This window comes from Aulonocara sp. 'chitande type north' Nkhata Bay, linkage group LG3 (assembly GCF_057382095.1).
Source record: "Aulonocara sp. 'chitande type north' Nkhata Bay isolate Kocher_YH1m ecotype deep benthic linkage group LG3, A_spYH_male_GT1.1, whole genome shotgun sequence".
Lineage (NCBI taxonomy): Eukaryota > Metazoa > Chordata > Actinopteri > Cichliformes > Cichlidae > Aulonocara > Aulonocara sp. 'chitande type north' Nkhata Bay.
The window spans coordinates 67,279,653-67,340,793 of NC_141346.1; the positions used below are offsets into that span (position 1 = coordinate 67,279,653).

General features: G+C 43.0%; 1 protein-coding gene, 1 non-coding gene and 1 pseudogene across 2 annotated transcripts; 1 reads left to right on the plus strand and 2 right to left on the minus strand.

Annotated features, from left to right (window-relative positions):
- Nucleotides 1-34,271: 34,271 nt before the first annotated feature.
- On the minus strand, nucleotides 34,272-34,390 carry LOC147336708 (5S ribosomal RNA; annotated as a pseudogene).
- Nucleotides 34,391-34,746: 356 nt separating this feature from the next.
- LOC147336709 (5S ribosomal RNA) lies at nucleotides 34,747-34,865 on the plus strand. Its single transcript, XR_015128695.1, has one exon. It is a non-coding gene; the product is annotated as a 5S ribosomal RNA (ribosomal RNA).
- An 18,357-nt stretch (nucleotides 34,866-53,222) lies between these two features.
- Nucleotides 53,223-55,772, minus strand: LOC147336710 (uncharacterized). The gene has a single exon (XM_086285571.1). The coding sequence runs from the start codon at nucleotides 55,755-55,757 to the stop codon at nucleotides 54,165-54,167; it is 1,593 nt and encodes a 530-aa protein (XP_086141697.1). The 5' UTR covers nucleotides 55,758-55,772; the 3' UTR covers nucleotides 53,223-54,164.
- Nucleotides 55,773-61,141: the final 5,369 nt, after the last annotated feature.

Genomic DNA, 61,141 nt, shown 5'->3' on the forward strand with positions numbered 1-61,141 from the left:
TTAAACAGTTAACTCTGTATTTTACACTTTATGTGAATATTGTTGCAGATTTCAATTATTAATGTTTTTATAACTTTGTTCTTTCTTATATTTAATATTATACAATATTTATACTTCATGTCTCTGTCTTCTTTTGAACACTCCAGCACAGCATCACTATAACTTTGTCCTCACTGACAATAAAGCTGTTTTATATATTTCATTGCAAATGTTTCAAGCAATTTGTAGCTGTATCTTAAGATATTTTGTTAATAATATAGTATTTTATATTGTTATTTTCCCCATATTTGAGAAATATTTAACATGTAAAAGTCTGTTTATGTACAATTTGGTGATATTAGCCCTGATTATTGGAGGAACTTGTACACGAAGCAGATTTCTGAGACTTCAGATTTGAAGGTTGTTGTCATATAATCTAAATGATGGCAGATTAACGTTCCCTACCTCTGTCCTACAACCACAGGACTCCTTTGCATTTGACTGATAGAAATTTCAAGCTCAGTGTTAATGAAGATTTCAAAGGCCTTAGTGCAGGGGTAGGGAACGTCTAAAACCTGCAGGGACACCGGCCCTCGAGGCCTGGAGTTCCCTACCGCTGCCTTAGTGTGAAAGGAATGAAGCTGTAGCGCCTCCCAGTGGTTGAAAAGAGGTACACAAGAGGTTTTTGCAACCTGCTGTTTAATGAAGGTAATCAGCTGGGACAAAGGTACATTATGAGAATAATATCTCTGACAAACCTCTCCCTCAATTAAAAGATGCATTTTGATTTACATGAATGCATTTCATCTTCTCTGCAAAGGCTACACAACCTTCTTTGCCATTTGAGTGTGTCCAGTCCAGCCAAATAAGACAGATAAATTAAGATGGAAAATCCCCAAAACAAAACCCAATCTTTAGTGTGGGAGCATTTCCATGTCATTCCCAAAGGTGTAATTATTTTCAGCGACTGCAAACTGAACACAAACTTTTCATAACTGAGTTTGTTTCTTCAGTTGTATTTTGGTAATGCTGTTGTACAGCATGGAAGCAAACACAAGTGCTAACGCTAACAACATCCAATCAGGATTTATTGGTTAGATCAAAGCTAACATCTGCATTACATGTGAGCACTACACATGTTATTTAACATATATAACGTATAAGATTTTTACATCTTTCTCTTTCCCTCGCGAAGAACTGCTAAAACTGTAGAAATAACATTACAGAAAAGCAGGACATGCTCAAGCAAAACATTATAGAAAATCTGTCACGGTTCTGGGTCAGTTTGACCCAGTATTTTGAGTTGTCATGTTTTTGCAGGTTTAGTTTAGTTCCATGTGTCATTTTCTGTCTCTCTCTCTATGTCGAGTCTGCGTCTTAGTGTGATGGTTTCTTGTTCCTGTTTTATTGTGAAGGTCTGCGTCTCATGTGAGTGTGTTCAGTTTTACCTCTGTCTCGTCTTGGTGATTATTCCCAGCTGTGTCCACCACCTGTGTGTAATTCCCCTGTGTTTCTCTGTGTATTTAAGTCGTGTCCTCTGTCATTGTAGTTGCTGGTCCGTCTGTGTATCCACCATGTCTCACCTGTGTGTTTGTGCTCTGTAGTTTAGTTGTTTCCAGTCTAGTTTAGTTCGTGCTCCATTTGCTGTTTGTCCATATTTATTTTTGTGTTCAATAAACCACCTTCACTTCTCCACTACTGCCTGCGATTGGATCCTCATTTATTATTTTCACACAGCTCTCCTCCCCCGCCGTGACGGTACGGACCAGCCAGATATGGATCCAGCGGCAGTCACCCCACCTAGGGAGCTTCAGGAGGCCGTTATCGACTCTGCTTCTAAATTGATTTACCAGCTGTTAGAGCATGAGGGAGAAGCGTCTCTTTACACTGTGGAAGCCAACCTACAACACCTTATTTCCAGTTACCCCTGGTTATTGGACTCACTGCATCCGCTCGTACAGAATTTTGTTCTTCACGAGCTTCACCTACACCCCCCCGCCGCTACCGCTCGCCTGCTCATGCAGTGATATCATCAGTGACAAGTCAGGTGATAGAGGCTAATGCAAAATGGTGTTTCAGTGAGGCAGAATTTATTATGACAATACATTTTTTTTAAATACTCAGTATGAATTAAACAGGTTAAAGGTCAATGCTCTGTTGTAATATAAAGACAAAATGATTGACAGCAGCCCAGCAATATCAGTAAAACGCAAATTAGCCACATGGTGCAATGTAAGGAGCTCTGTGATTGGTTAGGAAAGGACAGACTGGCCACCTCGATTTTTCTTCACTGCACATTAGGGCTGAACGATATATCGCATTTGCGATAATATGCGATTATACTGCGATTATAAGGCTGTCCAAATTACTACCATATCCCAGAATTCATAGCGCGGCCCAGCCAAACTCCAGTTTCCAGCAATGGCGGCCGCTACTAAGTTTTAAAATTACTCATACTAATCTTTCTGGGTCACAAAATAAACTTTTAACATATTTTCAGGCGAGAAAGTAGTTGTGTAAACATCAAATATCTGCTCGGTTTATCAAGATATCCCATATTTGCAAAAGTGCTTCGACGTTTTCAGAGGCGTCTGCTACCCACCAGCTCGACAGCTAGCCGGGAGCTCGAGGATTACTGATGCGGCCGAGAACGGCACAACTCCCGGCACATCATTTTCAGATCACCGCGGAGTTTCGCTGCTCGGGTTAAACGTAATATATAAGTCACTTAGACAACCTAAAAATGTTATTGTTGGGCTTTTTTCAGTGTTTTGTTTGTTCGTGAGTAAATCGGTTTGGCTGAGATTAAAGTTATTAGATTAGATAAAATAAAACTTTATTAATCCCCCGGGTGGGTTCCTCCTTGGTTTTCACACAGCTGACTAAACGTCAAACAGAAAACTTATTAAACAGAAGTATGAGACAGTCGAGAATTTACACCAGTGTCTGGTTATATTTTAGATAGCAAGAAGCAGACAGCCGAGTTTATTAAACTCCACCGAGACAGCGGTGACGCTAATCAGAACTAGACCGTCCAATTTCACGCCTTTAAATTTTAAAGGCGTGTTTGTGTGTGTGTTTATACAATTGCTATTATGTTTGCACGTTATGTGTAATGTTACTGACTGCAGACATCAGTAAGATGTGTGTATTTTTTATTTATTAGTTTTATTTATTTAATATTATTTTTTAATTGAATGACTGTCTAGTAGTTCACAGATGTCGAAAAACTGAGTGTGGTAAAGCCACTGATTTTTTTTATGTATATTTCTGCAATCTGCACATTGTACTGACTTTCATTTTAATGTTTACACCAGGGTTCCTTGTCAGCACTTTATGCTCAGATGTTAGTAAGCTAAAAATAAACTATTGTGTATGTTCAAATATACTGTTGTATTGAAGAAGTTAAATAAAAAGGTCAGTCATCAATTCATGCATCACCTCATGTCATCATAACAGAGGTCTGTCTTCCAGGAAAGAACAGTTTAAAATTAATGTAATATAGCATTGGCCATACTATATGATGTATTGCTTGTCTTTGTTTAATAATACAGAAGACAAAGACCTTAAAAAATAATCGCATATCGCATCGCAATCGCAATATTGGGGCAAAAAATCGCAATTAGATTATTTTCCATAATCGTTCAGCCCTACTGCACATTGATCCATAGCTTTGCTCTGTAAAGGCTAACAAAGTGCTTTTGCTTTACAAAGACATTCAGCGTCGGTATTCACTCTTTTAAAATGCCACTGAACACTGGAGTGAAATGGAGCCCTGATCCTCAGAGTTTTATTGTTGCTAACATTTCTTATAGATAGCACAGATCCTGCCCCACTGCAGTAATCACTCATGTCTAGATATTCCTGTTAAAAGGGAGTTTTTCCTCCCCACTGTAACATGGCAAACATAGCAAACGGATAATCCAGCTGAAGCTTCAGACAGCCGTCAGACAGTGAAACACTGCCATCTGCTGGACTCGAATAACAAAGACGCTGCTTTGACGGGTGAGGGAGTTTCAACAAGTCTGCAAAGACTCAAGCATCAAACTACAGAACTATTCTAGCGGACATGGTGCTCTAATGACTGCTTCATTAACGCAGGTCAGAAAGGATAATAGAAACTCAATAAATTATGAAATACAAAACTTACTGGTTCACTGCACACACAAAACGTCTCTTATTAGCACAACACTGCACAGGGCTCAGAGTATATTCCTTATAACCTATTAAACCTTACCGTGTTATTTTGAAGTGTTACAGGTGAAACAGCCAACCTGTGAAGTTAACTAATTTCAACATTGAGCTACAAAAATGCTTTTTTTTTTTTAAATTTCTTTTTACAGTTTTGCAATTTTACACAAGTTTTATCATCAGTGTCACAATGGCTGCTGCTAAAATTGAGTATGAGCTTTTTGTTGGTCTGATTAAAAGGTTAAATGTAAAAGCATAATTTAAACATGTGATGTGAGGTCATTAATTACAGTGCAGGTGTCCTGCTTTAGGATCATATATTAATACTTCCAAAACAGTAAAGTTGTAGAGAATCTATGTTCATTATCGCTGCTAATCATGGGAAGACAAAGACGTCAGACTCTGCTGAAAAATATTACACCCTCCTACTCTCTGCACACAGCTGTCTGAGGGACCTTCCAGGATCGGGGATTTTATTTATTTTGTTCTTTTTTTGGTCTTACTGGTTAGTAGGTGGTGATTTTGTACCTGGTGATCTCACATTTGGAACATAAATTGTTTTGGAGCAGATTAGGTTCAAAGGATAACTTGGCTCTTGAAGTTAGCCGGATAAGACAGCGTTCTGCTTCACAGTTGAGGCCTCAGAGAGTTGTTGCTAACCAAAGTCTATCTTGTACGGCCATGCAGCATCTTATGACATTTTGTAACCTGAGCAGTGAAATAATTGCTGTTTTAGTGCACATACACAGTGTGGGGATCAGTATCAGGACAATAAAGTTATGGTGCAAAAAGCTGCATCTGGTCAGAAGGAAAAGCACGCACACTTGGAAGACTTGACCATTTGCACAAAATGAATGGCTGACACTGGACAGATGAGAGAATGTGGATGGTCACACCCTCGTGCATTAAACAGGGCTTTCAGTTCATTGAAAACACAAAACCAAACACACAAAAGACACAATGAGACAGCTGATCAGTTTGCTTCACTAAATCATCGACACAAGCCGTGTTGTAGAGGGTACTGCAGCCGTGGCAGGTTATCATCTTAATGTGGCCCTGACACTCCATCGTACGCCACAAAGCTGTGAATAAATGAAAAGCAAAGAGGCATCATCACTAACATAATAACTGTAGAAGTTATCCCGCTGCATTACATTTATCAGGATATCGTAATAAATGTTCATCATATGTTGCTTTGACCCATCATTGTTGTCATTAATATCGGTACGTGACACTGGACACTTCCTGTCATTCATATGTCATGACTTTGTGATCAGTGTAGCAGCTTGAAAATAACTGCTTGGTTAACAGCAGGTGTACAGGCAGGTGCTCTGATCAAATAACATGTTTGGCTAAAGAAACAGAAAATAAAAATATGTAAATAGGAACACCCACATCTCTACTTCTTCTTCTATTTTCCATTTCACACTTACAAAAAAGTTCTCCTGCGTAGGTGTTGAGACAAATATATGTCAATTTAATACTTCAGACAGGCCCCAGAGCAGGTCTGAACAATTAGTCGACTTAAAATCAAAACTGCAATTTGAAACCATGCAATTAGCAATTTTGCAAAGAAAACTTGGCTAGGCTAAGCTAAGCTAACTGTTAGACAAAGTAGAGGAGTTGGAAGAGTAAAGGATTCTGGTTAACTCCAGTTCAACTTAACATTAAATTAAACTGAATCTATTAAACTATTAGACTCAGACGAGGTCGGCACAGGGACAGGCCTCGGGGGTCCAGGCCCACCCGGTGAAGTCCTTCTTCCCCAACATCTTCTGATGTACTTCATTTATACATTTTGGTAATGAAGTACTTAAACTACCACCTCACTGATTAGTTATTGCAGTGTGAGCTCAGTTCAATTAATCAGGTCACAGTAGTTTAGCACTTCTACAGCAATCATGCAACCAGCATGACTGAGGAGGACACTGGGTGGACGGGCTTTGCAGATCAGACTTTGAAACTATCTTTTATTGTCATTACGCCAAAAGCAGTGAAATTATATGCTGTCCCTTTCAGTGCAAATAAAGAATCTGTGTTTACTGACAGGACAAAGCACTGAACATGATTTCATCTGTTAACCTGGACAAATTCCAAAACAATTCCTTATTATTACTTTTTCTTAAGTAAAACCAGTAAAAGCTTCTACTTCAAAAATATGGACTTAACACTGAGATCCTGATATTTTAGACCAGTTGAATTTAGATTATCTTTTTTAGTTCGTTCAGTTTGCTGGTTCTAACGACGACGGTCTTCATCAGTTTTAATGTCACTGTGACTCATATCTCTGCATGGCTGTTTTGTTCTGAGTGCACTGTGACAATTAAGTTAAGATCCGGTGATCAGTACAGCAGCCTGGGAGTGACTGCTTGGTTAACGACAAGGTTTACAAGACCTGATCAAATGTCACACTGGAAATATTTTGCAAGTGAAGCAGCAAAAGCAAATAAAAAAATGTAAATATGTTAATTGGACCACCTACATTGTTTCGAGAGCAGGGGTGAACTAAAGAGCGCGACCCATCACTTCAGTTTCAGCATATAATTTCTATTTAACACTCAAAAAAATCTGTTGTACAAGTATTAAAAATATATTCACAAATGAAATTTACATGCCTGAGATGAAAACATTACTCATACAAGTTGTCAGGTAAAGTCTATAGCACTGTTACATCTAAATATGGACACTGAGCTGGGACGATGTCACAGATCTGAGCCTCTGCACCTTCACTATACGTTTGTGTATGTCAGGCCTGTCCTGTATCTCTCCACCACCTGATCCAACACACCACCAAATCCTGATCAGCTGATCATCTCTGCTCCTCTAATCACCTGAACATCCAAGTATCCGAAAGTGTCCATCGATCTGACAATACAATTGTAAAATCGATCATTGACCTGTGCCCTAATGTGTTCTGTGCACTTGTGAACACACTTCCTTATGGAGTACGTTTATTAAGGACACTCTTTCATTAGCACACAGGTTCAATAACACAACAAATAACCTCCAATAAACCTTTTAATAAACTGTCATTGGAGGCTGATGTGTTCTCTCTTGGCTTGTTTTCTTGTTGTGTGCCACACAGAAAATAAATGCATGGTGTCTTAACTCACTGATACGGGGATATCAATGAGCACAGAGTCCAGCCAACGATGGCACAAAGTCAAACCTCCTTCAAGGAAACTGGAGAGTCCAACACTGGCATTGAGGCTACCCCAACAATATCAATATGGTGTAACTTCCTGCTCTAACTCAGGCTCCTTCCCCACAAGAAAGATGATATTTTATGTACTCGAAGTCAGACCTGGAATCTGCGGGTCAGACTTCCTGGGCCCCCGACCTCTGAGATTTTCATGTCTTGTATTTTCTAATATTTATCTTTTGTTCTCCTGCCAAAATTGTAAACACTGTCATCATGCCATATTGCACTGTTGTTCGATCAGCTTCATTAAATATACTTTTATATATACTTTTATCTTTTGTTTTGTTATACATCCATTTAAATCCTCATATGAAATTATTACAACCAACTGGTAGTAAAACTAAAATAAAAAGATTGTTCAACATTTTAACTGCAAATGGTCAAAACATTCACTTTATTTGCCAAAAATTATACTTAAAAAGGGGAAAAAAGAAGTGTTAATAGTTTATTTGAAAGGTCAAAATATACCAACACATCTTTTTATTTTAAATCTATTTGTTTGTGCATTAATTTTTTTTCTAAAGCCAGATGTGGAAAAACAGGCTGCATCTACATGCAGGTTCTTGTTGTCAGTGGTCATCATATTTGCATTATCTTTCTGAGTCACAAGCAGGGAAGTGTTAAAGTTTCCTAGAAGTGGTGGGCCAGTGATGTAGGTGTGGATGCAAAGGATTATTTGAGGTGGTGCTGATCAGAAGTATAAAAATCAAAGTGTCCAGATCCAAACACACTTTGTTCCTCTGTGACAGAAGTGAACTATAACTCACAGCAGCATCTGAACTGCAGAAGAGATCTCTGCTCATCTCCGTCTGCATTCCTCTTTTGGTAAGAACTTATTATGTATAGGGATGGGTATCGAAAACCGGTTCTTGTTGAGAACTGGTTCCCACTGTTTCAATTCCTTGGAATTGTTTGCCATTTTTGCAAACGATTCCCTTATCGATTCCAGTCGCCCCGAATGACGTCATCACGTTGAGTAGCGTCTTTTACCCAGTAGGAAACACGGCGCCTGAGCGGCACAAACGCTCAAAAGTTTGGTTACACTTTATGAGAAAGGATGACAACAGGGCAACGTGCAATACTTGCAAAGTAGAGATTTCATCAGAGGGAGGAAACACTACGAACATGCAAAAGCATTTGCTCAAAAAACACGCAATTGCTTTCAACGAATGTCGTGTTTTTGATCCGCTCCGGACTAGCGAAGCTCAACCCAGCAGCAGCGGTAGCGTTTCCACGTCCTCTCCTGTTAATACTGCAGGTAACTAATCAATTAGCATTGCATATTATGTTAGCGCGATTTACCTTATTACAAAACCTGCTATTACTGTGCGTTGCATTTAGTGACCATGATGAGACAGACAGAGTCTGGCTCAGATGCTGGCAGTTCTCGCTGCAGTCTACCGGTAGCGTCTCCTTTCAGGCCTGGATAGACGAATGTCACCGAGCAGTGACTAAGTTTGTGGTCAAAGGCTTGCACCCATTTGCCACAGCAGATGCCCCCAATTTCACTTTGGTAAGTGAATGTGTTTAATTGTAGGCAGGACATTACTGGATATTCTTGTGTAATTGCTACAGAATAATTTATGTTAAACTTTGTTATTGCTACAGGAGAATATTTATTTTATTATTTTACATTTACATTTTTCTTTCCCAGGGACCCTGTGACACCCATTGAAGAGCCGTAGGCTGGATCTCTTAAGATCTCACTGTTGGGTTTGTAAGGCCATGTTACTCCTAAATTTCTATCTTGTTCAAAGAGAAGATATAGAACAAAGTTCTAAGATAATCGACCTTAGTGTTCTCCTTTTTAAAAAAAAAAGAATCGATAAGAGAATCGATAAGAGAATCGATAAGGAATCGAATCGTTAAACAGAATCGAAAATGGAATCGGAATCGTTAAAATCTTATCAATACCCATCCCTAATTATGTATCATTTAAAATGATTTTCCTTTTAAAGCTGGGCAGCAGGCTCACGTTGAACATCTCCATAAACTGTCATAATTCTGCTGCTACACTAAACACTGCATTCGGTGAGCATACTAAACTTACGTAAGCTGTATATTTGCACGGTGAGAGACCTGTTTTTGCTGATTTGTGTTCAAATACAACAAGATATTATTTAAACTGACTGTCAGATGTTGCCTATCCAGTTATGTAATGAACCCACTATATACATGAACCACAGACCCTTCACGACATCTTCATCACCTGCTGTTCCAGACAACCAACTTATACCTGAACCACTGCAGGTTAATCATCATCATTAGTAAAGTAAAAAAGAAGGTGAGTGTCTTATTATTTTTATTTTGCAGTGTGTCATTGTTACTACAGAGCACACTGAAACATATGACAGGAAAGAATAACTGAGTGCAGAAAGGCATTTATATTAAATCGGATTTAAACTTTGTTCTTAATGAACCGGATCTATTATGACCTGGACTTTTATCTATAAAATGGGCTTGTGAAACCCAGAGAAAAACTCTCTCAATATATCTGTAGATATAAATATATATTTATCCAAATCACATCAAGTAAAAAAGGCAAAATGACAAAATTAAAAAAAATAATAACAAAAAGTATAAATTAAAACACAAAATTTTAAGGCAAAAACAAATATCTTGATGTCTTAATATGATGAATATAAAATATAAAGTAATACAACAAGGTTAAATATCTAAACATTTAAAGACAACTACTTCAGCTTTTCAAAGCTTCTTTTTCCAGTTGAAAATGACATCATCACGCCTGAATCTGCTTCCAGGAGCTGTCCAGATCAGGCTTGTTCAGGATATTTAGAAATCGTCCTAACAGTTGAAAAATAAAAAATAAACAGAGAACAAAGTAATATATATGATTATAAATAAATAAAAAAGAAAACTATAAATAAAACTACTTCTTTCATTTAAAGAAAAAGGTCTATCAGTCCTCTTGTCGTGTGTGTTTGCAGCTCACAAAGACGACTTACTGAGCTTCAGGATCCAAAAGGATGTATCTGCCAAATTCTTAATGTGGAAAAATGTCCATGTGTTTTCTTCTCCAGGAGACGATGAAGACACTGTTTGTCTGCATGATGCTCGTGCTGCTCTTTGCTTCCGGATTTTCCAAAGTGAACAATTTTCAACCAAGCGAGCACCGACCTGAAGAAACACCTTATGAAAAGTTTAGAAGACAGCATGTAGATGCTAAGATGACTGAAAAGCTGTGCAACACAGAAATATCAAATAGGAATATCTACAAAATTGACAACAGTTGTAAGGAAACCAACACGTTCATCCTCAGTATTCCAGCAAAGGTCAAATCCATTTGTAGAGGTGATGGGAGGTACGATGAAAATAGCGGCATGACGTATAGTACCGCAACGTTTTGCATAATTAAATGTAAGCTAAAGCATCAGGGAGCCAGGAAACCCAGCTGCCAGTTTGAAGGCAGGCTTCTCACTAACAGGATCATTGTCGTGAAATGTGAAGGGAAGTTACCTGTGCACTTCAATCGGGACCTTCTACCCTCTGAGCGCAACGATGGCGAGCAACTATGAGGAAAGAGTGGTGTGGAGGGGGGCGTGGTCTGCGATGCTGCTGCAGGTGAGATGGATGTACCTGCGCTGCATTTGCTATCACGCCTCGCCAACTTAAAAGGCTTTGTGCTGTCTGAGTTGTTGGTGTTGTGGATGTGTTGGCTGGCAGTCCACAGACAGACTTATTTACACAACTGTGGAAAAAATTAAATTAATAAATAAAATAAATTGGAAAACATAGATGTGTCATTATTTCATATAGATTTCAAATAACATACCATTTGATGTCAACATGGTTTAGTTGCATTTGCAGTGCTCGTGCTGTTATATTCTTATGATTCTGTTCATTTTATGAGTGTATCCTTCAGCCTTGCTTCACATATTTACTGCTGCTTGATCAGCTTTAGTCCTGCTAGCATCAGCACAGGTAGAAACAGATCACACATCAGAGAATCGGCCGTGCATCTAAATGCAAATGGAAACTAAAAATGAAAACATAGATAACTGAGCTGAACTTCATAGATCTGAAAGTTGACCAATGCATACATAGTGCTAAAAATCAGGTATCGGGAAAACACATTATTTTATATTATGCTGAAGTCAATTGTTATCCTTTTTTAAAACTATATCATATAATAAAGTCTGTTTTGAAGTTTACTATGGTAAAAAAAATATTTTAAGGCTCTTCAGATATACTGTAACTTCATAGGTATGAACCATCAAAGCATTTTCATCATAAATATAAAACTTCATTAGGTAGATCTGTTCAAATACTCATTAATGCAAATATCTGATCAGCCAATCACATGGCAGCAACTCAATGCAGGTGTAAAAGGTGAGGTCTAAAAAGAACCTTTAAGAAAATATGAATCCATCTTAATCAGTCTTTAATTATGAAGCAATGGCCTAACTCCCTCTGACAAACAGACCTGTGGCAAAATTTATAAACCACTTTTGACTTTTTCCAAGGTGGACATTGTCTGGCAGCAGGTGCCCTTCCCCTCCCAGATCACGGTTCATATCTGATTTTCAGCTCTAAAGTTTATTTTTCTCTTCATAACAACTGTGCAAAGGATGATTTCTGAGGATGATGACTCATTGAAAATGCTTGGATGCTGACAATTATGCAGAGTCAGGCATGGAAAGGCTGCTCTTTGTGACAGGTGGGTGCTGTCATACATGGGTGTAGCTGCCAGCTGTCCTCGAGGCTTCACCTCTGCTAAACGTGTGTCTCTGAACTTGACCTCGTCTCATAAACTCTCCTGTGATTTTTATTTTGCATCCTTGGTTATTCAAATGAATGATTAATATATTAATATGAATCTATACAGATTTGTCCACACTGGATATGACAGTAAGAGTTAGTAAAGCTTTGTTAACGTGTCCCTCTACAGCCTGTTGTTTCTTAGTTTCACCAGTGAAACTGAATTAAAAACAAAACATAGATGACATATTGTCGCCTAGGCAACCACCAAGCTCCCAGTGCCTACAGACATTCACTAAAACATGCTGGTCATTGGATCGTTTGAATAAATACCTTTAACTAAATATCAATGTTTTCGACATGTCTTAGTTTACATTATTACACAGTTATTATGAGAGAGCATGTCTAATATTTTTCCACTAAACAGTCGTCTTCTCCTTTGGTTTGTTTGTAACAACCATTTATAAAAACTTGTGTTTTGCTTTTGTTTTATTTTTAACTGCAATTCTGGTCGAGTAGCTTTTATAGTGTTAATTCAACATATACTACAAAATAAAATGACTTTTTTTAAAGTACATTTGTGGACATTTTATTTTCAAACTATCCAATCACAGAATCAAATGCACAAAGCCTGTGATGTCATCAAAGGCACAAAGCTTGTGATGTCATCAAAGGCACAAAGCTTGTGATGTCATCACATTCTGTCATTGGAAGGAGAAATTCAGTCAACTGTAGCAACTCTTTGGTGGCAGAACTACAAAACAACCTGTTTGTTAAAACCAAGATAAGGAAGACACAGAGACGCAGAAGCAGACGCAGAAGCAGACGCTGAAGCAGACGCTGAAGCAGACGCTGAAGCAGACGCAGAAGCAGACGCTGAAGCAGACGCATATAAAATGGCAGAAGCACAGATGGAAGTGGTCGTGAGCCCAAATATAACAGGTTTGCAAAGATCGGAAAATGACCTCAAAAAAGCCCAAACACCAAATCCTGAAACACGTCCTCTGGCACAAGTTCAAACAGAAGTGGTCGTGAAAGGCAAGAAAAAAAGGGGGCAAAAACAGAAAAGAGTGGCTGAAGAACCCAGACGACCGATTACTCGGGCGTATGCTCGGGCTCTTCTAGAAGCCCAAAACAACGTGGCTGATGGAAGCAACCTGAGAAATGAAGAAGTGTCAGGAAACCCTGAAGGAACCTCTGAAAGGGAAAACCCTGAATCCCTCCCTATGTCAGAACCAAAGGACGACGTGAATATGGAGACAGAGGCAAACATGAATAACGCCAGTGGACAAAACCCTGGGCCAAATGGAGGGACGTGGCAACATCAGCCAAATCCCAGATTTATACCCCATCATGGCAGAGTCCAGTATGATTCATGTTGTGAGATTGCTGCTCTCAGGCATCAACTACAAGCTTCCCAAAACCACCAGAACGAGCTTTACTGGAAACTGGTAGCTGCTAATAAGAGGGCTTCTTATTACCAGTCTAAGGTGACCAAACTTCATGCACAGATGATCGCCGACAAAAAACAGCATGAAGAAACAATTAAAGAGCTCATAGAGCAACTGGAGGAGGCTAATGATAATAATAAGCCTGATAAGAGCAAAACAGAGGTTCAAGCAAAGGACAACCAAGCAGTTGTCATGCTGGATGACATGATCCGTGTCCTGCACGAAGACGTCAGCGACCCTACCACAGAGCAGTGTGTGGATTCTTCTACACAAACCACAGAGGCTTCACACACGGACTGTGTAGGTCTGAAGGAGGCTCAATTTGAAGTCCAATACAAGACTCAACAAGAGCAAATAGGAACACTCCAACAACAGCTCCTAGAAGCTCAACACCAACTCAAGGAACAGGAAGACAAACATAGGCAGGACCAGGAGACACTGAACATGGAAATCAGTGAGCTTAAATCCCAGCTCTGCTCCAACAAGGAGCTTCATGACATGAAAGTAGAGACTCTTTATCAAGAGTTGAAAGAAGTCAAAGCGTCCTACATTAAAATCACACAGGAGCAAAATGAACAAAATTCCAACACAGCAAATGGAAAATCTGAGCTTCTGGTGGAAAAAGACACCAAAGAACAGGACAAGGAAGAAGAAGAAGACTCCCTGACATCAACTGAGATGTCTCTGCATGACTCTCTACAACAAACAGAAGACAGAGAGAAAACGATAACTACCAATCCAGCTGAACTCGAAACTGAAGCTAAGACTGTGCCAGAGAAAAAACCCAAGAAGAAGAAGAAGAGGAACTGGCTGCGTCGGCTTTTCAGCTGTACCAGTCCACAGACAGACTGATTTACACAACTGTGGAAAAACTAAATAAATACAAAAAATAAAATAAAATTGGAAAACATAGATGTGTCATTATTTCATATAGATTTCAAATAACATACCATTTGATGTCAACATGTTTTAGTTGCATTTGCAGTGCTCGTGCTGTTATATTCTTATGATTCTGTTCATTTTATGAGTGTATCCTTCAGCCTTGCTTCACATATTTACTGCTGCTTGATCAGCTTTAGTCCTGCTAGCATCAGCACAGGTAGAAACAGATCACACATCAGAGAATCGGCCGTGCATCTAAATGCAAATGGAAACTAAAAATGAAAACATAGATAACTGAGCTGAACTTCATAGATCTGAAAGTTGACCAATGCATACATAGTGCTAAAAATCAGGTATCGGGAAAACACATTATTTTATATTATGCTGATGTCAGGGCTCTGAGTGCGGGCAGGTGGAAATGTGGATCCAAATGCAGGACTCCGAGACGAAATGTAACTAAAACCACAGCTTTTATTGCTGGCATGAAACAAAAACAGAAACCAAACCATGAAACCAAGCAGGAACACACAGGCAGGGTCTGAGGGTACGACGCGACACCAAGCGTGGGAAAACACAGGGCTTAAATACACAGGGTAGTAATGAGGGAATGGGCCACAGAAGGGAGACACAGCTGGGGGAGCTGAACTTTATAGATCTGAAAGTTGACCAATGCATACATAGTGACAACACATTATTTTATATTATGCTGAAGTCAGTTTTTATCCAATTTTATAACTATATCATATAATAAAGTCTGCTTTGAAGTTTACTATGGTAACAATTCATCTTTTTAGGCTTTTCAGAAACACTGTAACTTCATAGGTATGAACCAACAAACCATTTTTCATCATGAAAATAAAAAATAAATCTAAAGGAGATAAACATCACAACTGTTCAACCAAGCATTAAGTCCATTTTGAAACAAAGAACGATGTACACTCAGCCAATCACATGGCAGCAACTCAATGCAGTGTAAAAGGTGAGATGTAAAATAAAACAATTAAAAATATTAATTAATCTTAATCAATCTTAACATATGAAGCAATCTTCTAACTCCCCTTTACATACAAAGCTGTGGCCAACCTTACAAACCAGTTTGAATTTTTTCCAGCCGAGGCGTTCAAAATAACCAAACTGCTAATAGTCACGTTTTAATTTGGGCAGCTGCCTGCCTAATATAATGTAAAATCATCACAATATTTTACACAAAGAGAGTAAATGTATCCTTGTACTCAGCTAAGACAGCTGGGCTGCTGTGGCTTGTGTTTATGTTCAGAGTGACATCTGATTTAAAAGCAGACTGTCATGGTTGCGGCTGTGTGCAGGCAGGATGAGGACCCAAACGCAAGCTCACGGACGCAGGAATGAACTCAAAACACAGCTTTATTGCTGGAGAGAAAAACCATACAACCTAAAAGAGGAAACTATAACGTAATACATAGGGCTGGGTATCGTCACTGATTTCTAGAATCGATTCAATTCCGATTCACAAGGTCCCGAATCGATTCGATCCACGATTCGATTTAATTCGATTCGATTCGATTTAAATCTGGGAAATTTTGACAGTCATAAATATAATTCAGATCAGTACATTTACATATTTTTGTATCTATAAAAAGGAAGCTGACACTCGCAAGACTTTATCCAAGGTGTGAGCATCACAGCAGATGCCTTTGTGTCAAAGTAGCTGAAGATAAAACACAGAAAAACATGTAGGTGATTTTCCTGGCCTGGGATTTTATAAAAATATTCTGCAGTACATCGAAAACGAAAGAAAACCATTAATTAATGAACATTACCTCTGACGTTACAGTGGTTTTATTAGAGACACGGCTAAGCATTTTGCATTTTGAATAATTTTAAAAAGTTTCAATTTGTTTAGTATTGAACAGCAGAAATGAGGTTTTCTTTTCGGAAGCATGTAAAAGGGAAAAAAACAGCGGCCGACAGCGCTGTAAGCAACAGTAGACTTGTGCATAACAAGCAAGCGAACAATGAAGAAAGCGAAACTGTTCGAGAGAGGGGGGGGGGGGGAGGGAGAGAGGGAGAGAGAGAGAGCTGCGCATCGCAATCGAAGCAAAACAGTAAAATAATTCATGACGATGTTTATGTGAAGCGTTTGGATCTTCTTTTGCTGCTGGTTCGGTCAATATTGTTTGGAGAGAGATCAAACTAACAGCTTTAGAATCAGCGCATAAAGGGCGTGAACACAAAGCGCGGACCCGGATCAGCGAGCTGTCGGCTTTCAGCCCTGACTGTGAGAAAGGCGACATCTAACTGATTCTGATCCGCTGTGTGTTTAAGTCTATGTGCAGAATCCCTGTACCTGCTCTCATTTACTGTTTGGTGGTTCTTGAAATTTTGTGAGATGTCACCAGAGATTCTGGCATTTCGGACAAAATAAATTTATATTAAAAAATCGATTTAGGATTTTAATGAATCGATTTTACGTTATCCAAGCCAGAATCGATTTTAATCGATGAATCGATTATAAAAACCCACCCCTAGTAATACACAGAGAAACACACGGCCATGAATGAGGGAGAACGCGACACAGAACTGAGGGAGACGCAGACATAAATACACAGAGGGTTAACGAAAAAAACAAATCACATGACTCTTCTTCCACACAACATGATCCCTGAGTGCCGCCTGCTCCAACCAGACATGTTCTCACAGCGACGATGGTGATAATTAAAATCTACAAAGAACGTGATAAACATTATTAAAATGCAGCACTGTTAAAGCAACGTGATTAATGCTGCATTAAAATGAGCCTTTAGCACATAGAGATGATTCAACAGTTTCATTTGAGTTCATTGTTTCTAAGGCAGATGCTACACCAGTGAAGGTGCACTTAGTTTTCACACACTGCTTCTGCATTGTGTCTTAGTTTTAGTGGATTAAATAATGACACAGTGTTTGTTTGTTTTTCTTTAGTAACAAATGACCTCAGACCAGCTTATAATATTTTATAAACAAATAAGCATAAATGCATAAACTCAGCCTGGAATCACATGGGATAAACATGGGATGTGCATTTTTTTATTTGTTTTGTGTTACTGAGTCTTGCAAGAATGCCAACCTTACCAGCAGCAGCTTGGTTTTTTTGTTTGTTGTTTTTTTAATTGAATGAGTGCTGAAAGTTGAGCAACAGCTGTGACAACGAGAGAAGATGGAGCCAATCAGAAACAACTGTGAAAATGTACAATATGCAAGCTAAGAAAGCAAAGTGTAGCAATGTTGCCATCATTTTTGTTATTGTGGTATTTTTTTCAACATTCACTGAAAATCACTTCTCTCATATTTCCTCTTTATTATTTTCATCACTGTTTAAGAAACGTAACAAAGTCTTATAAAGCATCTAAACCAGCATCATGAAGTGATGTTTAAAGATGGCAGCAAGCTTACAGCATCTCTCAACTCAAGAGCAACATTCAAAGTGCACAGGCTGAAGGAAATGATTGATTTTATCACATGCAATTACAATACGCCTTTTCATCTGTATCTGGATGTACAATGGGTATCGGTTGTTTGTCCCAGCAGTTTACAATACAGAATGTGCACGTCTGTGGGGCTTTTATAAAGATTTCTATTTGCATTGATACAATTGCTTGGATCACAAATTGTTCTAACTTGATTAAAGTCACCAATGATAAAGGCATTCTTGCGCTTACAGTTACCATTATTATCTCTGTTTGCTATCTGATCATCACATCCCCCTTGTGGGATCATGTTGATGATATGCTGGTTTTCTGAACACGTTCGCTAGTCATGCAGAGCACAGTGCCAGAGAGCGCCACCAGCAGGAACATGGAAGTCTTCATTGTATTTCTATATCGAAAAAGTAAACAGAGTGAATATATAAATCAGTATTATTTCGTTTAATTGATTAACTTGTTTATTTTTGTTTCCTAAATGTTAATCGTGCTTAACTATTAAAGTAAAAATACAGATAGATAGGAAACTCTCTGAAAAGTCAAACTGTTTTCAGTGAGTTTATATATTTGCCAGAGGAAAGGTCAGGATCTGCATATCTGACCACTTTGAATCAATTTATATCTAAACAGAAATCAGTAAAAGTTCAAATCAGTTTTATCAGTATCCTCACTTATGAGGATATTGATATCCGTATAACTGGAGTTATTATAGATTTTCATACATGACATTTCTGAAAAAGGCGAGGGTGTCAGAGTCCCTGTGTCTACCCGGTCGCCTCAGTGTGGCTACATGTGTTTTTTTGTTTTGATTTTGTCCCCGCTCTCTCCCTCCCTCCTTCTCTCACTGCCTGGGCGGAGCTCATCTGTGGGCTCCTGCCCTTGGCCCACGCACCTGGTGACACCTGTGGCTCATCACCCAACAGTGTTCCAGTCCCCTTATAAGATGGCAGCCCTGTATTTCTCGTCGCTGGACCGTTGCCGACTCTCGTCAGTGTTAACCCCAGCTCAGTTCGTTCTCGTGTTTCCCTAGCGATCTTCTTACAGTAACCTTTTGCATCTCTGTGAATAGATTTCCCTGGACCTGCCCCTGTGTTACCTGAGCGATCAAGTGTGTGAGGATTGGAGCGAGCTTTTGTGTTTCTTGTGGAGTGTGAAGAGGAGCGTGGAGCGTGGATGGAGTGAGGACTTTGGAGCGTGTGTGGACTGCAAGTGTCTTTCCCCCCTCCTGTTCGTGTGTGGATTCCCGGAACCCGTCTTTTCCCCACTGTGTAAATAGATCACCTGGTGCTTCTGTAAATAAAAAACCTTTATTGTTCCCTACTCAGAGCCTACGCGTGAGTCCGTTCAGTCCCGTTGTGACAGAGGGTAAGGACGTAAATCGACTGGTAAAGAGGGACTGGTGAAGAATCAGAATCAGAATCAGAATCAGAATACTTTATTGATCCCTGGGGGAAATTATTTTTTGTTACAGTGCTCCATTTTAAACCAACATTAAGACAAGACAGACAATACGCTAACTAAGAATAGTACAATATATACATATATATACATACATACATACATAAGTCACTTATAAATAAATATTTGGAAAAGAAACATGTGTAGTTGTAGCAGCAAACAGTGTGTTAAGTGGATGCGTTGTACAGGGAGATGGCCACAGGCAGGAATGATTTCCTGTGTCGTTCAGTGGTGCTTTTCGGTAATCTCAGTCTCTCACTGAACGAGCTCCTGTGACTGACCAACATGTCATGGAGTGGGTGGGAGGTGTTATCCAACATTGTCTTTATCTTGGACAGCATCCGCCTCTCCGACACCACCTTGAGGGAGTCCAGCTCCATCCCCACAACATTGCTGGCCTTACGGATCAGTTTATTAAGTCTGTTGGCATCTGCGACCCTCAGCCTGCTCCCCCAGCATGCAACAGCATAGAGGATCGCACTGGCCACCACAGACTCATAGAAAATCCTCAGCATTTTCTGGCAGATGTTGAAGGACCTCAGTCGCCTCAAAAAATAGAGACGACTCTGGCCCTTCCTGTAAAGTGCTGTGGTGTTTTTAGCCCAGTCCAGTTTATTGTCAATGTGTACTCCAAGGTATTTATAGTCCTCCACAATGTCAACACTGACCCCCTGGATTGAAACAGGGGTCAAGTGTTTCCTGGTCTTCCTGAAGTCCACGATCAGTTCCTTGGTCTTTGCCACGTTGAGCTGCAGATGATTCTGCTCACACCACGTGACAAAGGAGTCGACCACAGCCCGGTACTCTGTCTCATCATCCCTGCTGATGCATCCAACCACCGCAGAGTCATCAGAAAACTTCTGAAGATGGCAGGTCTCTGTGCAGTGGCTGAAGTCTGTGGTGTAGAGGGTGAAGAGGAAGGGGGAGAGGACAGTCCCCTGTGGTGCCCCTGTGTTGCTAATCACCTTGTCAGACACACACTGTGGGAGACGTACATATTGTGGTCTTCCTGTCAGGTAATCAACAATCCAGGACACCAGAGAAGCATCCACCTGCATCGCTGCTAACTTATCACCCAGGAGGGTCGGCCTGATGGTGTTGAAAGCACTGGAAAAGTCAAAAAACATGACCCTCACAGTGCTCGCCGGCTGGTCCAGATGGGTGTAGACACGATTGAGCAGGTAGATGATGGCGTCCTCTGTTCCGAGACGAGGCTGATAAGCGAACTGAAGGGGATCCAGATGTGGTCTTACTATGGGTCGCAGCTGGTCCAGGATGAGCCTTTCCAGGGTCTTCATGATGTGGGAGGTCAGTGCCACGGGCCTGTAATCCTGGGGGCCACTGGGACGAGGCGTCTTTGGTACAGGGACGAGGCATGATGTCTTCCACATCACCGGGACCCTCTGCAGACTCAGACTCAGCATAAACAGTTTATGAAAGACTCCACACAGCTGGGGGGCACAGGCCTTGAGGACAAGGGGACTCACTCCGTCTGGTCCAGCAGACTTGCCTGAGTGAAGTCTCCTCATTTGCATCTCAACCTGGTATTGAGTGAAGGTGATGGGTGGGGGAGGGGTGTCAGGAATCTCACAGGAGGCAACATGTGAAGAGAGAGGCTGGCACAGTGGTATGGCTCTGGATTCCAGGCTGACTGCAGCCGCAGCACCAATCCATCTGTCGATCTCCTGTTCCCTTCTCTGATCACTCGTGAACAAGACTGCGAGTTTTGTAACTTAATAAAAGCAGTAATTTGTTTGCCAGAGGGCCCCTTCCACGTCACACCCTGTTCTTTCCTTCTTCTCTTATATGAAAATTCACTTTGTGTAGCTTTTTGGGAAATTGTTAAACTTCAGGAAGATTCTGAACATGCCCCATCGTTTAGCCAGCTCTTTGGAGCTGAGCAGGTTCAGGCCTGTTGTTGTAAGTTTTATAAAACGATCTCATTTAAACGAATAATCCAGCTGAAGCTTCAGACAGCCGTCAGACAGTGAAACACTGCCATCTGCTGGACGCGAATAACAAAGACCCTGCTTTGACGGGTGAGGGAGTTTCAACAAGTCTGCAACGACTCAAGCATCAAACTACAGAACTATTCTAGCGGACATGGTGCTCTAATGACTGCTTCATTAACGCAGGTCAGAAAGGATCAAACATATCAATAAATTTTGAGATAAAAAAATTACTGTTTCACTGCACACACAAACCTTCTCTTATTAGCACAACACTGCCCAGGCCTCAGAGTGTATTCCTTATAGACTATTAAACCTTAGCATGTTATTTTAAAGTCTTACAGGTGAAACAGCCAACCAGTGATCCTAACTGTAATTTAAAATATTCAGCTGCAAAAATGCTTTTAGCAAATAGTTTTTTATGACTGTGCTAAGATTCAATACTAGATTTTTGCTGGTCTGATTAAAAGGTTAAATGTAGAAGTTTTGGGATCATATATTAACACTTCCAAAACAGAAAAGTTGTTGTAGAGAATCTATGTTCATTATTGTTGCTCATCATGGAAAGACAAAGACGTCAGACTCTGCTGAAAGATTTTACACTCCTACTCTCTGCACACAGCGGTCTGAGGGACCTTCCAGGATCGGGGATTTTATTTATTTTGTTCTTTTTCGGTCTTACTGGTTAGTAGGTTGTGATTTTCTACCTGTTGATCTCTCATTTGGAACATGATTTGCTGTGGAGCAGATTAGGTTCAAAGCATGAGTTGACCTGGCATAATGTCTTGGATTACAAAAAAATCCCACATTAAACCTTGAAGTTAGCCGGATAAGACAGCGTTCTGTTTCACAGTAAAGGCCTCAGAGAGTTGTTGCTAACCAAAGTCTATCTTGTACGGCCACGCAGCATCTAATGACGTTTTGTAACCTGTCACTACAAAGGAGCAGTGAAATGATTGCTGTTTTAGCGCACATACACAGTGTGGTGATCAGTATAAGGACATTAAAGTGATGTTGCAGAAAGCTGCATCTGGTCAGAAGGAAAAAAAACACGCACACTTGGAAGACTTGACCAGATTTGCACAAAATGAATGGCTGACAGTGGACAGATACAAGGATGTGGATGGTCACACCCTCGTGCATTAAAGAGGCCGTTCACAAAACCAAACACTCAACAGACACAATAAGACAGCTGATCAGTTTGCCTCACTAACTCATCTACACAAGGCGTGTTGTAGAAGTAGAGCAGGGCGATATGGCCAAAAATATTCATCACGATATAAATTTGAAAATGTGCGATAACGATATAACTGACACGAGACAAAATACTTTACAACTCCACTTCATTTGTGCAAAAAAACAACAACAATCAATGTATTTTCACTTAAATAAGCAGCTGCTTTTCATGTGCATTAAACGTATATAAAAATGTAACAGTGCAAATGCAAATTCCTCGCTGACAGTTTAACCAAAAGGCATTTCCAGTGGAAACTGGCCGATATATCCTCAGCACAACCATGTATAATATCCACAAAACTTAAAAAGAGGTTAAACAAACACACAATACAGTAATATTATGTTGAAGCACAGTACGTATCACTCCGCGAGGCTCCTGCCTACGATAGCCGTAATGCTCCAACAACCCATCAAGCGGTGCGGCTTCGTAGCTTAGCAAAGTCGTACTAAAACATTTGACAGATTTTCGAGCGCCGTGCACATAAAATCGTTTCCAGGTCAGTAAACACAACCAGGATTCATACAGTGGCTTGCAAAAGTATTCGGCCCCCTTGAACTTTTCCCCATTTTGTCACATTACAGCCACAAACATGAATCAATTTTATTGGAATTCCACGTGAAAGACCAACACAAAGTGGTGCACACGTGAGAAGTGGAACGAAAATCAGACATGATTCCAAACATTTTTTACAAATAAATAACTGCAAAGTGGGGTGTGTGTTCAGCCCCCTTTGGTCTTAGTGCAGTCAGTTGCCCATAGACGTTGCCTGATGAGTGCTAATGATTAAACAGAGTGCACCTGTGTGTAATCTAATGTCAGTACAAATACAGCTGCTCTGTGACGCCTCAGAGGTTGTCTAAGAGAATATTGGGAGCAACAACACCATGAAGTCCAAAGAACACACCAGACAGGTCAGGGATAAAGTTACTGAGAAATTTAAAGCAGGCTTAGGCTACAAAAAGAAACAACGTCCCACGGAGCACTGTTCAAGCGATCATTCAGAAATGGAAGGAGTATGGCACAACTGTAAACCTACCAAGACAAGGCCGTCCACCTAAACTCACAGGCCGAACAAGGAGAGCGCTGATCAGAAATGCAGCCAAGAGGCCCATGGTGACTCTGGACGAGCTTCAGAGATCCACAGCTCAGGTGGGGGAATCTGTCCATAGGACAACTATTAGTCGTGCACTGCACAAAGTTGGCCTTTATGGAAGAGTGGCAAGAAGAAAGCCATTGTTAACAGAAAACCATAAGAAGTCCCGTTTGCAGTTTGCCACAAGCCATGTGGAGGACACAGCAAACATGTGGAAGAAGGTGCTCTGGTCAGATGAGACCAAAATGCAAAATGCTCTGTGTGGAAAACTAACACTGCACATGACTCTGAACACACCATCCCCACTGTCAAATATGGTGGTGGCAGCATCATGCTCTGGGGGTGCTTCTCTTCAGCAGGGACAGGGAAGCTGGTCAGAGTTGATGGGAAGATGGATGGAGCCAAATACAGGGCGATCTTGGAAGAAATCCTCTTGGAGTCTGCAAAAGACTTGAGACTGGGGCGGAGGTTCACCTTCCAGCAGGACAACGACCCTAAACATAAAGCCAGGGCAACAATGGAGTGGTTTAAAAGCAAACATATCCATGTGTTAGAATGGCCCAGTCAAAGTCCAGATCTAAATCCAATCAAGAATCTGTGGCAAGATCTGAAAACTGCTGTTCACAAACGCTGCCCATCTAATCTGACTGAGCTGGAGCTGTTTTGCAAAGAAGAATGGGCAAAGATTTCAGTCTGTAGATGTGCAAAGCTGGTAGAGACATAAGGCAAACCGGATTATAAGGAGCACTGTCGATTTCCAGAAAAATCAAAGGACTGATTTTTAGAGTGCCTTATTTTCCGAAAAGCACAGTAATAACATAATAACAACGGCCCGCTAGCATGCTCTTGGTTGCTGAGGGCTATGCTGTGGCTGAGCTGCAAGATTAACTCTGCAAAACCAACTTTCATCAAGTAACAGGGCTCTAGAGTGCAACCAATTTGGTCGCAAATGCGAATCCATGTAAATGAGAGCAGGTACACTGATTCCACACAAAGACGTAAACACAGAATGGACCCGACGCATCAGAATCAACTTTGTCTTTCTCGGCTTTCTCACCCGACGGCTCGTAGACGGACACGCTGTCGGAGCTTAGCGATCCTGATGCGTCCGGTCCGCGCTGCGATTACGTCTTCTTGCGCTGATCCTGAGCTGCAGGTTTTGTCTCTCCAACCAAAATTCACAGAGCCAGCAGCAAAAGAAGCAGCAAACTGCGCTTCACATTTGATCAATGTCATTAATTTTGCTGTTTTGCTTCCACGACTATTAAAATCACACTCCATGCACAGCTAGCTCTCTCTCTATCTCTCTCTATACTTCAAGAACAGTTTCCCGTCTCCAATCTCTGTTTTCTGTATTATTCATTCGCTTATTACCCACCAGTCTACCGTTGTTTACAGCGCTGTCGGCTGCTGTCTTTTTCTTTTTTTCACTTAAATGACCTCGGACAAGAAAGCCTATTTTTTCTGTTGTTCAATTTAAACTTCATATGCAGAACATTGTAGAATATTTTTAAGGTTATCTGCTATAAAAAGCCAGACCAGGAAAATCTCCTTCATGTTTTTCTGTGTTTTATTCTCAGTTACTTTCACACAAAGGCATCTGCTGTGATGTTCACAATTCTGATGAAGTCAGTACTGATAAATGATCAGAGTTATAATATTTCTGACTGTCTGAGGCTAAGTTGAATCGAATCGGGACTTTGAAAACCGGAATCGAATGGATTATAGAAATCAGTGGTGATACCCAGCCCTAGTGAGCAGCCTAGGCACGACAGAAGTGGATGTAGCTGTAATAGGAAAAGAACTATTGCTAACTTTTCTGTTAAGTTAAGTCCTGATCCTTCTGAAATTCATAGCCAGTGCTCTGACACGGTGTCATCAATCTTTGAATGCTGAAAAAGCATAGCGTATCCAGAAAAACACATTATATTATATAAATTATTATAAAATTTGTGTGCGCCTAACTTTTTAAAGTTAGGCGTACCGGTACGCCCATGGCAAAAAATTAGTCTAGAGCCCTGCAGTAAAGACGAGAGTTGGTTTTGAAAGGTGCAAAGAAGGGAGGGATGAGAAGTAAAAAGCAGCTACTGTCAGTCTTTACAGACAGAAGGACTGATTGGCCGTCTGGGAGCCCAACGGATGTTAAAAAAAAGAAAAAAAAAGTTGAAAACATTGAAGGTTTGATCATCTACTCCCTCATCTCCATCTCGTTTTTACTCCCACTCATTTCCAGCAGCCGTCTCTGTTAGTCTGCCTTCCCATTTCCATCCTAATGAGGATTTATACCCACTGAAGCAGCTGCACGGCGCAGGGAAAGAAGACGCAGGAACCGCACGCTGAGTTCATCCACAACTTCTGACCTTCCCTGTCTCTCTCCATCCACCTCTCTTCTATCCGTTTAGATGTTTACCTGTCCATGTGACTGTTGACATTAGGAAACTGTCACTAAACTGCTGTCGCTGCCAATGACTGTCATGTCCCCCTCGAGTGTTAGCCCCCCTCCAGAGCTCTAAAGCACAGGCTTTAATAAGCCCGGCAAGAGAAATGCCAGCTTCCTATGCAGCCTGAGCTGAGAACATTGGAGTGACAAAGAAGAGGGGGGCGAAAGTCTGATGCACACTAGGGCTGCCACGATTAGTTGACTATCAAAATCGTCGTTTGAAGCTTTGTAAGATCACAAAAGACGCAGGAATAAGTAGTAGGATTTAAGAGTGTAATAATGGACTGAAACAGAAGATGGCAGCACTGCATGTACAAGGATGCCAGCTGCCGTTAAACCCCGAAGAAGAAGAAGCTGTGTCCCAGAATTCATAGCGCAGCCCAGCTCAGTTTCCAACAATGGCGGCAGCTAGTTAGTTTTAATATTACTCTTATTATTCTTTCTGGGTCACAAAATAAACGTTTAACATGTTTTCAGGCGAGAGTGTAGCTGTGTAAACCTCAAATATCTGCTCAGTTTATCAAGACACCACATATTTCAAAAGCGCTCCGACGTTTTCAGAGACGTCTGTTAGTCACTAGCTCGATAGCTAGCCGGGAGCAAGGCTCATTAGAGCCGGTGAGAACACGGACTCCCGGCAAATCGTTTTCAAACCCACCGCCGTCTTTCGCTACTCAGGTTAAACATGATATAAGTCACTTAGATAACTTAAAAATGTTATTGTTTGGCTTTTTTTAGTATTTTATTTGTTCCTGAGCAAATCGGTTTGGCTAAGATTAAAGTTATAGTTTTTACACAGCTGAGTAAACGTCAAGCAGACAACTGATTATCAGAAGTGTGAGATGCTGGAGAATATACTCCGGTGTCCTGTTATATTTTAGATAGCAAGGAGCAGACGGCTGAGTTTATTAAACTTCACCTAAACAATCTGCAAATTTCATTAAAATTTAATAAACTATCATCTTGTCTTTATTTTTAGTTAGCACGTACCTGAAACACTTAAAGCTGTAAGCTAATGATAGTTATATAAGAGCAGATGCTGCTGGTGCAATAAGCTGTACGTTTTACGTACAATGGATGATGATCTGATTTAGGGCTGCACGATTTTGCATAAAATGAGAATCACGATTTTTTGGCTTAGAATTGAGATCACGATTCTCTCACGATTTTCTTCCATCCATCCATCCATCTTCATCCGCTTTATCCGAGGCCAGGTCGCGGGGGCAGCAGCCTAAGCAAAGAGGCCCAGACCAGAGGCAGAGCCAGACATTTGAAACACCCGGGGCTTAGCCCAAAAGGGTCGTATGCATGTGGGATTTTTTTTTTCCCCTTGGGGGGGGGGGGGGGGGGGGGGGGGTAGAAATGACTGAAAGATTAATTGGCTCTGTTTTGAGTTTTGTTCAAAAAACAATGACTTCATATAGGGAAAAATATATATCACATATGCAGGACACCTTAAACTAGTTTTTTAATTAAGCAGCAAGGCAGAACAAAGTCGGGGCTGTATCAAGACACGAGGACTAACCCCAATTCAACCAGACCCAGAACTGATCCGGAATTAAAACAGGACTACAACAGTTCAAAATCAGGACTACTGAGGACTTAACCAAGACAGAACCAGAATCAGAACTAGATGATAGTAGCACTAAAAATCATCATAGACCTGCACTACATTTATTTTTTAATTTTACCAAAGTACAATATTTAGATTGAGAAAAGTTTATATAATTATTTAGCCTTGTTGTGCAAACAAGCCTGCAGAACTTAATAAATATAGAATTTGAAAAATAACAAACCTAAAAAGAAACACTAGGTACGAGATACATGAGGACCTGTGATACGGTGATACTTTTGGCAAACGACCATTTGACTAACATGTGTGTCTCACCTGCTCTTGTTCATCTCTGTTCTGTCCTCATTCTCCTCTCTCTCCCTCTCTGTTCCTCTCTCTCTCTTTGTGCTGACAATCATCAAATATACAGATATTTACAAAATCTTCAGATAAAAACACAAACATTTTTTTAATTGTAACATCAAATCAGACTAAATGTTTATTTTTTTTTAGATTGATAAATATAAAAAACATATTTGTTAACTTTAAGAGTAAAGAGAGAAACTATCTGTATTTCTTAATTGTAAATGGCACCAAATTGTATTCAAAATTGAGCCACACTTATGGAGCTCCACAATTCTTTTCCTGGTGTTTTGGTTGATATCTCTTGATTTTCCCATGTCACAGAAACAGGCTCTGTGTTTTTCCTTATATGGATCCACAGCTGTGCCACCAATTTACTCACATGGACTCTACTAACCTATCAGAAGCTTCTGCAGCTCAGAATGGAATCGTCTGGAGTTTCTTATTAATTAACAATAAACTTAGTGTATATGTACTCCTAAATTTGATGAAAGTGATAAAAAACAGAAAGCTCTGTCTCTTTATTCTGACATTTAACTAATTCAAAATATATTTCAATATTTATCTAAAACAAAAGTTTACTCTAAATTGATGTTGTACAGTAAAAATGTTTTATGTTTTATCTCTAAAGTGTAAATATCTGGTTACAAATGTGAATATCCTGCTGTGTACTGAAATCCCTCTTGTTTTGCATAGAAATATACTGAACAACATACAAAGCATAATATATAAAATAACATTTACCTGAGTTTTTTCTTTGAAAGAACCCTCTAATGTCCATTCTTATATTTCAGTGCATAACTGAAACCGATTTAGTCGGGGAGGGTAAGAACTGAAAATATGAAATAAACACACGTAAGCTAAGACTCTCTAAAAAAAATAGCATTTGTTCGGCTTTTCATTTCGCCATTTGTTTATTCACTTGAAGAGCAAGTAACGTAATATTGGTCAAGTGATCAGTTTGATATCAATCTTTCGTGATGCACTGTCATATTTACATTATTTGTACGCTACGAATTATTTGCTTTGGTACCTGGTCAAACTTAAGCTCTCCTTAGTATGGCTGGCTCCGTCTCTCCAACAGCGCACTCACGGGCAGCAGCTGCCCCGCCCCCTCGCTCAGTCGCTTAGTGCCTGAGCTCGGATCATACCAATATCAGGGGGGATTCACGCACAGTCGTAAATTCCCACAGTGTGCACTATGTGCTTCGAATATTGTGTGTACTTTTTGTTTTATACAGTTGTCTGCCAGGCATCTAACTATGAAAAAATTACACTCCAAAATACCCCGGGCTTCTGACAAAACAACCCGGGCTTAAGCCCAGTAAGCCACCCCCACGCTCCGCCCCTGGTTAGAATAGCGGCACCGTATTGTATCGCACTGAGTGCACTTCAATCCTTTATCCCGCGAGTTTGCTAGCTAGCAAAATAATAATACCAATTTTAAACAAATAACATGTGTAACGTACACACTCGAGAAAATTATTTACTAGTACTTACGCAAACTCCCCCGTTGTGAAAACGTACAAATCCTTCTTGTATTTTTCGTTTTCCAGCAAACACTCATTAAAACGGCCTCCAGGCACATTAGCGCACTCACCCCCGACTGATCAGGGAGGGGGTGGGGGGTCACACATTGAAACAGACTAACGTGCAGAGGTACAGCCCAGGCAGAGAAATGTTGCTTTTAGACTTTGCGACTCATTTTATTTCTCTATCTGATAAGAAAACTATTCAATCAGATAGTTATTTGTGGTGAATGAAATACGGTTACAGTTTCAAGAAGTTTTAAGCACCAAATCCGAAATCCAAGCACTGCAATATTAAAATCCAATTCAATTTCTTGTTTGCTCCGAAATCTACGACATGACTATATACAGAAAAGCTTGACATGGTATGCAAAAAAACCCCGAAGACAATAGAAATACAAATACATGAACAAAAAATGTTTTAACTGTCAGTTATGTCATTTTAAAATTTTCCAAAACTAACATTTTCTTTGATTGACTGATATTAAATTGATTAGGGTCAAGTTTAGTGTGAACAATATTACACAAGCAAGCACGTGTGCGCATGCGCACATATTAGAATCCCTTGGATCGCTTCTCATATGTGCGCATGCGCACATATTAGAATCGCTTCGATCGCTTGTGACTTTGCTTTGATCCTTTCTGACGTCATAACTTTGCTTTGATCCCAAAACCCATAAATAGGAGCGCTCACCTGTTACTTTATGCTTCACAGACGTTGACCTGCAGCAACTAAAACCCTTTCGAGAAGTTTTAAGAGCAATTTACGAGAGAAACCAAAACAAGTTCAATTTTGTTTTTCACCAATCCACAGCGCAAACAGACACATTACACCATGTCAGCCAACCCATCCTTCGGCTCAGATGAGCTTGGAATATCTAAAGGGACCATTTTGGGAGATCACCACATGGTGGAGGCTTTCCTTGGAGAAGGAAGCTTTGGTGTTGTAGCGAAATGTCGCGATACAAAAAACAACAAAACGGTTGCTATTAAAGTCAACAAGGCGACCCTGAAATTCTGCTCCAGGCAAAACTGGAAATTTTCATCCTGGAGCAGCTACGACGCTTGGATCCAGACAGGTGCAACATTGTCGAATGGAACGGCTATTTCCTCGATGGAGAGCGCATTTGCTTGAATTTCGAACTCCTTGACCAAAGCCTGTCAGACTACATAGGGGACCGGAATAACCGAGGTCTCCCAATGAGAGAAATCAGGCCAATTTTGCATCAGCTCGCAAATGCTCTATTCCACCTGGGTTCTGTGGGAATAGTGCATGCTGACCTCAAACCTGTCAACATCATGGTTGTAAACCGCAGTGAGTCTCAAGTCAAAGTCAAACTTATAGACTTTGGCATCGCATGTAACACCTCTGCAGTGATTCCTGGTGACTGTGTGGGGACAATTGGTTATTGTGCACCTGAGATTATGCTTGGCACTCCATATGATGAAGCAATTGACATGTGGTCTCTGGGGTTGGTAGCTGTGGAGCTTGCTACAGGGGTGCCTCTCTATCCTGGGGAAGACGATTATGATGTTTTGAAATTCATAATTGAAACCCAGGGTCAGCTACCAGATCATCTTCTAGAGTCTGGCTTGTACACTGATTGCTATTTCATCGAGGATAACCACAACGAACAGCGCTGGACATTTAAGACCCCAGAACAATTTCAATACGAGACAGATTATCGATCCAAGGAAACTCGATCGATAAAACTTAAGTGTCTCGATGACCTCGAACAACTGCTGAAAGTTAGGCAAGGACCGGAAAATGGCCAAACATTATTTGTAAGGCTAATCAAAGAAATGTTGGCCTTGGATGCAAATCAGCGTATAACACCCTCGGAGGTTCTGAAGCATCCCTTTTTCGACCCTGGCCTCTCAAGGAGAACCCCCTGCACGGACATGAATAGTACAGGGGGAGAACTCCTTGTGCTCTCTCAGCAGCCTTCAAGCTGGAAAAGTCATGGATCGCAAAAATTCAGCTGCAGTTTCCAAAACTCAGTTGAATTTCCTCAAAAAAGAGACATCAACCCATCTGCCTCTGAAGATGATCTTCAAATAACGGAAGGGACCATTTTAGGAGATCACCACGTGGTAGAGGCCTTCCTTGGAGAAGGAGGCTTTGGTTTGGTAACCAGATGTCGCGATACAAAAAACAACAAAACTGTTGCTATTAAAGTCAACAAGAGCGACCCTGAAATTCTGCTCCAGGCAAAACTGGAAATTTTCATCCTGGAGCAGCTACGACGCTTGGATCCAGACAGGTGCAACATTGTCGAATGGAACGGCTATTTCCTCGATGGAGAGCGCATTTGCTTGAATTTCGAACTCCTCGACCAAAGCCTGTCAGACTACATAGGGGACCGGAATAACCAAGGTCTCCCAATGAGAGAACTAAGGCCAATTTTGCATCAGCTCGCAAATGCTCTGTTCCAACTTGGGTTCTGTGGGAATAGTGCATGCTGACCTCAAACCTGTCAACATCATGGTTGTGAACCGCAGTGAGTCTCCCATCAAAGTCAAACTCATAGACTTTGGCCTCGCATGTCCTGCTTCTGCAGTGATTCCTGGTGACCGTGTGGGGACAATTGGTTATTGTGCACCCGAGGTTATGCTTGGCACTCCATACGACGAAGCAATTGACATGTGGTTTCTGGGGCTGGTAGCTGTGGAGCTTGCTACAGGGGTGCCTCTCTATCCTGGGGAAGACGATTATGATGTTTTGAAATTCATAATTGAAACCCAGGGTCAGCTACCAGATCATCTTCTAGAGTCTGGCTTGTACACTGACAGCTATTTCATCGAGGATAACCACAACGAACAGCGCTGGACATTTAAGACCCCAGAACAATTTCAATACGAGACAGATTATCGATCCAAGGAAACTCGATCGATAAAACTTAAGCGTCTCGATGACCTCGAACAACTGCTGAAGGTTAGGCGAGGACCGGAAAATGGCCAATCATTATTTGTAAGGCTAATCAAAGAAATGTTGGCCTTGGATGCAAATCAGTGCATAACACCCTCGGAGGTTCTGAAGCATCCCTTTTTCGACCCTGGCCTCTCAAGGAGAACCCCCTGCACTGACATGAATAGTACAGGGGGACAAAACCTTGTGGTCTCTCAGCAGCAATCATCGTTTGGGTGGCCAGAATTCTAGGGGAGCTAGAAATTCTTGTGGAAAAAAAGCCCAAAACAATAACATCAACAAAAACAACCAATGAATGTGGTCTTAAACTTGGGCACAATTTGGCTTGAAATCCATCAACTAATCTCTCAATATTCAAAGCGGAGCAGCAGACAACTTACCATCACATCAGTCCTTCAATCAGACCTACAACAAACGTCTTCCTTCTCTCACCCCAACCGATCGCAGCAGATGGCCGCCCCGACCTGAGCCTGGTTCTGCCGGAGGTTTCTTCCTGTAAAAAGGGAGTTTTTCCTTCCCACTGTCGCCAAAGTGCTTGCTCATAGGGGGTCATACGATTGTTGGGTTCTCTGTATGTATTATTGTAGGGTCTACCTTACAATAATACATACAGCCTTGAAGTGACTGGTGATGTGATTTGCTGCTGAATGAATTCGGAACTAATTGGAAATCTGGATATTAATTAAATAAACCTGCTTTGAGCATCAATTAATTGTTGTTTGAAATTCTTTATAAATATATAAATATAGTGCCACTCTTTTACTGTTTAAATTGCAACTGTTTAAAACTGACTAATTTATTCATACACTTGAGCATAAACACACGCACAGTAAATGGCCTGTATTTGTACAGCGCTTTACTTAGTCCCCAAGGACCCCAAAGAGCTTTACACTACATTCATTCATTCACACATTCACACACACATTCACACATTGGTAATGGCAAGCTACATTGTAGCCACAGCTGCCCTGGGGCGCACTGACAGAACATTGCAGAACCTTCAGCACCTCGTATGAAAAATATTTGACTGTGTGTATGCTTTTAGCACTGTTTGGATTTGAGAAAATCTAAAATAAATCGAAATTTGCTTTTATAAAGTTTAGTGGTATATTATGCATACAATAGGACATCTATTTAGATTTACATCTTCCACAGAAAAAACTGCACATTACTGAAACTTAGTATACTGGACTTTGTTGTTGTCCCACACAGGTTCAATTTTGAGTGGTAGATGGCTCAGTGCTCAGTACAACCAAGATTTTATGATAGTGGGCACAATGAGATAGATAAGCTGCTTGTAAACAGTACTTTTATTCTCTCTTTTTCCATTTGGATAAGAAAGAAAGAACCAGGAAACAAAGGCAAACAAATAATCTGTGCCTTTATCCCAGATTCACATTATAGGAACAGCTGCTCAATGACCACTATAGTCTTTGCTTACTGCACTTTTATCTAGATGTATGCAAAGTGATCCACTACACCTACTTTTACAGTTAAATCATTTTATGAGCACTGATGCCATTTTAATCTGAGTTTCTACTCAAATACAATCAGTAAAGAAAAACACAGTCTGTGACGTTTGTTTTGAAGGAAAAGGTATTCCCTGCAAATGTTTATCTGTGTGAGACTATTCAGAAAACAGTAATTTTGTTTTATAGGTGAGACACTTGGCCTCTTTTTTCCTTGTTCTACGTTTGTCTTTTGTCCGATTACTCTGGAACACAAGATGGAAAACTGATATTCTCATGTTAAAAATATAGAAAAAGGATTTTATCACCCATAAATGTTAACTTCTCATGCCTCTAAGCACAAGCAGGAGCAGAAGTGCCCTCTGCAGTTTGTGTGTGGAAGTGCAAAAGCTTACAGCACCTGGTATTCCCAGGCAGTGCCCCATCCAAGTACTGACCAGGCCCGACCCAGCTTGGCTTCCGAGCTCAGACAAGATCGGGCGTGTTCAGGGTGGTGTGGCCGTAAGCGATGGAAGAGCTGTGAAAAAGACCTTTTATTGGTGGCAAATGTTACACAGTTTGATATATATTATTGTGCTAAACTTCATATGTTACAGCGACAACATGCAAACCTTCGTTATTAACTGCAGCTTCAAATTGAGCTCCAAAAATGCTTTTCCCGCAGTAACATCACGATAAGAAGACATGTTCGTTGATTACAGCACAGTGTTAAAGTGACAGAGAGCACACAGTGTGTTGGGTCGATTTGGAAGTCCAACATTTTTGTCGTTTGGACATTTTAACTTAAATATAGAAAACAAAAACGTAAGCGTGTATGTGTCATTATAGCATATATAAAAACACCGTTTCTGAGCTGACCTTTCGCTTATGGCCATACCACCCTGAACACGTCCGATCTCATCTGATCTCGCAAGCTAAGCAGGGTTGGGCCTGGTCAGTACTTGGATGGGAGACCGCCTGGGAATACCAGGTGCTGTAAGCATTTGCACTTCCACACACAAACTGCAGAGGGCGCCGCTGCTCCCTCAGTGGAGGCAGCTTGAGGAAAAGCTTCATGACAACGCTCCTGATTGATCGGGCGTGTTCAGGGTGTTGAGTATTGAGTTGTATTTTTGTTATTGACCAAATACTTATTTTCCACCCTGATTTACGAATAAATTCTTTACAAATCCTACCATGTGAATTCATGGATTTCTTTTTCACACTTTTTCTGTCTCTCACAGTTGAAGTGTACCTCTGGTGCAAATTACTGACCTCTGTCATCATTTTAAGTGGGGGAACTTGCACAATCGGTGGCTGACTAAATACTTTTTGCCCCACTGTATCTGGAATAACCCTGACATATTACAAAACAATAATATGATTAATTTCCCAGAATGGAGTTGTAAAGGAATTAAATACTTAGAACATATATTAGAGGGAACAGAATGTATCCCATTTGACAGACTAGTTGCACAATATGTGATCAACAAGAAAAGATTTTTAGAATATCAACAAATTAAATCCATAATAAAAAAGAAATTTAACCTCAGTCAAGTTGAATTACAAACACCACCAAGTGTGGCACATTTCCTTACTCTTAAATCCCCCAAATTATTATCTAAAATATACAGAACACTTTCTAAATTAGATGAATCAATATCCCTTCCTATTGCAAAGTGGGAAGCAGATTTATCAGTTAGTTTAGACCAAAACTTCTGGTCTCAGGTATGCTTAAAAACCTTTAAATTGATTAAAAATCCCAGTCTGCAATTAATACAATACAAAATACTACATAGAGTGCACTATACAGGTCATCGGATGTTCAAGATGGGCTTTACATCTTCCAACAACTGCTCACACTGTCAAAGCAATACACCAGACAATTACATTCACGCTCTTTGATTCTGTCCACCAGTGCAGAAGTTTTGGCGCGAGGTATGTGAAGACATCAAAGTGTCTGAAATGTAACATTCCAACTTCCCCCTTGGTGTGTTTGTTGGGCAGCTTAGATAATGTCACTTCAGAAAAGAATATAGCCCATATGGTTTTCACTGCCCTATGCATAGCCAAGAAAACTGTCCTCATGAACTGGAAAAATAAAAACAATCTTAATTCTAACCAATATAGAAATTATCTATTAGATTACATTAGTCTTGATACAGCCTCTGCCACCACATCAGATCAATTGCTCTGGGCTCCTTTGATCAGCTTCATCACCTAGTGGGTAGCGGTCCTGTCCGGTTGGGGGCTCTTTTCTGACTGTTTCCTCGTGGCTGCGTGCAGCAGGGCTAGGGGAGGGTCTGTGCTGACGGACGTGGGTTACTGACCTGGTAGCCTGTCTGCCCCTGGGTGGGTCCGGGATGGGCGTGAGGTTCTGGGGGCGCTCCATCTCTGGGCTGGGGCCCTGGTCGGGCCTCGAGGCCTTGGGTCCTGGTTTGTGTGTTGCCGGGGTTGTGGGCGGGTGGGTGCATGGGGGCCCATCCCTGGCGCATGGTGCCGCCGGTGTGTCGAGCCACCTGGGGGGCTCTTCAACTGGTGGGGGAGATTGTCACACCTTGCAGGAGCTCCTCAGGAACTCTCTGCAGGAGGGGGAGATATAGGAGAGGTGGAGGAAGATCTCAGCCTGGGTGTCTATCGTCTCATGTAATCTGGAAGATGAGTGGATGGGGGTGGGTGCAGTTTTCTCTGTGGTGGGGTTGGGTGGACTGTCCCGGGCTCTGTGGGGCCGGGGGGCGCTGCTGCGCTGGGCCCCAGTCTGGATGGGCCTGGGCCCCCTTTCCCTGGCGGGTCGCGGAGTATGGGGGTGCTTACTGGGGTCAGCGGGGGAGCTGGCCCCAGGGAGGGGTCACCTGCCCCTCCCTTCCTTCCCTCCCCATGTCCAGCTGCCTCCCTCTTCCCGCTCCACCACAACCACCCACACATGCAGGGCCTTGGAGTAGGGGTATGTCACCAGGGTGCAGAGGAGGCTACCCCCCCGTCCCCTTCTGGCTGCCTCTGCCTCAATTTTATCCCACAACTTAGACATTCACATTACTCACACCCTCATTACACATACATATAGGATCTTGGGGGTGGGCACAATACACGGAGTCCAAGTTACCATCAGGGAGTACACCTCACCCCTGGCATCGTTGCCCACCTCTCAATTTTAAATACACGTAGACATTGAGGGCTAGCAGGAGGGACTATGCGCTTACCTGCTGCTCTCTGGCAGGTAGCTCCATGCCCTCCTGGGTTTTAATTGCACCTTAGAACACACATGCATCAACACTACAATGAGCGGGTGGAGGGAGGTTTGGAGTCTTCTCTCACCCCCGTTCTCTGCGGCCTGCTGGAGCGGGGGGGCTAGGAGGAGTTGGCCGTCCGACTGCGGTCTGGGGTGTGGGGCCTCCCTGCTGCTGCGGAGTCGGGGCGGTCTGCCTCTCCCCACCGCAGGGAAAAGGGTAACACCACCTGGGTCTGGGTGCAGTTCCCCCGTCCAGGGGCAAGGGTACCTAGACCCGGTTCGTAGAGTACGCTTGGGGAGTGTGATCGTGTATACAGCATCTCTTTATGTCTGTCTCCATGTCGGTTGAGTGTGGAGTAAGTGCATATGAGAGCATGAGGGTGGGAATGGATGTTTGTGTCTGTGTGTGCCTGTATGTCTGTGTCTATATGTCAGGTTGGGTATCAGACGCCACCTCTCTGGGGACATCTCAGGCCCTCCAAGGTTTGGAGGCCTATCTCCACCCACCACCACTTCCCCTGCCGGTGGTGGACTCCCTCAGGTGTCGGTGCGTTGGTGGTTCTTTGTATCTGGGGGTGGGCGTCCGGGTACACACCGGCTCACTCCTTGGCTGCCGCTTATTGGGGCTCGCTCGGGCCACTTCGGAGGTGGGGTGCCCCCGGCCTCTCGGCCTGGGGCTCGGTCACTCAGGCACAGCTGGCTGCCGGCGGAGCTCACGGGCGCGTCACTGCAACTCCCCCTGGCTTCTGCTCCGCGGCTGCTGAATGAGCCCTCATCTGGGACTCTCCTCAGCTCTTACTTCATGAAGCAGATGTGAGGAAGCAGTTTAAGAATCTGAATGCTCGGAAAGCTCCCGGCCCAGACGGCGTGTCTCCTGCCACCCTCAGACACTGTGCAAACGAGCTGGCCCCAGTGTTTTCTGGCATTTTCAACTCCTCACTGCAGGCATGTCATGTGCCTGCCTGCTTCAAGTCCTCTACCATAATCCCTGTCCCCAAGAAACCTAGGATCACTGGACTAAATGACTACAGACCCGTGGCTCTGACATCTGTGGTCATGAAGTCATTTGAGCGCCTAGTTCTCTCCCATCTCAAGACCCTCACGGCCCCCCTCCTGGATCCCCTGCAGTTTGCATATAGAGCCAACAGGTCTGTAGACGACGCCATCAACATGGCCCTACACAGCATCTGGACTCCCCAGGAACCTACGCCAGGATCCTGTTTGTGGACTTCAGCTCTGCCTTCAACACCATCCTTCCAGACCATCTCCGAGGCAAGCTTTCCCAGATGAATGTGCCTGATCCCATCTGCCGGTGGATCACTGACTTCCTGACGGACAGGAAGCAGCATGTGAGGCTGGGAAAGAATGTCTCGGACTCCCGGACCATCAGCACCAGCTCCCCTCAGGGCTGTGTTCTTTCTCCTCTGCTCTTCTCCCTGTACACCAACTGCTGCACCTCCACCCACCAGTCTGTCAAGCTAATCAAGTTTGCAGATGACACCACCGTTATTGGGCTCATCTCGGACGGGGATGAGTCTGCCTACAGGAGGGAGGTTGAACGTCTGGTGTCCTGGTGCAGCCACAACAACCTGATGCTAAATGCCCAGAAGACAGTGGAGATTATTGTGGACTTCAGGAAACACACAGCCCCACTACCCCCCATCATCCTGACTGACACCCCCATCACCTCTGTGGACTCATTCCGCTTCCTGGGTACCACCATCACCCATGACCTGAAGTGGGAGCCCACCATCACCTCCGTCATCAAGAAAGCCCAGCAGAGGATGTACTTCCTGAGGCAGCTGAAGAAATTCAACCTGCCAACACGGACGATGATGCAGTTCTACACTGCAATCATTGAGTCCATCCTCACCTCCTCCATCACCGTGTGGTACGCTGGAGCCACTATCAGGGACAAACAGAGACTGCAGCGTGTTGTGTGCTCTGCTGAGAAGGTGATTGGCTGCAGACTCCCATCTCTGCAGGACCTGTACACCTCCAGGACATTGCGGCGTGCAGCTCGGATCTCAGCTGACCCTTCTCACCCTGGACACAGTCTGTTTGACCTGCTCCCCTCAGGCAGGAGGCTCCGGTCCATTCGCACCAGAACCTCTCGCCATAAGAACAGTTTCTTCCCCTCTGCTGTTGGAAACATGAACAATAACCATATGACTGTCCCCGCCACTAACACATGACCCTACGCTGTGTCACTGCATCATTCCATGTTTGGCACTGATCACCACCTGCACTCATGTATATATCTTTCTACGCAGCACTTTTAATTCTTATTCTCATGTATATATCTCATGTATATCTCATGCACATATCTTTCTACGTAGCACTTTTAATTCTTATTCCTACTTTTATTTTTTCATGTCTATTTAAGTGCTATTTATGACACTATGTTTGCACTGAAGCACCGCAGCATTTTCCTAATGTTGTAAACCTGCTCAACATTTGGCAATAAACCCCTTTCTGATTCTGATTCTGATTCTGATTACTGGGACAGTGGCGCGGCTGCCCCTCTGTGGGTCTTCCTTGGTCTCTTGTGTTCTGGGGGCCTCTGGATGTCTGGAGTTTTGATCTCCTCCATACCTGCTTCATACCATAGAGGACAGGGCTGTGGCTCCCCACACTCCCTAGCAGATCATTACATGGAGAAACCTTTGGAATGCAAGCATGCTGATCCACACAGGTATGCACACAGGTGTACACATGGGTATTCACAGACGCGGACTACAGCTTTCTTGGCTGCTGCCTCAAAGCACATTGTGCGCTGTCTATCTTGCGTGCTGCACAATATCGTTTATTATTAAGTAACTATTGATATCTACTGCTAGCTAGTTTATTGTGATGGTGCTTTGTTTTTTTCTTATTATGTTGCTCTTTGTTGTTTGCTGTCTCTTCTGTTTTTTTTTCTCCATACAGGTGACCCAGGTGTTTCGTTTTTTTTGTTTGTTTGTGTTAAGGAAAAAGTTATTTTGTTCTTATAAAAGTGTTCATATTTTATACACTGTAAGAATGTATCAAAATGTACTCATCATCATGCTTGTGTTTTGCAGAACAAAGTGTTGCAGAACAAAGTGTTCATTTTGATGTTGACACTTCATTTAGATATTTTGAGACCGGAAAGAAATGCAACTGAGTGATATACTGATAAGTGTTTAATATTTCTGCTTATGCAAACGTCTTTCTATCATGAACTCTCTGAACAGTCACATCACAACACCACAATGAGTTGTGAAAACAAGCTGTTATTGTTAGATTAAGTTACAGGAACTGCATGTTCTCCCCTCACGAGTGAAGAGCGTGCAGCTAAGTTCCTGTTTTATCTTTACTTTGCCATGTGACATCACTCTACTGAAGTGTATAAATAAAGATGCAAGACAAGTGTAGGGGTGTGAGTCTTGTTGAGCTCTCACCCGTGCACGTTAACTGTTGAACTGTCTGAGTGTCATTTCTTCACCTGAGTGTTTGATAACTGTTCACCCCTAACAGTTTGGTTTTTTTTCTCTCTTCCCCCCCTTCTCACCGTCTCGTCTCCCCTTTGGTTTTCTTTCTCTCCCTCTCTTTCTTTCATTCTTTCCCCCTGTCCTATCCCACAGTCATGTCTGTCCCGTTTGTAGCAACTGAAAATAAAATAAATTCATAATTATAATAAAGGTCAATCAAATGGACCAATATGGCAAGGCCATGATGATCCACTTGGTAAAATAAATCCGCTTGGCATCTTTCTTGGCCTTAAGACAACAATTCTGATGGCTATAGATCCAAACGGGACAAAAAAAAAAAAAGAAAAAAAGAAAAAAAGAAAAAAAAGAAAATGAAGGTGGCATAGTGAACAACTCTTTTTGACCCATTGGTCATTTGCTGCCAGTTTGGCGTTGCAACTTGATTGACTGTTGCATGACTTTGTTTGCATTATACAGTCTTCAACTCATATTGGATATAAAGAAACATGCAAAGTGAAGGAAATCTCCGTCATCCGTGGATCGAGTTTCCTCCTGAGGCGTGGGCAGCGATAAGCAGAGTTTTGTATAAGATTAATTATTCAAAGTAACACTCAGGTATGCCGTTCAGCGGGTTAGTTACGACGTCGGGAGCAGTTAGGAGAACAAAATGATACAGAGACTGTTCAGGTTGCTTTCCCAAAATCAACTCAAAGTTTATTCTTCTGTGCAGGGTTTTTATAGGCAGAAGGGTTCGTGTGTCAACAAGTTACAAGTTACAAGTTACAACCATATAAGGAAGTTCCCCCTAGCTCTGAAAGGGACCTTCTATAATCTCAACATACTTTTGACAGGTCCATTAAACACTAGACATTTAAAATCCTTTAGTGATATAAGTTTGCACATGGTAGAATACGACATGTAGTTATTTGCATTAGGAAATGTTTAACCATATATACCTAGAGGCACATAATCAATGGTGTGTGATCTTTAGCAGGCTGCAAACTTAATGTGCACTCGAGGAATGCACTGTCCTATTGTACCACGGCAGGATCAACGCAGCTATGCCTGTTCCAGTTTAAGTGCCTTCTTTACATATAGATGAACTGTTGGATTTTCCAGACCAGCAGGCCAAAGGAAGTTGCCGTGGGGTGACAGCAAGAGGAGATGAAGTTTAAACAAAGGGCATTGCAGAAACAGGGTCCTTTGTATAATATCATCAAAAAAGGTATTCAGTACATCCTCCCAAAATACTAAAATATCTAACAGTTCCCTTCTTTTATTATCACACAATAATTACACAATATAAAGGCAAAATGTAATAACATAATCTAAAGGAAAATCATAAATGTAACTTGTCCTCCGAGCAAGCTTGATATCAAAAGTCTAAGAAAAAAGAAAAAGGAAAAAGAGAAATAAAAGAAAAAACTTCATTCCCTTCTTTGATAACGGAGTAATTCACAACCTAATGCTTAATATATACATCAGGATCATCATTGGCGACATCTGGCACATCATCTGGGTCAATTTGTGCCAATTGTAAATACATTGAGGTAGCTGTAATAGTAGCTATACGGGTCATCATTGAGCGTATACATGGCATCACACAACAGACAATAATCATCAAAAACAAAATAATACATGCTACAATGGTTACAAAAGCTACAATTAGTTCCTTCCATTTTCCAAACATGTCCTGCAGCCACTTGTCTAGCCACTGACCGTGACCTGCATTGGCTCTTAGTTCTATCTGCAATGCTTCAAGTTTATTCATAGCTTGCGTGAATGAACCGTTAGGGGCGGTATTATTGGGAATGAAAGTACAGCAAACATCTCAAAACATCGCGCAAACACCTCCTTTCTCAGCTAACAGCATGTCTAAGGCCATCCTATTTTGCATGGTCATTAAAGAGGTAGCAGACATCTGTTCTCCTAGGGCCTTAAGGGCCGTATTGGTCAGATTAATATGTCTTTGCTGATGGTAATAAACATAATTGATCCAGGCTACATTTTTGTTTACCTGTATCCACGGTAGTATTGAGGCAAACCCTGCGTATAGCCTTTTAATATGCCTCCCCAATATGAGTCGTTCAGTGCGTTGGGGGCATGCAAGATTTTTACTGAATACTTACTCACATATGCCTGTATATAAGAAAACATATCTCTATCTTGTGTCCTGTCAATACTCGCTGCTAACCATGTTTCGGTACAGCGTGCTCCTGGAGATTCAGAAAAGAATGTATAGTTTTGTGCGTCATAAGTTATGTTTTTAAGCTTTGGTCGATGTATGCATATCATCGAGATATTTGGGTGATGGCGCACCTGTGTTGGGGGCGAAAGAGGTTCAGTCCGGTCTTCGGGGCGCTTTATGCAGGGGTAGGTAGTGTTGTCAATCATGCTGACATCTGTACCAGAGACTTGTCCTGTGTATATGAGTAAACAATCTAAAGGACTTAGTTCTACTCGCGCTTCCATCATGGTTGCTGTTAAGGGCCCCTTTTTATCATTATTGAATAGTATCTTTGTCAAGGGAAAACCTGAGATTGGGTATCCCACTATAACCTGTTCTGGATTACCCTTTGAACAGACATAACAGTTACTGTTTCCTAAATCACGAGCAGCTGTTCTAGCATTTTCATACCAGGAGTTAACTCCTGCTATAGGGGGTGCATAAAAGGGTTTATTAGTGGCATCTATATTGCTATTTACTGATTTTAGGGAACGTAAGGAGCGTACTAGGTGGGTGTCTTGCAAAATAGAGCATGAGGTATCATTAGCAAAATATGACCTGCAAAAATGTGAACATGGTTGCAGTCTACAATACAAAATAGTAAAGAAAAATCCTAAAATTAATGCGATAGATATGATAAATAACCTAAATATATAAGAAAAAACACCGTTCTTCAGTCGTCTCCTGGCCTGGTCCCAGGTTCGAGAGACATTGAATAAGCGTCGTATGATGACAATGGGCATTTCATTTTCTCCATTATCAGGATGGAATGAGTCTAGCTTTATCAGATTAGACATCATGTGGTACTTTCGGCTTTCTATTCCTGCTGGATGTTCGAGTACCTTGTTGTGGCTCCTTCAGGCGTTGTGTGTTAATCAGTGATTGCGTGTGTGTAGGTGTATTGGATCCGGGCGCTGGCTCGCCGGAGACGTCGTCTGCTTGATCCGACGCCTGAGATGGTCTGATTGGGCTGGTCTTAACCCTGCTGGCGTGTATCCACTGAGGTTGTCCGTCTGTAAGGATGCTGGTTCTCGTCACTGCCAGTACAGTCTGGGGGCTGGAAAACGCGGCCTCCCCGAGTTTCCTTGGTTTTAGCGACTTCACCAACACCGCATCCCCTGGTCTCCACTTGTGCGTTGGAACTGTGGAGGGGAGAGGCTGGGAGAGACAAACTTTCTGATAGTTATTATTCAGTGTTTCTACCAAATTGTGGACATAGTCGGACAATGCAGTATCTACATCCCCTTCCAATAGCGGTGCCCCTCTGGAAGCTGACCATGGTGTTGGAAATGGTCTTCCCATGATTATTTCAAATGGAGATAATTTGGTTGCTGCAGATGGAGTCATTCTAATCTCACAGAGGACTTGAGGAAGTAATTTGATCCAGGTCATTCCTGTTTCTATCATTGCTTTAGTCAGGCGATTTTTTATGGTCCTATTCATTCTTTCTACAACTCCTGAACTCTGAGGGTGGTATGGCACATGATATTTCCAGTCTATTCCTAAAGTTTTAGCACACTTTTGAATTACTTCTGATGTGAATGAAGGTCCTCTATCACTGTTAATTTGGTGAGGTATCCCGAATCTGGGTATTATTTCATTGCTCAACTTTTGACAGACTACTTCTGCAGTTTCTTTTGAGGTTGGATAAGCTTCTACCCATTTACTAAATTGATCCACTATTACCAATAAGTACTTGATGCTTCCTTGTGCTGGCATGTGTGTAAAATCAATTTGTAACCAGAACCTCTCGCCATAAGAACAGTTTCTTCCCCTCTGCTGTTGGACACATGAACAATAACCATATGACTGTCCCCGCCACTAACACATGACCCTACGCTGTGTCACTGCATCATTCCATGTTTGGCACTGATCACCACCTGCACTCATGTATATATCTTTCTACGCAGCACTTTTAATTCTTATTCTCATGTATATATCTCATGTATATCTCATGCACATATCTTTCTACGTAGCACTTTTAATTCTTATTCCTACTTTTATTTTTTCATGTCTATTTAAGTGCTATTTATGACACTATGTTTGCACTGAAGCACCGCAGCATTTTCCTAATGTTGTAAACCTGCTCAACATTTGGCAATAAACCCCTTTCTGATTCTGATTCTAATGTATGAAATGGAAAATCTGGTTGTGGTAAATGCTGATGTTTTGCTTTTGGTTTTCCTACATTAGTTCGTGCACATGTTAGACAAGTTGCCAATATGCTTTTTACTGCATGTGATGTTTTTTCAATTACAAATCTTGATTTTATTGCCATTATTACCCCTCTTTGTCCGACATGACTCACACCGTGAAAATGTCAGACAAGGACTGGCAGCAGGGAAGATGGGAGGGCAATCAAACCCTCAAGATTTTTGTATAGGCCATCCCTGTCATCTAAGGTACAGTCATTATTCTCCCAATAGGTGTAATCAGATGCAGAGGCCTGCTCTTGTATGAATTTTAAATCAACATTTGTTTCTAAATAGTCTGGGAGTGTAACAAGTGGCAGCTGTAGGGGCACAGATAATACTTCCTGTGGAGGTGGGAGCTGTGACCCAGCTGCAGCCTTGGCAGTCACGTCTGCTAGGGCATTACCTGTTGCTTCGTCTGTGTCAGCTGTACTGTGTCCTTTCGTTTTAACGACTGCAACGGCCGATGGTAGCTGTATAGCCTGCAAAAGTCTTTGCACAAGATCAGAATTAGCGATCGGTTTTCCATCAGCCGATCTAAATCCTCTTTGTCTCCACAATGTGCCAAAGTCATGTACGACGCCAAATGCATAGCAGCTGTCTGTGTAAATTGTCACACGCTTATCCACATGTAGCTCACAGGCGCGAATTAAAGCCATGAGCTCTGCTTTTTGTGCTGAGTGAAATGGTAATGAGTGAGCCTCTAGTATGATGTCAGGCAATGTCACCACTGAGTAGCCACAAAGAAATGAGTTGTCATTCAGCCTTGAACAGGACCCGTCCACATAAACCGTGGCTGAGTCTGGAATAGGTGTTTGCTCTAAATCTGGACGTGGTGCTGTGGATTCCTGTATACGTGTCATGCAGTCATGAACGTCAAGCTCGTCTGAGCCGTCCTGTCGGTCAGAGGAACACAGCATACGGATCAATAAATGTGCTGGCGAATTGGGTGTGCTGCTCGCCTTTATAGTGAGATTTGCTGTGGAGGTCAGTGTAGCTTCATAACCTGAGCGACGTTGTGCAGTCATATGTTGTGTAGTTATGTTTGCTAGAATGGTCGTGACCTGGTGATTGGTGTGTAGAATAGTGTCATGTGAGAGTGTGAGCTTCTCGCAGTCCCTTATCATGATAGAGCAAGCTGCTACTGCCCTCAGGCAGGCCGGCATCCCCTGAACAACCACAGGCAGCACCTTTGAATAGAAGGCTACTGGACGGTAGCCACTGCCATGCTCTTGGGCCAGTACACCTGTGCAGGTTGTGCCGTTCTCTGTGACGTACAGCTGGAATGGTAAGTGGTAGTCAGGCAGACCCAAACAAGGGGCGGAGGTCAGCGCTCCCTTTAATGCATTGAAAGAGGCAGTCATTTCTGTCGACCACAGTATTCGAGGGGGCTTGTCTTTTTTACAACAGTCTGCAATAGTCTGACAGTCTGTCTGCAATAGTTCACCATGCCTAAGAAGGACAACATTTCCTTCTGTGTAGTGGGCCGAGGGACGGAGGTCACAGCTTTGACCCTGTCTGCAGTCATGGAACGTTTTCCGTGAGACAATGTGAATCCCAAATATTGAACAGAAGTCTGACAATACTGCATTTTCTTTGCCGATGCTATGTGGCCAGTCTGTTGGAGGTGCTGGAGAAGCATGTGTGTAGCAGTTGGACATAGTTCCTCACTCGGAGCACAGAGGAGGAGGTCATCCACGTACTGGATCAGGGTACAGCCCTCCGGAGGAGTGAAGCTGTCCAGGGTAGCACGGACCACCATTGAGAAAGCAGCAGAGCTATCTACCATGCCTTGGGGCAGACGGGTCCAAGTGTACTGCTTATTTCTATGTGTGAATGCAAATAACGGCTGTGTGTCTTCATGCACAGGCACCGAGAAAAAGGCGGAACACAGGTCCACCACGGTAAAATGTGTAGCTGTGGATGGAATGGATGTCAATATGCTGGGAACGTCTGGGACGAGAGGTGGCAGAGGCATAATGACTGCATTAATTTGCCTTAAGTCTTGTGTGAAACGCCATACGCCAGGTTTGTTAGGCTTTGGCACAGGATTGACAGGAGTGTTATATGGAGATTGTTAAGGTTCGTTCGAGTTAGGGAAGAGAAGAAAGCAAGCCCAAGTCGAAGTAGGTGTCAAAAATAGTGATCTTTATTACACACTTTGCGCACTTAGTGTGGGAAAAGACAATTTGCAATCGAATCCTCTCGTCAACTGAAGCATCAGTCTCCTTATATTGCCTTTATGACATCACAGTTGGATCTTTACTGGAAATGATCTCAAATGATAACAATTCCCCGCCTATCCCAAAGTTTTCCCTTATATAGACATCAACTGCTACTCTTAAGAGAAAAACAAGTGTGTATTACATTGTGCATTTTGTGAAAGTGTATTTATCAGAAAAACTGTCCTCAGATGACCCTCCTATTATTACTAAGTGTGTAGGTGACCGTGCGTGTGTTACATAAGTGCGTGCATGTAAGTAGAGGCCAGCGTACGTGCAGAACTACACGCAGGCCTGCCAGGGCCCAACAGGACTCGTGGATCTGTATGGTGTGACTGCTCTAACGTGCAACAACTTTATATAAACAGTCAGTGTGCATTAATATTTGCTCAAAGTAACACAGATGTAATTAAAAGATTATACTGTCAACAGATTCAACAATGGCAAATGAGTAATCAATGATAACTGATTGTGAGAATACAAAATAAAATATCTCCTGATCACACTCCTCCTCTTTGGCCTTTTGAAAAAAGGCCAACATTTAGAGATATTGTGTCACTCCTCCGTCCAGGCGGCTTCTCGCAACGGCATCATATGTTCCGGACCAGCTGACCCAGCTGAACCAGAAGCTATGGCCCTGCTCACCAGATTACCCAACACCTGCCTCACCAGAGGAATGAGACAACACCCGATCAGCAACAAACCTAGAAAAACTAGAAGAGAAAACATGGCAGACATAAACAATCCCTTATATTGCCCAAAAACAGATGTGAACCAATCTCCCAGCCTTGAATTCACGCCTGATTGCTCATGCATGGTTCTAGATAACGTTTTCAAATTTTCCAGCGCCCGCGTGACTGTTCCGTCCGGAGCTGTATTGTTGGGAATAAAGGTGCAACATAAATCTCCGAACATCGCGCACACGCCTCCCTTCTCGGCCAATAACATGTCCAGGGCCATGCGATTTTGGATTCCCATTAACGACGTCGGACCTAATTGTTCTGCAAGACCTTCCACCGCGTCCCTGGTGAGATTAGAGAGTCTCAACACATTATAATGAACATAATTAATGCGATCAACATTTTTATTGGGAGTCACCCACAGAAACACACTTTCAAACCCGGCCGCTATCTGATCAACTAACTTATACTCATCTGGAACTCCTCGGGGAACTCCTATTGAGTCTATCCAGGTTGGCGAGTCCCGTCTTGGATCATACTTGTGGATAGCTCCTGTGGCTCTCCTCCGTCTGGCTGTAGACACATCCGCACCTTGCTGTGGAATTGTCTCTAGCCTACTGCCTATGAGCATCAAAGGTGCAGCTAAGCGCACCAAAGCACACGTTCCCACACTCCCCAAGGGAACCTGCACCAAAAGGGTGTACTCCCCACAATAATAATATAGCCCACCTCTCGCCCAGGTGCCTATAATTGTGCTTGGGTCACTTACATCATTGGTAATCCTACCTGTGATTGTCCTCTGGCACCAGCTTGGATTAATCCTTCCTAGCCTAAATCTCACTCTGTCTGTAGAAAACTCAAAACATGTATAATTATCTCGTTTTGGTGTGAATGAACCTGGTTGTGTGCGTTTATCAATTGGCGGATATAAACCTGACAAAGTGGTGCAGTTACCTGTGTCCACCGCCTCTCTAGTTAATCTCAACATGCAATTATATCCCCACTCATCCTCTGGATACAGAGGAGCGGGTTCAGTAAACAAATGTGGTCGAGCGGTAGCACAAGCAACACAATCAACCACTTTCTGCTCCTTAGCATTTTGAGCCACCCAATCTAACCAAAGATTCCTATCTCCAAAACCTGTGGCACGCTCTATCAACTCCTGAGGTCTTAACCTAGTATAATCAGTGGCAACAAACCATTTTTCTTCTGGATCCTTGTAAATAACTGTCTCTACGGGATCTGTTTGCACCGTAAGATTCAGTGCTGAGTCATTTCCCAGCGGTTTAGACCTGGGATTAAATAAATTCACCCGAATTAACCCGAATGGATCTGTCCCTACTTTATCTACCCCTACTACTAAATAAAACGCACCTCCATCAAACCCAGGTTCAGGGAGTTCACTCCATGGTCCTAGGGAAAGAGTAATAGGGTTATTTGTAACAGAATAATCTCTCTGAATAGCTATTCCTTCAAGGGCCGGTGGCACCGTTGGCTGCCATCCTACTCCTGTCCATGCGACCACATCCTGCCAAGAACACCACTGATCCGTTACATAGGTGTAGGTGTCACTATCCCATGATGGGCCCCACACCGACTTAGGGTAACACATCATTGGATGATAACAAACCCACACATTATATGTTCTCCAGCTATTCCCGTCACCCGAGCATTTAATTACCTGACACAAATCGAATGTGAACGCTGTTGTAGATCCATTAACATACCCAAACTCGACTCCGCCACTGGCTTTGAGACACCCATCATCCCCACCTGAACCAACCGCACGCTTGACTTTTTTCGACGATTTGATCGGTTCGGGCTCAGGAGCGGATAGACCTCTGTGTCTGGGCAATTCACCTGTCTGCCAAAAAACAAAGAAACACGTTATAACACTTATTAACCCCAACAACCCCGTTATTTTCCAATTTTCCCACAATTTCATGATGACTGTTCCCAGGCTCGTTTACTTTTACTCTATACTAAAAAGATAAAGTTACAAAAAGAGTATAAGGTTATGAGTATAAAAATATGCAAGTAACATACAAAACTATTACGATTCCTTCAAACTATCAACTACTTTAGACTAGAGCCCTAGCCTATTTAGGAGCCTGTACTGGATTCCTCCTTGGCGCGTGACGCTCCTCTCCTTTCTTCGCCTCACTCAGGTAGACTACTGAGGAGGACCGTGGCACAGGTGGAACGAGTATTATTCTGGCTCTATGTTCCCTCCTGCGTCGATTGGGTGGAAGCTAGCTCCAACAAACTCTCGTCCGCGACTGCACACTGAGACCAATGGAACCAGGTCTCCCCTTTTCCCTTTAGACGGACAGCACTGGTGGTTCGGGCAATTACTTCGAAAGGTCCGGTCCACCTTGGGTCTCTCCACTTTCGCTTAATGACCTTCAGCCACACCGCCTTGGCATCGGGGATGGACCTGTCCTCCGCTTTCACCCCTTCTCCAACCTGTTGTGTGAAACTAGACACAAGAGCTTTTAATTCTTTCCAACATTCAATATGTTTTCTATTACTTTTTACACTTTCTTCCGCCGGAACTGTTGTCCATGGACCTGGAAACTGTCGTCCTGTCAACAGCTCATATGGTGTGAAACCTGTGGATTGATTAACACAACATCTTATTATCATCAATGCAACTGGCAGGGCTGCTACCCAATTTAGCCCCGTGTGAGCTGAAATCTTAGCAATTTTATTCTTCAGGTTTAGATTCATTCTTTCTACCTTTCCCTGCGACTGGGGGTGATATACTGTGCCAAATCTATGTTGTAACCCCAGCTTCTGTTCTACCTCTGCCAAGTCTTTGTTTTTGAAATGAGTCCCATTGTCGGACCTAATCCGCTTAGGGAAACCATGCCGGGGGATGTAATGATTGATTAAACACTTAATCACACTTTTTGCATCCTCCCTCTTGGTAGGCCATGCCTCAGGCCAACCCGTCAAAGCATCTACACTTACCAGTAGATATCGAACTCCTCCTGGACCTGGATCAATCATGTCAGTGAAGTCAATGACAATCTCTTCACCTGGTCTTTCTGGAATGGGGAACTTACCTGCCTCTGGTTTAATCACTGGCTTCGGATTGTGCCTCCCACAGATCAGACACGTCCTAGCCTTTTCCTTGATCATATCCTTCAAAAAGGGATGCCACCAATGGCACAGATGTCTCCCCATCTGGGCGACACCTACATGTCCAAGGCCGTGCGCTTCGGCAATCTTCTGTTTTGCCAAGTTGGCTGTCAACACTGGTCGACCGTCAGGTCCTCGCCAGAGACCTCCTTCTTCCCAGGCTCCTCGACTCTTCCAGATCCCTTTCTCTTCTGGGGCAGCCTCCCCTTGGGCCTTCCTGGCCTCCTCTAGCATGTTAACTCCTGATTCTTCTTCCACCGTTATTTGTACCATCTGTCGTGATGCTTTATAACCCGCTGCCTCTTTTGCAGCTCGATCGGCTTCCTGATTTCCTCTGGCCATCAGGCCGGTCCCTGAGGAGTGGCCTTTGCATTTTATGATGCTCACCTCCTCTGGATCTCCCAAGGCCTGCTCAAGTTCCTCCATTTCCTTTTTGTGGCAGATTGGTGCGTTATCTGCTGTCCTGAATCCTGCTCTTCTCCATTGGGCTAGCTCCACATGAGCTGCTCCAAAAGCATAAGCTGAGTCCGTGTAAATGTTGACTCTTTTTCCTTTGGCAAGTCTCAAAGCTCGACTTAGAGCAATTACTTCTGCTCTTTGGGCTGACTGCTGCCCTTCAAGTCTTCCAGCCTCCTTCACTTCAAATGCCGCCCCTTTTCTGCAAACTACCGCGTAGCCTGCTTTTAATCCTTCATTGTCCCTGTAGCAGCATCCATCAGTGAACCAATCTTCAGCTCCTGTCAGAGGTTCTGCTTTCAAGTCTTCTCTTATCTTCTCGTCCACTTCAGCTCTCTTTGCGCAGTCATGAGGTTCTCCTCCTGACTCCATTAAATCTGCCATGTTAATTCCTTCATGTGTGAAGGTCAAGTTAGGAGCATCTAAAACTCTACACACTCTCTGTTGTGTAAGAGGTGTCATGGTGAAGGCTTGTGAGTTAACATATGCCACCACACTGTGGGTGGTCAGCACCTTCAACGGATGGTCCCTCACTATATGTGCTGTCTTTTGTATAATTTTTGACACCCCAATGGCATGCTGAGTGCATCTCGGGTGCCTTGTCTCTAATGAATTCAGCCTGATGCTGACGTACATAAGTACATCTCTTCCTCCCCCTTTTTTCTGAAACAACACCCCATTAGCTATCCCGTGTGTTTCAGAAACATCAAGATAGAAGGGTTGTTCATAATTAGGGATAGCAAGATCAGCCGATCTGGATAAGTCCTGTTTTAATGCAATAAATGCCGACTCAGTGGCCGATGTCCATGGCAGTTCAGCCTTAAGATTTCTGACACCTGCCGTTTTTACCAAATCCCTCAACAGGGCTGTTTTGCCTGCATAATTTGGAATGAAGTGCCGGCTGTATCCCGTTATCCCCAAGAATGAGAGCAACTCCTTAACCGTACGCGGTCTTGGATGTGTCAAAATCTGATCACGATGAGTGTTTAGCAGACCCACTGATTTGTGAGCAATGACACGGCCCAGAAATGTTACTTCTGGTCGGACCAACTGCAACTTTTCTTTACTGACCTTGAAACCGCACTCAGCGAGTCTCTTCAGTATGGTAAGTGAAGCTGCCGTGCATGCCGAAGCAGACGGAGCTGCAATGAGCAAATCATCAACATATTGCACTAGTGAACACCCCTCTGGGAGATGGCATGGCGATAAAGCTTCTTTCAACACTTGGTTGAAAATGCCAGGGGAAAGTGCAAACCCTTGTGGCAACCTTGTGTATCTGTACTGTTGTCCCCCATATGTGAATGAAAAAATGTCCCTCAGAGACTCATGCAATGGGAGACAGAAAAATGCATTCGCTAAATCAATACATGTAAACCACTTCTGGTCTGGTGTTAATGCCGTCAAGGCTGTGTATGGGTTTGGGACTGGCACCGTGTCAGTACGTAAAATGGCATTGATGGCTCTTAAGTCATGTGCCATTCTGTACTTTCCTGTCCCATGCTTCTCTACTGGCAAAATAGGAGTATTCCAGTAGGATTGAGAGGGCTCAAGCACCCCTACTTTCAATAGCCCCTCAATGGTTTCTGCAATTCCCTCCTCAGCTTCTCTCTTTTGCCTATACTGTGGTTTCCAAATTGGCGTTTCAGACTTCAGCTGGAACAAAACAGGCGAACACGTGGCCTGGCCCACATCCGTAGGCCCTGCTGACCACAAAGTGTCAGGAAGAGTCGCAAGTGCAGCAACTGCATCCGCATGGTCTGTTCTTTCTCTCCCATGAATTCTTGAGATTTGTTGATGCTCCAACATCACTGTGTCCTCTGATTGACAAGTGATACGATAAATTTTGCATTTTGGCGAGTACCAAACGTCTGGAATCTGAGTAGCTTGCCAGCCAGGTTCCTCGAGGGCTCTTTTGACCATCGTCCCCAGCTCCTTCGCCTGATGACTCTCATGGACCGCCAATGTTATATGGGGCACTGAATCAGGTCCCATTTTGAACCAAGGCCGTTGTTCGTCGGTTAATTTTACTGCTGCCGCGACGCCCTCCGGACCGACATAGATGTTTTGAGAACACACATTCCAAGTCTGGCCTTCAAGGTCAGACTGGAACAGGTCCCTGTAAATTTCATCATCGTTTCTATCATAATAGAGGGTGACATGGAACGGATCCCTGGGGGGAGAGAAGACTGCCAAGGCCATAATCCAAGGTTTCCACAACTGATATTGTCTTAGTATGCCTTCTTCCACCACACGACCCCAATAGATGTCAGCGGTCGTTTGTTCACAGTCTTTCAGCAAGTACTGGTTCTTTGAAAATGTCCCCAGGCACGGAAACTCTTTTCCTCCTGGAAGTGTCACTGTTAGTCCATCAGCTGAACACATGATGGTGGCCCCCAGTTTAATGAGCAGATCCCTGCCCATCAAGTTCACAGGCACATGGGGAGACACCACATAGCTGTGCTTCAATGTCTGTTTTCCCAGCACCGTCAGGGCTGGATTGGTTGTTGGCAGCGTCATTGGTACCCCAGAAAACCCAACAACACTGACCACATGGTTGGAAAGTGTGGCACTGTTTGGTTTTTGTTTCAGTGTTGAATAGGTAGCCCCAGTGTCCACAAGGAAGGTCATTTCATCTCCTTCCACACTCATTGACAACATAGGATCTGCCACTCCCATGTTGTCTGGTCTCTGTGGGTCCCGTCAGTACAGCTCCTCCTCTCCGCCCCAGTATCCCAGGGGATACTGAGCCGCTGGCGCCATGCCTGGGTTTGGAGCTTGATGTCCCCTTGTCTGGCCCACTCTGCCTCGAAAAGTTCCCTGTGCCTGGGGTGATGATGAATAAGCTGTTTCTGGTAGCCATGGCGTAGGACAATTACGAGCCCAATGTCCTCGTCCTCCACACCTTCGGCATACATTCGGGTCCAGCATAGGTCCCCCCAGACCACGGCCCCTTGGTCCACCTCCCCTTTGGGATCCACCACGTCCCCTCAGCGACCTAGTAGCCCCCCAATTCCCCGCGGGTCTTCCTTGCCTTGGGAATTCATTGGCGGGCCATCGGTCATCAGGGTACAGAACCGGATTCAAATCTGGCCAATCAGGCCCCGGATCGCCCCGTGGCTGCGCCACCAGCATCTTCTTAGGTCCATCTTTGGTTTCCTTTTTCTTTTCATTTAGTTTTTCTCTCGCCTCTGCCAATTTCAATTTCACTAACTGCCCTTGCGCCTCCTCCAGCTCCTGTTTTTTCTTGTTCACCTCGTCTTTCTCCAGCTCAAGTCGATGTATAATGTGCCTCTCCCATTTTGCTGAATCCGCCACCGCAAAATCAGGATTCTTTTGTAAATCTGTTCTTACTCGTTCTGGGAGACCTGCTAATACTGCAGATCGGAACCACGCCCTTGGTTCACCATTCTGCCCAGGATGTTCACCAGTTTGAAGAATCCACTGTTCTTTTGCATGCTCCATAAACTCTCTAGGAGAATGTTCTGGGGTCCAAACAATCCTAGGTGTAGTGCCCATGTTATGAGTCGGATACTTTTCACGCACTGCGTCAGAGAGAGCATTTCGCACCCTTGCATAGGGGACGTCGTTTGGTTGGCATACAGTTCTTGCTATCTCTTCTACATCTGCGAGGCCTCCTCCTCTGAAGGTCCTCCCACCGATAGCTCGGAAATCTCCCAGAGCCAATTCCTCTCCTTCTGTAAGACTTCCTAGTCTCCTCAACCAAGCGGCTCCTCCCTCCGTGATTGGGGGCAGCTGCTTCACCAGAGCCTCAAGATCTCTGATATTGTAGGGGTGGTAGACTGGTTCACCCCTTCCACCCTTCAATAAAGGCATTGTGAGGGATAATTCCTCCTCTGTGTCACCCTGCCCTTCTTCAGTTGGCAATGCAACAGTCTTCCTCTGGTTCTTCTCAAAGATGGACGGTCTTTTATCTCTTGGTTCCTCCAGAACCCTCCCAGAGCGAAGGGTCGTCCTTCCTGTGGGAGTCTGAAACTTTGGGGCAAATCCTCCCCTTTGCAGGTTTGACACTTCTCTGGATTTTCGTATGTTGCTTTCTACTGAGGCCGCCAAGTCCTTTTCCAAGGCATAAAGTGTTTGTGCTACGCTACGTGGTGTTGCTACGCCTTCCTCCTCCAATTTTCTCAAGAGGCGTTCCAGCTGTATCACGGCCTCCCGATTGTCAGATTCCTTTCCGAAAACGTGGCCTTGCCACTGTTCTTTCTCAGAATCATCAACCGTTGACCTCTGATTAGTTTTTCGGGTCGCCTTTGATGGCGCCTTCTGATACTGCATTGAAGGTGAGTCTTCCTCTGAAGTCCAGGCCTCCTGGGATGGATTTTCCTGGCTGGGCTGTTGCAATGTCACCTGTCCGGTACTTGTAGACGCCACAGGTTGAGCTTCTTCTGTAGCTCTATCTGGGCTAAAAAGAGAGGGAGGAATCAAGATCAACCCCCGTGTAGTAATTCCTTGTGATGTCCCAGCAACTGGGTGCGGCTGACTTACCTCTGATGCAGCTGCGGCTGATTGAGACTGCATTGCTTTCTGTGCAGGTGCCCCTGATTGTGGCTGCACTACTCCTGTGTCTGCCTCCACTGTGGCTGGAGCAGATGTCGATGGTGGAGGATTCTCCTGTAAGTTGACAATTCCACCTGTCACTTTTCCTGTTTTTCCTTCCGGCCCCCACATAGTACCACCCTCCAGGGCCACCACTGGACAAATATAAGGTGGGGGTGGGCCACTCAGGAAGTCCTTCAGGCTGGGATATAGCTTTCCCTCAGCCTCAGCTTCCTTCTTTAAGACTGGCTGGATGTCGCTCACTTCCTATGGCATCCAGTGGGAAACACCTTGGGAGATAATCATAAGCTTACAATACTTACTTTGTTTTTCCATCATAAGTTTCTTTTCAGCCTTTATTTTTCTCCCCTGGAAACGTCCTAAAGATTCCTCTTCAAGCTCCTTGATTCTCTCTTCACATTTCTCCCCTTGTCGTTGAAAGAGGGAGTGCAGAGGGATTCTGTCCTCCAATGTCTTCTGTTGATTTTCACATAATTCCTTCACTTCTTTTTCTAAATCCTGACACTGACGAGCAATCTCTTTTGAAGACGTCCCTTCAGTCATTTTAATGGCTTTCTTCAATTCCTGTATTTGCTCCTTCAGTGGCTTGTATCTCTTTCCCCCTCCAGGGGTCGCCTTTTCCTCTTCAGCCATTTTGCTTTTTGACCTCACTTACCTTACCAAAATGGCCGGTCTTAGGCTCCTCCCCTAGGGGTTGCCTCGTTGTATTTTCCTTTCGGCGGTCAGAATCTCACAAGCTGGTCAAGCCAAACTTCCGCTAGGCTCCAGCCTGAGAGAGAGAGACCGCCCACAGACACACACACACACACACACCCTCTAATCCTCCTTTCAAGCTCAAAGCTTGACAAACGTCTAATATAACAGTTTTAAGCACGCAAAGCCAGCGAAAATTCACTCTCACATTCACTTCCCTAACAACTACAAAGTTTTCACATACAAGAATAATCCAAACAATCTACCATGCACCGTTTTCCCTCCTTATACGAGAGACTCAACCAACTTTTAAAAGCTTTATTTACACAACATCAAATAGAGCACAGATCTCTGCCTTTTCCAGGTAGAGAAGGAAATACGACCCAACTAAAAATCTCCCAACAATCACACAAAGTTCTCAAATTTTGTCAAGATATTTATCCCCGCACTCCTACCTTACTGGAGTTTTACACAAGGGATCATTACTCATGGAATTCTATTAAACCATAATCACATTAGGAAATCACCAACACAAGACTACAAGGTTTAGTTTATTTAATATACTGAAATCTTTCAACCATACTTCTGAGACCCCCCTTCACCTAACGAAAAGAAGCTCAGAAGGACAGAAAGGGAGAAATAGGGCCGCAGCTGTACACACACACACTCCGCTCGTACTCGCGCGCGTGTGCCCGCTACTGCGCAGCACCACACAACCCCTCCCCTCTCCTTAAGGAGAGATACACACACACACTCTCTGTTCCCTGAGAGTGAGAGAAGAGAAAGGCGTTTTCGTTTTTTCACACACTCTGAATCCACACAGAAAAAGTTCAACAACACAAGACAGTTTATACAATTTACACTTTTAAATGCACAGACACACGAGTAATTTATATACAATATACACGGGCCCCATAGACGTCATATACCAGAAGAGGTTACTCCTATCTTTTTTGACTAATTTAAAAGCACCTATAGCCCAGGCCTCGCCTTGCTGGTCAATACACACCTCGGGAACGCCCTCCCGATAGTGCTCAAATTCCTAAGAAAACACCATATGCCAGAACAACTTTATCTCACTTCTCTATTTCTCTGCTGGTGTTGCTAAATTTTGACTAATTTAAAAGCATCTTTCAGCCCAGAGCCTCGCTCTTGCTGATCAATTACCCGTTTCAAGTACGCCGCCTTGAAAACGGCCTCATTACTAACGCTAGATAATTTAAAACCGCACCCCGCCGGACACCTGGAACTCCACCAGCTGCGTGAAAGGCAATGAAATCCTGGCTCACGCTTTTGGCTATACTTAAGGTTGACAGGCAGCTGACGTTTTTATGGGAAGCGGCCGGTCCGCGACTCTATCTGTCAATCTGGCGCAGTAAAAGAAACGGTCTCCCTTCGACCATTTCGGTTTATTCGGGGCGCCCGAATCCCCCTGGCAACCAACCAAGCAAATAGCCTAACGGTGCGTCCACTGTCAGGTGTCGCCGCCACAGCGCTGAGCTGAACTACGCCCTTAGGGGCCACGCCCCAGTCCTAAATTAAATTTACTTATTTTAAAAGCCTCACTGTGGGTACCCTGCCCTCCAGTTTAATTACCTGAGACCCAAAACCGCGTTTTTGCTACTCAATCAAAACCAAATTATCCCTACACTACCGATTGACTGGCTGGCATCCCAGTCAACCCACAGATAAACCTCTTAAACCGTATTTATTTGTTTCCACACACCTTAAACCGTATTAACTTAAACACATAACTTCTTAACTCAAAATTCACCCCCAAAATGAACAACAATGAATTTAGTCAGACTACTATGCCCTATTTTAAAACTAATTAGTCAAGATCACTATGGACCAACGCCAGAAGCCCAGACTGAGTGAATATTATTTAATTAAATTTAGTTTTAACTTCCAATATAGCGCCTTTGGATAAAAATCAACAGGTGGCACTCACCTTTTCTTATGTCGCCTGGCGTCACTCAGATAGGCTGCTGGCCTTCGCCCCCTTTGTCACCTTCCACGACGAGCTGCAGGTTGCAACCCCTCCCCACCCGGAGTTTCGGCACCAGGAATTGTTAAGGTTCGTTCGAGTTAGGGAAGAGAAGAAAGCAAGCCCAAGTCGAAGTAGGTGTCAAAAATAGTGATCTTTATTACACACTTTGCGCACTTAGTGTGGGAAAAGACAATTTGCAATCGAATCCTCTCGTCAACTGAAGCATCAGTCTCCTTATATTGCCTTTATGACATCACAGTTGGATCTTTACTGGAAATGATCTCAAATGATAACAATTCCCCGCCTATCCCAAAGTTTTCCCTTATATAGACATCAACTGCTACTCTTAAGAGAAAAACAAGTGTGTATTACATTGTGCATTTTGTGAAAGTGTATTTATCAGAAAAACTGTCCTCAGATGACCCTCCTATTATTACTAAGTGTGTAGGTGACCGTGCGTGTGTTACATAAGTGCGTGCATGTAAGTAGAGGCCAGCGTACGTGCAGAACTACACGCAGGCCTGCCAGGGCCCAACAGGACTCGTGGATCTGTATGGTGTGACTGCTCTAACGTGCAACAACTTTATATAAACAGTCAGTGTGCATTAATATTTGCTCAAAGTAACACAGATGTAATTAAAAGATTATACTGTCAACAGATTCAACAATGGCAAATGAGTAATCAATGATAACTGATTGTGAGAATACAAAATAAAATATCTCCTGATCACAAGATACTGTGGGCTTTATTACTCCTGTAGTCAATAAATCTCCTATGATGACATCTAGGGCTGCGGTTTTTCGGCAGAAATGGGATATTGCTTGACATATACTGGCTTGTTGTGTTTCAGCTGTGCGTGATAAGGTGTGCAGTCAATAAATCCCACATCATTCTCACCTTTAGACCATAATGTCATATTCTGGTATTCAGCTGGCAACGTAACTGCAGAAATAGTACAGTGGATAGGGTAGGTTAGATCTATGTGTCGACATGGTTTAGTTATGTCGTAACCTATATTTGAGTTATGTGACAAAATCACTGTTTGACCTTCACTTGTGTGAGCAGTTATCATGTTGTTGAACAGTGTGAGAGAAACAAAAGTGTGGCTCCCAGGTGTGGGATTACCTGGTAGTGGTATCTGTACACGTGTTTGGCACAGTGTGTGGCGTGGAATACCAGACAAAAAGGTGTTGAGTTCATTCTCTGCTGAGGCGTCCAGCTGACACAGAGGCTGTTCCTTCTCCATGATGTCGGTGCACAGGGCAGAGAACACATAACTGTTATCAGTGTCAGCAAACATTTCACCCTTTGTGTTAAATGAAATACACAAATTCATTTTTGCCATTAAATCTCTGCCTAATAAATTCACAGGCGAATTTGGGATAATTACAAATGGATGATATGTGACTTCATCTGGTTTTGGGCCCCAACGTGTCTTTAGAGAATGAGTTTTAGGGCATTGCACTATAGTTCCATTAATTCCCATAGTGTTGATACACACAGAGGAAACAGGCCCATTATAGAATTTTCCAGACAGTGAACTTTTAGTGGCTCCACTATCCACTAAAAATGGGTATTTCTTACCATCTATTTCTACTTCTAATATGGGCAAGTGCTCTGTATTAGGGGACAATTGCAAATGCAGCATCGTGTGTAGTGCCTCACACTGCTGTCCCTTATTCTCACCTGGGCCTCCCTACTGGCGGTCCAGCAGGGGATTATCAGATGATGGGAAGAGATCATGGTGAGAATTGTAACGCACCCTTTCCCATTCTGATTCATGATCTGGGTGTCTGCGGCTGCTGGAAAACTGAGCTAAATTTGCACCTCTAGCTTGTCTACCTTGTGGGTTATAATGCGGGTTGTAAGGCTGCGGCCTAGGTGTGAAGCCATTATTGCGTGCTCCTTGTGGTTGCCAGTTACCTTGACTGGAAGAGCTCTGCTGACGCCTAGTGGCAGGAACTTGTCCTGCGTTCTGTGGTTGAGGCGCGTGTGCCCTGTTGGAGGCTGCAAACTGACACTCCCTAGACCAATGTCCTATCTTTCCACAGCAAAAAACACACATCTCTACTCTTATCTTTCTGTCCTCTGAAACCTCCCTGCTGTGCTGGAGCAGGTGATCCTGCATACATTAGTTTCTCACTTTCTTCTGGATCTACAACATCAAAATTCAACATCATCTTAACACTTTTAGCTTTTGTGGTAGTAGGGAAAAGATCTGCACTGGCCTTCAGTTTTACAAGCTTTAAAAAGGCATCTTTACTCAGTTCGTAGAGATTATTAGTAGCTGTCACTTTTAGCAACTGAGAGCATTCAGGGTGGATATTGTTCAAAAAGGTAGTAATGAAAATCTGATCATTTCCATCCTCTGGCATGCATGCCTCGTTAGTCCAACAGTGCACAAAGCGTTTTATGAAT

Bases quoted from the DNA above. Each gene is read 5' to 3' on its own strand.
- LOC147336710 (XM_086285571.1), bottom strand. From the start codon at position 55,757: ATGCAGTATCAGAAGGCGCCATCAAAGGCGACCCGAAAAACTAATCAG.